Source organism: Triticum dicoccoides, chromosome 6A (genome assembly GCF_002162155.2).
Source record: "Triticum dicoccoides isolate Atlit2015 ecotype Zavitan chromosome 6A, WEW_v2.0, whole genome shotgun sequence".
NCBI classification, from domain to species: Eukaryota; Viridiplantae; Streptophyta; class Magnoliopsida; order Poales; family Poaceae; genus Triticum; species Triticum dicoccoides.
In genome coordinates, this window is record NC_041390.1 from 15,353,654 (window position 1) to 15,414,834 (window position 61,181).

General features: G+C 45.6%; 1 pseudogene; it reads right to left on the minus strand.

The window, feature by feature from the left end:
• Nucleotides 1-29,251: 29,251 nt before the first annotated feature.
• Nucleotides 29,252-45,132, minus strand: LOC119315491 (annotated as a pseudogene).
• Between the last annotated feature and the right edge of the window lie 16,049 nt (nt 45,133-61,181).

Here is a 61,181-nt window from a genome sequence, read left to right on the forward strand (position 1 = left end):
CAAAAACAGAACAATCTGTATCAATCTGGATATTTTGAATACTTCTATAACTCCAAAAACTCTGAAAACTCAGGACAACCTGGGAAATTTTTATATTAATCTACTACAGAAGGAATTGGTATTTTATCGCTCACTTGTTAAAAATGAAAATTATTTTCGCGAGCGCAAAATTTTCTGTTTTTTCAACAAGATCAAACAACTATCACCCAAGAAGATCCTAAAGGCTTTACTTGGCACAAACTCTAATTAAAACATAAAAAACACAATCATAACAGTAGAATAATTGTGCAAACACTCAAGAACAGAAAGCAAAAGGCAAAAATAAATTCTATTCATCGGGTTGCCTCCCAACAAGCGCTATAGTTTTACGCCCTTAGCTAGGCATAAAGCAAGGATCTAAGTTTTGTCATCTTTGTTCTTAATTTCTTTAGAAGTGGGTTCATCATGGGGTTTTGTGAAAACAACATAAAACATATTGTTCATATAAACCTTAGAACTATTAAGTTGCCCACTATCATAACCACGTTGATTTCCGGCAACAATCCAAGAGTAATGTTGATTAACATTATTGAAATCTTCTTGGATTACATCTAGAATGGGGACTTCCTTTTTAAGATTCTTGTCAAAGGTTTTATTATACCCAAGAAAATGTCTTAACACATAATCGCTATTGTAAAGAATTTCATCTATTATGGGCTTTTCACGATTTATACCATAAAAACCAAAGATTTCCCTAGCTTCCCGTATGATATAGTCAAACTCATTCATAATAACAAGAGTGGCCAACTTTTTAGCCTTAGGATTCTTTATAACAGGGAGCTCAAAAGACAGTCTTTGCATAGTAGGATGGGTACGAATAAATTTACTTTCAAGTTTTAGAATTAGTGCTAAAATCGCATCCGCATAAGATCTAGTAGTTCTAAGTATAGGAGCATCATCAAGACTTAGATTCCCAACATAATTGAAAAATTCTTGGATACGTTCCTTTCCCATAACATTCCCTTGCCCCAAGATAAAAGTTTTGGCATCCAGATTGCCCGTACATCCAATCTTAGGAGTTAGGCCATCATCTGTTAGTGCCATACCAAAATCACTCATGGTTGCAAGCAAAGGATATATCCGATGAGAAAACGGCGAACGAAAAAGAGGGGCGAATAAAACATCAATTTTTGTGAAGTGGGGGAGAGGAAAACGAGAGGCAAATGGCAAATAATGTAAATTGTGAGGAGATGAGATTTGAGATTAGGAACCTAGTATATGTTGAAGATCCTCCCCGACAACGGCGCCAGAAATTGGCACGTGGCCGGGAGACTATCTTGACTTGATCCTCCCCGACAACGGTGCCAGAAATTGGCACGTGGCCGGGAGACTATCTTGACTTGATCCTCCCTAGCAACGGCGGCAGAAATTCCTTTTGATGTGGCTTGAAGCTACGTCGGTATTTCCCCAAAGAGGAAGGGATGATGCGGCACAGCGGTGGTAGGTATTTCCCTCAGGGATGAGACCAAGGTTATCGAACCAGTCGGAGAACCAAGCAAGACAACGTAAACAACCCCTGCACACAAATAACAAACACTCGCAACCCGATGTGTAAAAGGGGTTGTCAATCCCTTTTGGGTAGTGGCGCCGCAAGATAGGCAAACATACGTGAAATAAATTGTAGTAGTTTGATAGATTGAACGCCAAATAAAATAAATAAGAATAAAACACAACAAAGTATTTCTGTAGTTTTGGTTTAATAGATCTGAAAATAAAAGCAAAGGAAAAGTAGATCGCAAAGGCAAATAATATGAGAAAGAGACCTGGGGGCCGTAGGTTTCACTAGTGGCTTCTCTCGAGAAAAGTAGCAAACGGTGGGTAAACAAATTACAGTTGGAAAATTGATAGAACTTCAAATAATCATGACGATATCCAGGCAATGATCATTACATAGGCATCACGTCCAAGATTAGTAGACCGACTCCTGCCTGCATCTACTACTATTACCCCACACATCGACCGCTATCCAGCATGCATCTAGTGTATTAAGTTCGTGGGGAAACGGAGTAATGCAATAAGAACGATGACATGATGTAGACAAGATCTATCTATGTAGAGATAGACCCCATCGTTTTATCCTTTGTAGCAACGATACATACGTATCGGTTCCTCTTCTGTCACTGGGATCAAGCACCGGAAGATCGAACCCACTACAAAGCTCTTTTCCCATTGCAAGATAAATAGATCAAGTTGGCAAAACAAAACCCAAATATCAGAGAAGAAATACAAGGCTATAAGCAATCATGCATATAAGAGATCAAAGAAACTCAAATAACTTTCATGGATATAAAAAGATAGATCTGATCATAAACTCAAAGTTCATCCGATCCCAACAAACACACCGCAAAAAGAGTTACATCATATGGATGTCCAAGAGACCATTGTATTGAGAATCAAACGAGAGAGAGGAAGCTATCTAGCTACTAACTACGGACCCGAAGGTCTACAAAGAACTACTCACGCATCATCGAAGAGGCACCAATGGAAGTGGTGAACCCCTCCGTGATTGTGTCTAGATTGGATCTGGTGGTTATGGACTCTGCGGCGGCTGGAATTGATTTTCATCTACTCCCCTAGGATTTCTGGAATATTGGGGTATTTATAGAGCAAAGAGGTGGTCCGGGAGGCACCTGAGGTGGGCACAACCCACCAGGGCGCGCCTGGGCCTATTAGCGCGCCCTGGTAGGTTGTGCTTGTTGGGGAACATAGTAATTTGAAAAAAATTCCTACGCACACGCAAGATCATGGTGATGCATAGCAACGAGAGAGGAGAGTATCGTCCACGTACCCTCGTAGACCGTAAGCGGAAGCGTTATGAGAACGCGGTTGATGTAGTCGTACGTCTTCACGATCCGACCGATCCAAGTACCGAACGTATAACACCTCCGAGTTCAGCACACGTGCAGCTCGATGACGTCCCACGAACTCCGATCCAGCAGAGCTTCACATGAGAGTTCCATCAGCACGACGGCGTGATGACGGTGATGATGTTGCTACCGACGCAGGGCTTCGCCTAAGCACCGCTACAATATGATCGAGGTGGATTATGGTGGAGGGGGGCACCGCACACAGCTTGGAACAATCAACTTGTGTGTCCTAGGGTGCCCCCTGCCCCCGTATATAAAGGAGCAAGGGGGGAGGCTGGCTAGGAGGGGGAAAGGAAGGAGGAGATGGGGAAGGAAGGAGAGGGAGGAAAGGAGGAAAGGGGGGCTGCCCCCTAGTCCAATTCGGTTTGGGCTAGGGGGGCCGCGCGCCCTGCCTCCTCTCTTCCACCACTTGGCCCATGAGGCCCAATACTTCTTCCCCGTATTCCCGTAACTCCCCGGTACTCCGAAAAATACCCGAATCACTCAGAACCTTTTCGATGGCCAAATATAGTCGTCCAATATATCGATATTTACGTCTTAACCATTTCGAGACTCCTCGTCATGTCCCCGATCTTATCCGGGACTCCGAACTACCTTCGGTACATCAAATCACATAAACTCATAATACCGATCGTCACCGAACGTTAAGCGTGCGGACCCTACGGATTCGAGAAATATGTAGACATGACCGAGACTCATCTCCGGTCAATAACCAATAGCGGAACCTGGATGCTCATATTGGCTCCTACATATTCTACAAAGATCTTTATTGGTCAAACCGCATAACAACATATGTTGTTCCCTTTGTCATCGGTATGCTACTTGCCCGAGATTCGATCGTTGGTATCTCAATACCTAGTTCAATCTCGTTACCGGAAAGTCTCTTTACTCGTTTCTGTAATGCATCATCCCATAACTAACTCATTAGTTGCATTGCTTGCAAGGCTTATAGTGATGTGCATTATTGAGAGCGCCTAGAGATACCTCTCTGACAATCGGAGTGACAAATCTTAATCTCGATCTATGCCAACTCAACAAGTACCATCGGAGACATCTGTAGAGCACCTTTATAATCACCCAGTTACGTTGTGACATTTGGTAGCACACAAAGTGTTCCTCCGGTAATCGGGAGTTGCATAATCTCATAGTCATAGGAACATGTATAAGTCATGAAGAAAGCAATAGCAGTAAACTAAAACGATCAAGTGCTAAGCTAACAGAATGGGTCAAGTCAATCACATCATTCTCCTAATGATGTGAACCCGTTTATCAAATGAAAACTCATGTCTATGGTTAGGAAACATAACCATCTTTGATTAACGAGCTAGTCAAGTAGAGGCATACTAGTGACACTCTGTTTGTCCATGTATTCACACATGTATTATGTTTCCAGTTAATACAATTCTAGCATGAATAATAAACATTTATCATGAAATAAGGAAATAAATAATAACTTTATTATTGCCTCTAGGACATATTTCCTTCAGTCTCCCACTTGCACTAGAGTCAATAATCTAGATTACACAGTAATGATTCTAACACCCATGGAACCTTGGTGTTGATCATGTTTTTCTCGTGAGAGAGGCTTAGTCAACGGGTCTGCAACATTTAGATCCGTATGTATCTTGCAAATCTCTACGTCTCCCACCTGGACTTGATCGCGGATGGAATTAAAGCGTCTCTTGATGTGTTTGGTTCTCTTGTGAAATCTGGATTCCTTTGCCAAGGCAATTGCACCAGTATTGTCATAAAAGATTTTCATTGGACCCGATGCACTAGGTATGACACCTAGATCAGATATGAACTATTTCATCCAGGCTCCTTCATTTGCTGCTTCCGAAGCAGCTATGTACTCCGCTTCACACATAGATCCCGCCACGATGCTTTGTTTAGAACTGCTCCAATTGATAGCTCCACCGTTCAATATAAACACGTATCCGTTTTGCGATTTAGAATCGTCCAGATCAGTGTCAAAGCTTGCATTGACGTAACCATTTACAACGAGCTCTTTGTCACCTCCATAAATGAGAAACATATCCTTAGTCCTTTTCAGGTATTTTAGGATGTTCTTGACCGCTGTCCAGTGATCCACTCTTGGATTACTTTGGTACCTCCCTACTAAACTAATAGCAAGGCACACATCAGGTCTGATACACAACATTACATACATGATAGAACCTATGGCTGAAGCATAGGGAACACTTTTCATTTTCTCTATATCTTCTGTAGTGGTCGGGCATTGAGTCTTACTCAACTTCACACCTTGTAACACAGGCAAGAAACCTTTCTTAGCTTGATCCATTTTGAACTTCTTCAAAACTTTATCAAGGTATGTGCTTTGTGAAAGTCCAATTAAGCATCTTGATCTATCTCTATAGATCTGGATGCCCAATATATAAGAAGCTTCACCGAGGTCTTTCATTGAAAAACTCTTATTCAAGTATCCTTTTATGTTATCCAGAAATTCTATATCATTTCCAATCAAAAATATGTCATCCACATATAATATTAGAAATGCTACAGAGCTCCCACTCACTTTCTTGTAAATACGGGCTTCTCCAAAAGTCTGTATAAAACCATATGCTTTGATCACACTATTAAAATGTTTATTCCAACTCCGAGAGGCTTGCACCAGTCCATAAATGGATCGTTGGAGCCTGCACACTTTGTTAGCACCCTTTGGATCGATAAAACCTTCAGGTTGCATCATATACAACTCTTCTTCCAGAAATCCATTCAGGAATGCAGTCTTCACATCCATTTGCCAAATTTCATAATCATAAAATGCGGCAATTGCTAACATGATTCGGACGGACTTAAGCATCGCTACGGGGGAGAAGGTCTCATCGTAGTCAACTCCTTGAACTTGTCGAAAACCTTTCGCAACAAGTCAAGCTTTGTAGACAGTAACGTTACCATCAGCGTCAGTCTTCTTCTTGAAGATCCATTTATTCTCGATGGCTTGCCGATCATCGGGAAAGTCAACCAAAGTCCACACTTTGTTTTCATACATGGATACCATCTCAGATTTCATGGCCTCAAGCCATTTTGCGGAATCTGGGATCATCATCACTTCCTCATAGTTCGTAGGTTCGTCATGGTCAAGTAACATGACCTCCAGAACAGGATTACCGTACCACTCTGGTGCGGATCTTACTCTGGTTGACCTACGAGGTTCGGTAGTAATTTGATATGAAGTTTCATGATCATCATCATTAGATTCCTCACTAATTGGTGTAGGTGTCACAGGAACCGGTTTCTGTGATGGACTACTTTCCAATAAGGGAGCAGGTACAGTTACCTCATCAAGTTCTACTTTCCTCCCACTCACTTCTTTCGAGAGAAACTCCCTCTCTAGAAAGGATCCATTTTTAGAAACAAATGTCTTGCATTCGGATCTGTGATAGAAGGTGTACCCAACAGTCTCCTTTGGGTATCCTATGAGGACACCTTTCTCTGATTTGCGTTCGAGCTTATCAGGTTGAAGCTTTTTCACATAAGCATCGCAGCCCCAAACTTTAAGAAACGACAACTTTGGTTTCTTGCCAAACCATAGTTCATAACGCATCGTCTCAACGGATTTAGATGGTGCCCTATTTAACGTGAATGCAGCTGTCTCTAAAGCGTAACCCCAAAACGATAGCGGTAAATCAGTAAGAGACATCATAGATCGCACCATATCTAGTAAAGTACGATTACGACGTTTGGACACACCATTACGCTGTGGTGTTCCAGGTGGCGTGAGTTGCAAAACTATTCCGCATTGTTTCAAATGAAGACCAAACTCGTAACTCAAATATTCTCCTCCATGATCAGATCGTAGAAACTTTATTTCTTGTTACGACGATTTTCCACTTTACTCTGAAATTCTTTGAACTTTTCAAATGTTTCAGATTTATGTTTCATCAAGTAGATATACCCATATCTGCTCAAATCATTTGTGAAGGTGAGAAAATAACGATACCCGCCGCGAGCCTCAACATTCATCGGACCACATACATCAGTATGTATGATTTCCAACAAATCTGTTGCTCGCACCATAGTTCCGGAGAATGGCGTTTTAGTCATCTTGCCCATGAGGCATGGTTCACAAGTACCAAGTGATTCATAATCAAGTGATTCCAAAAGTCCATCAGAATGGAGTTTCTTCATGCGCTTTACACCAATATGACCTAAACGGCAGTGCCACAAATAATTTGCACTATCATTATCAACTCTGCATCTTTTGGCTTCAACATTATGAATATGTGTATCACTACTATCGAGATTCATTAAAAATAGACCACTCTTCAAGGGTGCATGACCATAAAATATATTACTCATATAAATAGAACAACCATTATTCTCCGATTTAAATGAATAACCATGTCACATCAAACAAGATCCAGATATAATGTTCATGCTCAACGCTGGCACGAAATAACAATTATTCAGGTCTAAAACTAATCCCGAAGGTAGATGTAGAGGTAGCGTGCCGACGGTGATCACATCGACTTTGGAACCATTTCCCACGCGCATCGTCACCTTGTCCTTAGCCAATCTTCACTTAATTCGTAGTCCCTGTTTCGAGTTGCAAATATTAGCAACAGAACCAGTATCAAATACCTAGGTGCTACTGTGAGCTTTAGTAAGGTACACATCAATAACATGTATATCACATATACCTTTGTTCACTTTGCCATCCTTCTTATCCGCCAAATACTTGGGGTAGTTCCGCTTCAAGTGACCAGTCCTTTTGCAGTAGAAGCACTCAGTCTCAGGCTTAGGTCCAGATTTAGGTCTCTTCTCTTGAGTAGCAACTTGTTTGCCGTTCTTCTTGAAGTTCCCTTTCTTCTTCCCTTTACCCTTTTTCTTGAAACTGGTGGTCTTGTTGACCATCAACACTTGATGCTCTTTCTTGATTTCTACCTCCACAGCCTTTAGCATTGCGAAGAGCTCGTGAATCGTCTTATCCATCTCTTGCATATTATAGTTCATCACGAAGCTTTTGTAGCTTGGTGGCAGTGATTGAAGAACTCTGTCAATGACACTATCAACAGGAAGATTAACTCCCAGTTGAGTCAAGTGGTTATGGTACCCAAACATTCTGAGTATATGTTCACTGACAGAACTATTCTCCTCCATCTTGCAGTTGTAGAACTTATTGAAGACTTCATATCTCTCAATCCGGGCATTTGCTTGAAATATTAACTTCAACTCCTGGAACATCTCATATGCTCCATGACGTTCAAAACGTCGTTGAAGTCTCGGTTCTAAGCCGTAAAGCATGGCACACTGAACTATCGAGTAGTCATCAGCTTTGCTCTGCCAGACGTTCATAACATCTGGCGTTGCTCCTGCAGCGGGTTTGGCACCTAGCGGTGCTTCCAGGACGTAATTCTTCTGTGCAGCAATGAGGATAATCCTCAAGTTACGGACCCAGTCCATGTAATTTCTACCATCATCTTTCAATTTTGCTTTCTCAAGGAACGCATTAAAATTCAACGAAACAAAAAGCACGGGCCATCTATCTACAATAACATAGATAAGCAAAATACTATTAGGTACTAAGTTCATGATAAATTAAAGTTCAATTAATCGTATTTAAGAACTCCCACTTAGATAGACATCCCTCTAATCATCTAAGTGATCACGTGATCCAAATCAACTAAACCATTACTGATCATGACGTGAAACGGAGTAGTTTTCAATGGTGTACATCACTATTTTGATCATATCTACTATATGATTCATGCTCGACCTTTCGGTCTCAGTGTTCCGAGGCCATATCTGCATATGCTAGGCTCATCAAGTTTAACCCGAGTATTCTGCGTGTGCAAAACTGGCTTGCACCCGTTGTATATGAACGTAGAGCTTATCACACCCGATCATCACGTGGTGTCTCGGCACGACGAACTGTAGCAACGGTGCATACTCAAGGAGAACACTTATACCTTGAAATTTAGTGAGAGATCATCTTATAATGCTACCATCAATCAAGCAGAATAATATGCATAAAGGATAAACATCACATGTAATCAATATAAGTGATATGATATGGCCATCATCATCTTTTGCCTTTGATCTCCATCTTCAAAGCACTGTCATGATCACCATCGTCACCGGCACGACACCTTGATCTCCATCGTAGCATCGTTGTCGTCTCGCCAAATATTGCTTCTACGACTATCACTACCGTTTAGTGATAAAATAAAGCAATTACAAGGTGATTGCATTGCATACAATAAAGCGACAACCATATGGCTCCTGCTAGTTGCCGATAACTCCGTTACAAAACATGATCATGTCATACAATAAAATATAGCATCATGCCTTGACCATATCACATCACAACATGCCCTGCAGAAACAAGTTAGACGTCCTCTACTTTGTTGTTGCAAGTTTTACGTGGCTGCTATGGGCTGAGCAAGAACAGTTCTTACGTACGCATCAAAACCACAATGATATTTCGTCAAGTTAGTGTTGTTTTAACCTTCAACAAGGACCAGGCGTAGTCACACTCAGTTCAACTAAAGTTGGAGAAACTGGCACCCGCCAGCCACCTGTGTGCAAAGCATGTCGGTAGAACCAGTCTCGCATAAGCGTACGCGTACTGTCGGTCCGGGCCGCTTCATCCAACAATACCGCCGAACCAAAGTATGACATGCTGGTAAGCAGTATGACTTATATCGCTCACAACTCACTTGTGTTCTACTCGTGCATATAATATCTACACATAAACCTGGCTCGGATGCCACTGTTGGGGAACGTAGTAATTTCAAAAAAAATTCCTACGCACACACAAGATCATGGTGATGCATAGCAATGAGAGAGGAGAGTATCGTCCACGTACCCTCGTAGACCATAAGCGGAAACGCTATGAGAACGCGGTTGATGTAGTTGTACGTCTTCACGATCCGGCCGATCCAAGTACCGAACGTACGACACCTCCGAGTTCAGCACACGTTCAGCTCGATGACGTCCCACGAACTCTGATCCAACAAAGCTTCACAGGAGAGTTTCGTCAGCACGACGGCGTGATGACGGTGATGATGTTGCTACCGACGCAGGGCTTCGCCTAAGCACCGCTACGATATGATCGAGGTGGATTATGGTGGAGGGGGCACCGCACACCGCTTGGAACAATCAACTTGTGTGTCCTAGGGTGCCCCCTGCCCCGTATATAAAGGAGCAAGGGGGGAGGCCGGCCGACCCTGATGTCTACTACACAAACTTCTTCTTGTAGACGTTGTTGGGCCTCCAAGTGCAGAGGTTTGTAGGACAGTAGCAAATTTCCCTCAAGTGGATGACCTAATGTTTATCAATCCGTAGGAGGCGTAGGATGAAGATGGTCTCTCTCAAGCAACCCTGCAACCAAATAACAAAGAGTCTCTTGTGTCCCCAACACACCCAATACAATGGTAAATTGTATAGGTGCACTAGTTCGGCGAAGAGATGGTGAAACAAGTGGTATATGGATAGTAGATAAAGGTTTTTGTAATCTGAAAAATACAAAAACAGCAAGGTAACTAATGATAAAAGTGAGCGTAAACGGTATTGCAATGCTAGGAAACAGGGCCTAGGGTTCATACTTTCACTAGTGCAAGTCCTCTCAACAATAATAACATAATTGGATCACATAACTATCCCTCAACATGCAACAAAGAGTCACTCCAAAGTCACTAATAGCGGAGAACAAACGAAGAGATTATGGTAGGGTACGAAACCACCTCAAAGTTATTCTTTCTAATCAATCCCTTGGGCTATTCCTATAAGTGTCACAAACAGCCCTAGAGTTCGTACTAGAATAACACCTTAAGACACAAATCAACCAAAACCCTAATGTCACCTAGATACTCCAATGTCACCTCAAATATCCGTGGGCATGATTATACGATATGCATCACACAATCTCAGATTCATCTATTCAACCAACACATAGAACCTCAAAGAGTGCCCCAAAGTTTCTACCGGAGAATCTCGACGAAAACGTGTGCCAACCCCTATGCATAGGTTCATGGGCGGAACCCGCAAGTTGATCACCAAAACATACATCAAGTGAATCACGTGGTATCCCATTGTCACCACGGATACGCACGGCAAGACATACATCAAGTGTTCTCAAATCTTTAAAGACTCAATCCGATAAGATAACTTCAAAGGGGAAACTCAGTCCATTACAAGAGAGTAGAGGGGGGAGAAAACATCATAGGATCCAAATATAATAGCAAAGCTGGCGATACATCAAGATCGTGCCACCTAAAGAACACGAGAGAGAGAGAGAGAGATCAAACACATAGCTACTGGTACATACCCTCAGCCCCGAGGGAGAACTACTCCCTCCTCGTCATGGAGAGCACCGGGATGATGAAGATGGCCACCGGAGAGGGATTGCCCCCTCCGGCAGGGTGCCGGAACGGGTCTAGATTGGTTTTCGGTGGCTACGGAGGCTTCTGGCGGCAGAACTCCCGATCTATTGTGCTCCCCGATCGTTTTAGGGTATATGGAGATATATAGGCGGAAGAAATATGTCAGGGGGTCCACGAGGGGCCCACGAGGGTGGAGGGCGTGCCCAGGGGGGTGGGCACGCCCCCTGCCTCGTGGCTTCCTCGTTGATCCCCTGACGTGCACTCCAAGTCTTCTGGGCTTCTTCTGATCCAAAAATAAGTTCCATGAAGTTTCAGGTCAATTGGACTCCGTTTGATTTTCCTTTTCTGCGATATTCTAAAACAAGGAAAAAAACAGAAACTGGCACTGGGCTCTAGGTTAATAGGTTAGTCCCAAAAATCATATAAAATAGCATATAAATGCATATAAAACATCCAAGGTTGATAATATAATAGCATGGAACAATCAAAAATTATAGATACGATGGAGACGTATCAGCATCCCCAAGCTTAATTCCTGCTCATCCTCGAGTAGGTAAATGATAAAAACAGAATTTTTGATGTGGAATGCTACCTGTCGGTGTCAAAACCGGCGGATCTCGGGTAGGTGGTCCCGAACTGTGCGTCTAAGGCGGATGGTAACAGGAGGCAGGGAACACGATGTTTTACCCAGGTTCGGGCCCTCTTGATGGAGGTAAAACCCTACGTCCTGCTTGATTAATATTGATTATATGGGTAGTACAAGAGTAGATCTACCACGAGATCAGAGAGGCTAAACCCTAGAAGCTAGCCTATGGTATGATTGTATGTTATTGTCGTGTCCTACGGACTAAAACCCTCCGGTTTATATAGACACCGGAGAGGGTTAGGGTTACACAAGGTCGGTTACAAAAGAAGATATATCCATATCCATACTGCCTAGCTTGCCTTCCATGCCAAGTAGAGTCCCATCCAGACACGAGACGAAGTCTTCAATCTTGTATCTTCATAGTCCAACAGTCCGGCCAAAGGATATAATCCGGCTGTCCGGAGACCCCCTAATCCAGGACTCCCTCAGTAGCCCCTGAGCCAGGCTTTCAATGACGATGAGTCCGGCGCGCAGTATTGTCTTCAGCATTGCAAGGCAGGTTCCTCCTCTAAATACATCACAGAAGAATTTGAACACAAGGATAGTGTCCGACCCTGCAAAATAAGTTCCACATACCACCGTAGAGAGAATAATATTTCCACAAATCTAATTTGCTGACTTGTTTTGGCAACACGACATTATGTCATGGCCCGGTGATTATTCGGACCGTTTCCTTTAACTAGCCTCGCACATAACGCGAGGCAGTTTTTTGACACGTCTTGTCAAAGCAGAGATCGTGTCCCCTTATCACGGGATTCTCATCAATACGGGCGTGGGTAACCCAACCACACCATCGATTACGGCTCTTGGGGGATAAGCGAGTTTTACCAGGCTAGTGGGGATGCATAGTTTCGTCCACCCATATAAAGGGATAAGGATTCACCTCTTCATCCACGCCTTCTTCCTCCTTTGCTCATCCATTTTCGCGCACTCGAGCTCCAACACCCAAGTCCACATCCTTTCCCTCAACCTTCTCCAAACATGTCCGGAGCAGGAGGCAAATGGATGGCTTCCTCCGTTACGGAGGGACATATCAAGAAGCTGCGCGGAGCCGGATACTTAGCCGCGAATATCACGCATCGGCTGCCCGCTGCGGGGCAGATCGTCCCTACCCCAGAACCTCATGAGAGGGTAGTTTTCCTCCACCACTTCCTCCGCGGACTGGGGTTTCCCCTCCATCCATTCGTCCGTGGTCTCATGTTCTACTACGGGCTGGACTTTCATGATCTGGCCCCGAACTTCGTCCTCAACATTTCGGCGTTCATCGTCATGTGTGAGGCTTTCCTCCGCATCCGGCCCCACTTCGGCCTGTGGTTAAAGACCTTCAATATCAAGCCGAAGGTGGTGGGTGGCCAACAAGAAGAATGCGGCAGAGCCATGGTGGGCAAGATGCCCAATGTTATATGGCTTGAAGGCTCCTTTGTGGAGACCATAAAGGGGTGGCAATCGGCGTGGTTCTACATCACCGAGCCGCGCGACGCAAAATGGGCAGCGGCCCCCGAGTTTCGATCCAGATTCCCTACACGGCTCACTTCCTAGAAAGAGAAGGGCTTGTCGTGGGGTTCATCGGTGGAGCTGGATGGACTCCAGAAATGTATCCGGAGTATGGCAAGCAAGAAGCTCAAGCTTGTCAACATAGTCCAGGTCATGCTCATCTGCCAGATCCTCCCGTGTCAACAATGGGATTTTAACTTGTGGGAGTTCGACCCGGCCCAGCACCAGAGTCAGAGCGAGCTCTTCGATACAACACACAAGGATGTCTGGAAGGTGCTGTTCAAGGGCGCCGAGGTCCCTCCTTCTCTCGCCGAGGACCGCAGGCTAAGCGCAAAGCACCTAGCGCGTTCGGTGAGTTCAATACATCCCGTAGGATATTTATTTCCCCTAGCTTAATCATGTGCGGGGTCTGATCTCCATGCCTTTGACAGGACTGGGTGGAGACGTCGGGGCAGATTAACTGTCTGGCCCCTTTGCCCGAAGACACTACGGGCGCTCTCCTGACGGAGATGCTGACTTCGGCTCCTTACAAGGTGCCGGAGAAGACCAAGAAGGCCAAGGGAACCCGAAAGAGTTCCCGATGCCAGGCATCATCGGACTCACTGTCCGATGACTCTGCGGCACACTCCTCCCCCGAAGACGAGGAGGAAGAAGAAGGTGCTCCCCCTTCAGTTGGGGGAGATAAGAAAAGGAAGGCCGCCCCAACTGGGGAGGCCGGAGGGTCCAAGAAGGGAAGGACTCTCCTTCCGGACAGTTCCACCACCGCCGCCGAAGGCGAAGACGAGTGGTTACCCAGGGCCAAGCCCCTGGGGAGGTCGTAAGTATTCGGATACCAGAGTAACTCATAGTATCCTTTTGCGCACCGCTTCCCCTAACGCCGAATATGATTATGCAGGCCGCCATGAGCCCGTATCAATGTATCATCGGACGGCTCCCTGGGCTCGTCAAATATGGATAGTGATCCACTTCCGACCGCCACCTCCCCTTGCCCTGCGGATGACGCCGAGGTATTATCTCAAGAGGCACCGGGTCGAGGGGAGACAGTCCTAGAGGCGCCTCAAGGCGACCTTCCGGACTTCACGGGCAGAGGGGACAAGGCCCCTGAGGGCTCCGAGTTCGGCCCTCAGCCGAACACCGCGCCGGAACCTCTAGTGGTTCCGGACTCGGGCAGGCGGCCTCCTTCCAAGAGGGGCAAGACGCCTGTGCCGGTGACCTCTGTCCATCCAGAGGCGCCGGACAATCTGCTAGAAGCGCTTCGCAGCGCTTCCATCGACGAGGAGCACCGTACTATTATGAGTGCGGTAGTCCAGAAGGTTCAGTCCGCCAAGAGCGGATTGACTGAAGCCTGTGCTAGCCTTCTAACAGGCTTTGAGGTAAGTGTTAAAATATAGGAAAAATATTACCGCTTAGACAGTAGCCCCTGATGCTCTGTTCGGTGTTCACAAAGAAAAGCCGAACAGAGGATCAAACAACATCGCAGGAGTCTAATATAAGTATGTCAATATGCGTATGCAGGCTTCGCTGCTGGCATCTGCCGCACTGACTGCGGAGGTCGCCGCACTGAAGCAGGACCTTAAAGGGTCCAAGGACGAGCTCGGCCTTGCCAAGAGGCAGCTCGAGGAGAATAAAGGTAAGTAATACCCTGTCTATAGATATGTATATATAAAAGAAGACACGATTGCAAAATGACAGGATCATCGTATGTTTGCCAGGGGCCGCGACCGAAGTGGCGACCCTAAAGCAAGCGTTGTCCAAGGCCGAAGATAAAGCGGCCAAGGAGTGCACCGAGTGGGAAAAGCAAGAGGCTCGGGTGGGCGAGGTGCAGCAAGAGCTCCAGGCTCTCGTGACGAAGCACGAGGAGTTGGAGCTTGACTCGAAGACACGAGAGTCTGAGCTTGACACGGCCCTCGAGAGCGCAAAAAGTGCCAAGGCCGAAGCCCAAAAGGCCCTCCAGGAGATTGACGCGATGAAGAAAATAGCGGCGGGTAAGGCATTCTATATGCAAAGCAAGCATGTGAAAGTAAATTACCTATTACTTACCCGAATCCGGAGCTCTCCAGGAGCATTCGTAGATTTGCCCCGCAGCGTGTCGGATGCCGCACAGTTTTACCAGGCCGAGAAGGGAAGCTCAACAGAGAAGCTGTTCTGGTCTCAGTATACTGGGACCGAACACCCGGTGCCTATGAGCGACCAGCTGAAGCAGCTGGTCGAGCTACACAAAGCGGCCGAACAGGCCATGAAGGGCTTTATAGTCCGGCTGTGGCCTGGCGACGCCCTTCCGAACAGCTACTTCGGCCTGGTGAGGCGGCTTGTGGACGCCTGCCCACGGCTGGAGGTCGTCAAGCGGTCTGTCTGCATCAAAGGTGCACGCGTGAAGGTGCAATGGGCCAAGCTAGACGTCGTGAAGCTGATCAAGGAGGGACCGCCGCAGGGCAAGGAGCATTGCACCCCCGAAATTTATTATGAGGGTGTCCTGAAGGGTGCCCGTCTTGTAGCGGACGAATGTTCAAAGGATGTAATATTTGAGTAAACTTGCTCGTGTGATCCTGTATGATGAAAACTTGTTTCATATGCGCTATGCAACGCTTGTTTGAATTTAAAATATTACCTTCTGTTTGGCCGTTTATCCAATCTGAGATATGGCTAGTCCTCGGCTTCTGCCCCATGTCGCGAGTGCTGGGGTGTTCGGGATAAACCTGAGCACTCTTGTTCCCATTTTTGGGTCCTTCGAGGGAGGTGCTCAGCACAGCGAACAAGGAAACCGGACTAATAATGCTTTATCACTCTCACTTAGCCATAGAATTCTTTAATTTTAAATTTCGGCGAAGCCCCTGGTATTCGGGAGGCCGAATTCGGGGCGCGATACACGCCTTTAAGCCGGTTAGGACCGGCTCCTTGCTCTAAGCGGCATAAGTCTTTAGGGACTCGAAACCTCGCCGAACAGCAACCAGTCTCTCGCCTTATCATGACAGTCAGTTTTAGCTCTCTCTACTAAGGTGCTTAGCCCAGCAGAACCAGGGCACAATTGCAGTAGTTCTCCTAGCGCTACCTTAGCCGATAGAGCGGAACGTAAGGTACCAAAACATAGGAGCCGGGCAAACCCAACATTTGACCAAAGACATGATTCGGAGCTGATGCATATAATGCTATAAGTTCGGGGTGCCGCACTTGTGAAAGTGTTCGGACTTCTCACACCATATTCTGGGGTACTTAAGCCCCTAGTGTGTTGGCTGTACCAAAGTGTACGGTTGCAAGGTGTCATTAATGAACACATATATATATATAACAAGAATGCAATAATAGTCGTAATGTTATGCGTTGTTTATTCAAAGAGGTGCGTTAAAGCAGAATGATACGGATAGTGCGATAAGCAAAAAGTAGGACTATGTCCCTTCCAAGGGCAAGCTGAGGAATAGTATTAAAGCAAATATTTCACTCGTTATCGTAATCCACCTGGGAGTTCCGTGGTGTGACGTAGCTTTCTGCCTCTCTTGGTTGCTGCATCATGTGTTCGGCAATCATGCTGCCGGACAAGGTTTCCAGAGATTAAAGTCCTGAAAGAGAAAAATAACAAAGCGGGAAGCCCCTAGTGCGGTTTAGGACGCCTCTTGGAGCGTGCCGTAGTTGTGCCCCCTCCCCACCTGTGCCCATGGTATTTTTAATGCGTAATTATGTACGCGTGGCACGGATTTTGCCGCTTGGCTGGGACTGGGGTGGGGGCCGCATTGCTACGCGAGCTCAGATCGTGCCAGGCGGTCTAGTTGCCGATTACTCCGAGCGTGCTTGAAGGTGTCCGGGTCTTGAGACGCCGAACTGGTGGGTTGCCTTGAGAGGCTGCTTTGCACTTCTGCTGCGAGGGCTGCAGTGTGCTCCTCCGTTCGGAGAGAGCGCTCTGTGTTTCCATTAACTGTAATAACCCCACGAGGTCCTGGCATCTTGAGCTTGAGGTATGCATAATGCGGTACCGCATTGAATCTCGCAAATGCGGTTCGCCCGAGCAGTGCATGATAACCACTGCGGAACGGGACTATACCAAAGATTAATTCTTCGCTTCGGAAGTTATCCAGGGATCCGAAGACCACTTCCAGTGTAATTGAACCTGTACAATGGGCCTCTACACCTAGAATGACGCCTTTAAAGGTCGTTTTTGTGGGTTTGATCCTTGAGGGGTCTATACCCATTTTGTGCACTGTGTCCTGATAAAGCAGGTTCAGGCTGCTGCCGCCATCCATAAGGACTCGAGTGAGGTGAAATCCGTCAATGATTGGGTCTAGGACCAGTGCGGCGAATCCGCCATGACGGATACTAGTGGGGTGGTCCCTGCGATCGAAGGTGATCGGACAGGAGGACCATGGGTTGAACTTTGGGGCAACTGGATCCAACGCATATACGTCCCTGAGCGCACGCTTCCGCTCCCTCTTGGGGATGTGGGTTGCATATATCATGTTCACCGTCCGCACTTGTGGGGGGAACCTCTTCTGTCCTCTGGTGTTCGGCTGCTGGGGCTCTTCCTCGTCATCGCTATGTGGCCCCTTATGTTTGTCTTCGACAATTAACTTGCCAGCCTGCTTGAACACCCAACAATCCCTGTTGGTGTGGTTGGCTGGCTTGTCGGGGGTGCCATGTATTTGACACGAGCGATCGAGTATACGGTCCAAACTGGACGGGCCCGGAGTGCTTCTTTTGAATGGCTTTTTCCGCTGACCGGGTTTAGAGCCTTTGAATCTGGCATTGACTGCCGTATCTTCAGTATTATCGCTGTTAATGCGGTGCTTATGTTTGTTGCGACGTGACCTACTATTGCCATCCTTGGTATCCGAATTACCATGGTTCTTTGACATATTATTACTGCAAGCTAGCCAACTGTCTTCTCCCGCACAAAAGCGGGTCATGAGTTGTTGGAAATATGCCCTAGAGGCAATAATAAATTGGTTATTATTATATTTCCTTGTTCATGATAATCGTTTATTATCCATGCTAGAATTGTATTGATAGGAAACTCAGATACATGTGTGGATACATAGACAACACCATGTCCCTAGTAAGCCTCTAGTTGACTAGCTCGTTGATCAATAGATGGTTACGGTTTCCTGACCATGGACATTGGATGTCGTTGATAATGGGATCACATCATTAGGATAATGATATGATGGACAAGACCCAATCCTAAGCCTAGCACAAGATCATGTAGTTCGTATGCTAAAGCTTTTCTAATGTCAAGTATCATTTCCTTAGACTATGAGATTGTGCAGCTCCCAGATACCGTAGGAGTGCTTTGGGTGTGCCAAACGTCACAACGTAACTGGGTGGCTATAAAGGTATACTACAGGTATCTCCAAAATTGTCTGTTGGGTTGGCACGAATCGAGACTGGGATTTGTCACTCCGTGTAAACGGAGAGGTATCTCTGGGCCCACTCGGTAGGACATCATCATAATGTGCACAATGTGATCAAGGAGTTGATCACGGGATGATGTGTTACGGAACGAGTAAAAGAGACTTGCCGGTAACGAGATTGAACCAGGTATCGGGATACCGACGATCGAATCTCGGGCAAGTATCGTACCGCTAGACGAAGGGAATTGTATACGGGATTGATTAAGTCCTTGACATCATGGTTCATCCGATGAGATCATCGTGGAGCATGTGGGAGCCAACATGGGTATCCAGATCCCGCTGTTGGTTATTGACCGGAGAGTTGTCTCGGTCATGTCTGCATGACTCCCGAACCCGTAGGGTCTACACACTTAAGGTTCAATGACGCTAGGGTTATAGGGAAACTATGTACGCGGTTACCGAATGTTGTTCGGAGTCCCGGATGAGATCTCGGACGTCACGAGGAGTTCCGGAATGGTCCGGAGGTAAAGATTGATATATAGGAAGTATGGTTTTGGCCACCGGAAGTGTTCCGGGCATCACCGGCAGTGTACCGGGACCACCGGAGGGGTCCGAGGGTCCACCGGGAGGGGCCACCAGCCCCGGAGGCTTGCGTGGGCCATAAGTGGGAAGGGACCAGCCCCTATGTGGGCTGGGGCGCCTCCCACCAAGGCCCAAGGCGTCCTCAAGAGGAGAGGGGGCAAACCCTAGGCACAGATGGGCCCTAAGGCCCACCCTAGGTGCGCCCCCTCTCTCTCCCCCTTGGCCGCCTCCCAGATGGGATCTGGGGGCTGCCGCCACCTCTAGGGAGGGAACCCTAGGTGGGGGCGCAGCCCCTCCCCTTCCCCTATATATACTTGAGGTTTGGGGCTGCCCAATGTTGGGGAACGTAGCATAAATTCAAAATTTTCCTACGTGTCACCAAGATCTATCTATGGAGTCATCTAGCAACGAGGGAGGAGTGGATCTACATACCCTTGTAGATCACGCGCGGAAGCGTTCAAGAGAACGGGGTTGATGGAGTCGTACTCGTCGTGATCCAAATCACCGATGATCCTAGCGCCGAACGAACGGCACCTCCGCGTTCAACACACGTACGGAGCAGCGATGTCTCCTTCTTCTTGATCCAGCAAGGGGGGAGGAGAGGTTGATGGAGATCCAACAGCACGACGGTGTGGTGGTGGAAGTAGCGGGATTCCAACAGGGCTTCGCCAAGCGCTGCGGGAGGAGGGAGATGTGTCATGGGAGGGAGAGGGAGGCACCAGGGCTTAGGTTGGGCTGCCCTCCCTTCCCCCCACTATATATAGGGCCAAGGGAGAGGGGGGAGGCGCAGCCTTGGCCCTTCCTCCAAGGAAGGGTGCGGCCAGGGAGGAGTCCCTCCTCCCCAAGGCACCCCGGAGGTGCCTTCCCCTTTTAGGACTCTTCCTCCCCCTTGATTCTTGGCACATGGGCCTCTTGGGGCTCGTGCCCTTGGCCCATATAGGCCAAGGCGCACCCCCTACAGCCCATGTGGCCCCCCGGGGCAGGTGGCCCCACCCGGTGGAGCCCCGGGACCCTTCCGGTGGTCCCGGTACAATACCGGTGACCCCGAAACTTGTCCCAATGGCCGAAATAGCACTTCCTATATATAATTCTTTACCTCCGGACCATTCCGGAACTCCTCGTGACGTCCGGGATCTCATCCGGGACTCCGAACAACTTTCGGGTTACCGCATACTAATATCTCTATAACCCTAGCATCACCGAACCTTAAGTGTGTAGACCCTACGGGTTCGGGAGACATGCAGACATGACCGAGATGACTCTGCGGTCAATAACCAACAGCGGGATCTAGATACCCATGTTGGCTCCCACATGTTCCACGATGATCTCATTGGATGAACCACGATGTCAAGGACTTAATCAATCCCGTATACAATTCCCTTTGTCTAGCGGTACGATACTTGCCCGAGATTCGATCGTCGGTATCCCGATACCTTGTTCAATCTCGTTACCGGCAAGTCTCTTTTACTCGTTCCGTAACACATCATCCCGTGATCAACTCCTTGATCGCATTGTGCACATTATGATGATGTCCTACCGAGTGGGCCCAGAGATACCTCTCCGTTTACACGGAGTGACAAATCCCAGTCTCGATTCGTGCCAACCCAACAGACACTTTCGGAGATACCCGTAGTGCACCTTTATAGTCACCCAGTTACGTTGTGACGTTTGGTACACCCAAAGCACTCCTACGGTATCCGGGAGTTGCACAATCTCTTGGTCTAAGGAAATGATACTTGACATTAGAAAAGCTTTAGCATACGAACTACATGATCTTGTGCTAGGCTTAGGATTGGGTCTTTGTCCATCACATCATTCTCCTAATGATGTGATCCCGTTATCAATGACATCCAATGTCCATGGTCAGGAAACCGTAACCATCTATTGATCAACGAGCTAGTCAACTAGAGGCTTACTAGGGACATGGTGTTGTCTATGTATCCACACATGTATCTGAGTTTCCTATCAATACAATTCTAGCATGGATAATAAACGATTATCATGAACAAGGAAATATAATAATAACCCATTTATTATTGCCTCTAGGGAATATTTCCAACAGTCTCCCACTTGCACTAGAGTCAATAATACAGTTCACATCGCTATGTGACTAACACTCAAGGTCACATCCCCATGTGACTAACACCCAAAGAGTTTACTAGAGTCAATAATCTAGTTCACATTACCATGTGATTAACACTCGATGAGTTCTGGGTTTGATCATGTTATGCTTGTGAGAGATGTTATAGTCAACAGGTCTGAATCTTTCAGATCCGTATGTACTTCGCAAATTTCTATGTCATCTTGTAGATGCAACTACTACGCTACATTTGGAGCTATTCCAAATAACTATTCTACTATACGAATCCAGTTTACTACTCAGAATAATCTGGATTAGTGTCAAAGTTTGCATCGGCGTAACCCTTTATGATGAACTCTTTTACCACCTCCATAATCGAAAAAATTCCTTAGTCCACTAGTTACTAAGGATAACTTTGACCGCTGTCTTGTGATCCATTCTCGGATCACTCTTGTACCCCTTGACTGACTCATGGCAAGGCACATTTCAGGTGCAGTACACAACATAGCATACTGTAGGGCCTATGTCTTAAGCATAGGGGACGACCTTCGTCCTTTCTCTCTATTCTGCCGTGGTCGAGCTTTAAGTCTTAACTTCATACCTTACAACTCAGGCAAGAACTCCTTCTTTAACTGATCCATCTTGAACACCTTCAAGATCATGTCAAGGTATGTGCTCATTTGAAAGTACCATTAAGCGTTTTGATCTATCCTTATAGATCTTGATGCTCAATGTTCAAGTAGCTTAACCCAGGCTTTCCATTGAAAAACACTTTCCAAATAACCCTATATGATTTCCAGAAATTCTACGTCATTTCTGATCAACAATATGTCAATAACATATATTTATCAGAAATTCTATAGTGCTCCCACTCACTTCTTTGGAAATACAAGTTTCTCATAAACTTTGTATACACCCAAAATCTTTGATCATCTCATCAAAGCATACATTCCAACTCCGAGATGCTTACTCCAGTCCTTAGAAGGATTGCTGGAGCTTTGCATACTTATTAGCATCTTTCAGGATTGACAAAACCTTCCGGTTGTATCACATACAACCTTTCCTCAAAAATCGTCGAGGAAACAATGGTTTTTGGCATCCTATCTGCAAGATTTCACAAATAATGCAGTAATTGCTAATATAATTCCAACAGACTCTTAGCATCACTACGAGTGAGAAAGTCTCATCGTAGTCAACTCCTTGAACTTGTCGGAAAACATCTTAACGACAAGTCGAGCCTTCTAAATGGTGATACTTACCATCATTGTCCGTCTTCCTTTTAAAATCCATATGTACCTAACAGCCTTATGACCATCAAGTAGTTCTTGCAAAGTCTACACTTTGTTTTCATACATGGATTCTATCTCGGATTTTATGGCCTCGAGCCATTTATCGGAATCCAGGCCCACCATCGCTTCTCCATGGCTTGTAGGTTCATTGTTGTCTAGCAACATGACTTCCAAGACAGGATCACGTACCACTCTGAAGTAGTACGCATCCTTGTCATCCCACGAGGTTTGGTAGTGACTTGATCTGAAGTTTCATGATCACTATCATAAGCTTCCACTTCAATTGGTGTAGGTGCCACAGGAACAACTCCCTGTGCCCTGTCACACACTAGTTGAAGAGACGGTTCAATAACCTCATCAAGTCTCCACCATCCTCCCACTCAATTCTTTCGAGAGAAATTTTTCCTCGAGAAAGGACCCGATTCTAGAAACAATCCCTTATTGCTTTCGAATCTGAGACAGGAGGTATACCCAACTGTTTTGGGTGTCCTATGAAGATGCATTTATCCGCTTTGGGTTCGAGCTTATCAGCCTGAAACTTTTTCACATAAGCGTCGCAGCCCCGAACTTTTAAGAAATGGTAGCCTAGGTTTCTCTAAACCATAGTTCATACGGTGTCATCCCATCGGAATTACGTGGTGCCCAATTTAAAGTGAATGCGGTTGTCTCTAATGCCTAACCCATAAACTATCGTGGTAATTCGATAAGAGACATCATGGTATGCATCATATCCAATAGGGTGCAGTTATGATGTTCGGACACACCATCACACTATGGTGTTCCAGGCTGTATTAGTTGTGAAACAATTTTCACAATGTCTTAATTCTGTGCCAAACTCGTAATTCAGATATTCATCTCTATGATCATATCATAGATATTTTATCCTCTTGTCACGACGATCTTTCAACTTCACCCTGTAATTACTTGAACCTTTCAATAATTCAGACTCGTGATTCATCAAGTAAATATACTCAACATCTACTCAAATCATCTGTGAAGTAAGAACATAACGATATCCACTACATGCCTCAGCACTCATTGGACTGCACACATCAAAATGTATTACTTCCAACAAGTTGCTTTCTAGTTCCATTTTACTGAAAACGAGGCTTTCAATCATCTTGCCCATGTGGTATGATTTGCATGTCTCAAGTGATTCAAAATCAAGTGAGTCCAAACGCTCCATTTGCATGGAGTTTCTTCATGCATATACACCAATAGACATGGTTCACATGCCTCAAACTTTTCAAAAACGAGTGAGCCCAAAGATCCATCAACATGGAGCTTCTTCATGCGTTTTATACCGATATGACTTACGTGGCAGTGCCACAAGTAGGTGGTACTATCATTACCATCTTATATCTTTTGGCATGAACATGTGTATCACTATGATCGAGATTCAATGAACCATTCATTTTAGGTGCAAGACCATTGAAGGTATTATTCAAATAAACAGAGTAACCGTTATTCTCCTTAAATGAATAACCGTATTGCGATAGACATAATCCAATCATGTCTATGCTCAACGCAAAACACCAAATAACAATTATTTAGGTTTTAACACCAATCTCGATGGTAGAGGGAGCGTGCGATGCTTGATCATATCAACATTGGAAACACTTCCAACACATATCGTCAGCTCACCTTTAGCTAGTCTCCGTTTATTCCGTAGCTTTTATTTCGAGTTACTAACACTTAACAACCGAACCAGTATCTAATACCCTGGTGCTACTAGGAGTACTAGTAAAGTACACATTAACATAATGTATATCCAATATACTTCTATCGACCTTGCCAGCCTTCTTATCTACCAAGTATCTAGGGTAATTCTGCTCCAGTGGCTGTTCCCTTTATTACAGAAGCACTTAGTCTCGGGTTTGGGTTCAACCTTGGGTTTCTTCACTAGAGCAGCAGCTGATTTGCCATTTCATGAAGCATCCCTTTTTGCCCTTGCCCTTCTTGAAACTAGTGGTTTCACCAACCATCAACAATTGATGCTCCTTCTTGATTTCTACTTTTGTGGTGTCAAACATCGCGAATATCTCAAGGATCATCATATATGTCCCTGATACATTATAGTTCATCACGAAGCTCTAGCAGCTTGGTGGTAATGACTTCGGAGAAACATCAATATCTCATCTGGAAGATCAACTCCCACTCGTTTCAAATGATTGTTGTACTCAGACAATCTGAGCACAAGCTCAACAATTGAGCTTTTCTCCTTAGTTTGTAGGCTAAGAAAATCGTCGGAGGTCTTATACCTTTTGACGTGGGCACGAGCCTGAAATCCCAATTTCAGCCCTCAAAACATCTCATATGTTTTGCGACATTTCAAAACCGTCTTCGGTGCCTCAATTCTAAACCGTTTAACTGAACTATCACGTAGTTATCAAAATGTGTATGTCAGATGTTCGCAACATCCACAGACAACGTTCGAGGTTCAGCACACTGAGCGGTGCATTAAGGACATAAGCCTTCTATGAAGCAATGAGGACAATCCTCAGTTTACGGACCTAGTCCGCATAATTGCTACTATCAACTTTCAACTAAATTTTCTCTAGGAACATATCTAAACAGTAGAACTGAAGTGCGAGCTACGACATAATTTGCGAAGACCTTTTGACTATGTTCAGGATAATTAAGTTCATCTTATGAACTCCCACTCAGATAGACATCCCTCTAGTCATCTAAGTGATTACATGACCCGAGTCAACTAGGCCGTGTCCGATCATCACGTGAGACGGACTAGTCAACATCGGTGAACATCTTCATGTTGATCGTATCTACCATATGACTCATGCTCGACCTTTCGGTCTCTGGTGTTCCGAGGCCATGTCTGTACATGCTAGGCTCGTCAAGTCAACCTAAGTGTTTTGCATGTGTTCCGAGGCCATGTCTGTACATGCTAGGCTCGTCAACACCCGTTGTATTCGAACGTAAGAGTCTATCACACCCGATCATCACGTGGTGCTTCGAAACGACGAACTTTCGCAACGGTGCACAGTTAGGGGGAACACTTTCTTGAAATTTTAATGAGGGATCATCTTATTTACTACCGTCGTTCTAAGCAAATAAGATGTATAAACATGATAAACATCACATGCAATCAAATAGTGACATGATATGGCCAATATCATATTGCTCCTTTTGATCTCCATCTTCGGGGCTCCATGATCATCATCATCACCGGCATGACACCGTGATCTCCATCATCATGATCTCCATCATCGTGTCTTCATGAAGTTGTCTCACCAACTATTACTTCTACTTCTACAACTAACGGTTAGCAATGAAGTAAAGTAATTACATGACGTTTATGTTGACACGCAGGTCATAAATAAATAAAGACAACTCCTATGGCTCCTGCCGGTTGTCATACTCATCGACATGCAAGTCGTGATTCCTATTACAAGAACATGATCATCTCATACATCACATATATCATTCATCACATCCTTTGGCCATATCACATCACGTAGCATACCCTGCAAAAACAAGTTAGACGTCCTCTAATTGTTGTTTGCATGTTTTACGTGGCTGCTATGGGTTTCTAGCAAGAACGTTTCTTACCTATGCAAAGACCACAACATGATATGCCAATTGCTATTTACCCTTCATAAGGACCCTTTTCATCGAATCCGATCCGACTAAAGTGGGAGAGACAGACACCCGCTAGCCACCTTATGCAACTAGTGCATGTCAGTCGGTGGAACCATTCTCACGTAAGAGTACGTGTAAGGTCGGTCCGGGCCGCTTCATCCCACAATGCCACCAAATCAAGATTGGACTAGTAACGGTAAGCATATTGAACAAAATCAACGCCCACAACTACTTTGTGTTCTACTCGTGCATAGAAACTACGCATAGACCTAGCTCTGATACCACTGTTGGGGAACGTAGCATAAATTCAAAATTTTCCTACGTGTCACCAAGATCTATCTATGGAGTCATCTAGCAACGAGGGAGGAGTGGATCTACATACCCTTGTAGATCGCGCGCGGAAGCGTTCAAGAGAACGGGGTTGATGGAGTCGTACTCGTCGTGATCCAAATCACCGATGATCCTAGCGCCGAACGGACGGCACCTCCGCGTTCAACACACGTACGGAGCAGCGACGTCTCCTCCTTCTTGATCCAGCAAGGGGGAGGATAGGTTGATGGAGATCCAACAACACGACGGCGTGGTGGTGGAAGTAGCGGGATTCCAACAGGGCTTCGCCAAGCGCTGCGAGAGGAGGGAGATGTGTCATGGGAGGGAGAGGGAGGCGCCAGGGCTTAGGTTGGGCTGCCCTCCCTTCCCCCCACTATATATAGGGCCAAGGGAGAGGGGGGAGGCGCAGCCTTGGCCCTTCCTCCAAGGAAGGGTGCGGCCAGGGAGGAGTCCCTCCTCCCCAAGGCACCTCGGAGGTGCCTTCCCCTTTTAGGACTCTTCCTCTCCCTTGATTCTTGGCACATGGGCCTCTTGGGGCTGGTGCCCTTGGCCCATATAGGCCAAGGTGCACCCCCTACAGCCCATGTGGCCCCCCGGGGCAGGTGGCCCCACCCGGTGGACCCCCGGGACCCTTCCGGTGGTCCCGGTACAATACCGGTGACCCCGAAACTTGTCCCGATGGCCGAAATAGCACTCCCTATATATAATTCTTTACCTCCGGACCATTCCGGAACTCCTCGTGACGTTCGGGATCTCATCCGGGACTCCGAACAACATTCGGGTTACTGCATATACATATCCCTACAACCCTAGCGTCACCGAACCTTAAGTGTGTAGACCCTACGGGTTCGGGAGACATGCAGACATGACCGAGATGACTCTCTGGTCAATAACCAACAGCGGGATCTGGATACCCATGTTGGCTCCCACATGTTCCACGATGATCTCATCGGATGAACCACGATGTCAAGGACTTAATCAATCCCGTATACAATTCCCTTTGTCTAGCGGTACGATACTTGCCCGAGATTCGATCGTCGGTATCCCGATACCTTGTTCAATCTCGTTACCGGCAAGTCTCTTTTACTCGTTCCGTAACACATCATCCCGTGATCAACTCCTTGATCACATTGTGCACATTATGATGATGTCCTACCGAGTGGGCCCAGAGATACCTCTCCGTTTACACGGAGTGACAAATCCCAGTCTCGATTCGTGCCAACCCAACAGACACTTTCGGAGATACCCGTAGTGCACCTTTATAGTCACCGAGTTACGTTGTGACGTTTGGTACACCCAAAGCACTCCTACGGTATCCAGGAGTTGCACAATCTCATGGTCTAAGGAAATGATACTTGACATTAGAAAAGCTTTAGCATACGAACTACATGATCTTGTGCTAGGCTTAGGATTGGGTCTTTGTCCATCACATCATTCTCCTAATGATGTGATCCCGTTATCAATGACATCCAATGTCCATGGTCAGGAAACCGTAACCATCTATTGATCAACGAGCTAGTCAACTAGAGGCTTACTAGGGACATGGTGTTGTCTATGTATCCACACATGTATCTGAGTTTCCTATCAATACAATTCTAGCATGGATAATAAACGATTATCATGAACAAGGAAATATAATAATAACCAATTTATTATTGCCTCTAGGGCATATTTCCAACACCCAAGACATGTGATTTGCTCTCCCTCTTGGCGCAGCCCTACCTCTCTCCCTCCTTGTCTCTCGTAGTGCTTGGCGAAGCCCTGCTGGAGTCCCGCGCTCCTCCACCATCACCACGCCGTCGTGCTGCTGCTGGATGGAGTCTTCCCCAACCTCTCCTTCTCCCCTTGCTGGATCAAGGCGTAGGAGACGTCATCGGGCTGTACGTGTGTTGAACACGGAGGTGCCGTCCGTTCGGCACTAGGATCATCGGTGATTTGGATCACGACAAGTACGACTCCATCAACCCTGTTCACTTGAACGCTTCCGCTTAGCGATCTACAAGGGTATGTAGATGCACTCTCCTTCCCCTCGTTGCTAGATTACTCCATAGATTGATCTTGGTGATGCGTAGAAAATTTTGAATTTCTGCTACGTTCCCCAACATGTGTGTCATGAGGGCTGCCATAGATTTCGGCTTTTCCTAACCAAGGTGCCGGGCTAGCCACTCGTCGCGAATGTTGTGTTTGAAAGCTGCTAAGGCCTCCGCATTCGGACAGTCGACAATTTGATTTTTCTTTGTTAGGAACCGAGTCCAGAATTGCCTGGCCGATTCTTCTGGCTACTGAATTATGTGGCTCAAGTCATCGGCATCTGGTGGTCGCACATAAATGCCCTGAAAGTTGTCGAGGAATGCGGCTTCCAGATCTTCCCAATAGCTAATGACTTTGCTGGCAGGCTATTAAGCCAATGCCGCGCTGGTCCTTTGAGCTTTAGTGGGAGGTATTTGATGGCGTGTAAGTCATCACCACGGGCCATATTGATGTGGAGGAGGTAATCCTCGATCCATACCACAGGATCTGTTGTGCCGTCGTATGATTCAATACGCTTTCCTTTTGATGTTGGAGCACCAAATCCCAAGAATGAATCAACAAAGGAAGGAAATCCCCAAAATATCATGAAAAAATCACCGTTAATTTGCATTAGTTGACAGGTGGACAGTTGTCAGACCCAACCCAGCTGCATGCTGCGTCTTTGAGCACACCACGCTGTTTCATCATCTCTCTAACTTGGTGCACAGAGTCCCATTTTCCGGCGGCCGCAAGGGTGTTGGAGAAGGCCATGTAGGCGCCCGGTCTCCCGGCGCGGCTCAACTCAAATACCTCCCTTGACGCAACATTGGCAATGTCCACGTCGCCGTGCAGGGTGGCCGCCCCGAGGAGGGCCGCCCACACATCAGAGTTTGGCCTCGCCGGTATCCCCCTGACGAAATCGTATGCCTGGCGCACGCTACCGAACCTGCCCAATAGGTCCACCATGCAAGCGTAGTGTTCCATCCGTGGTTTGAGCGAGCGGTCGTGCTCCATGCTCTGGAACACCTCCTGGCCTCAGGACAGCAGTCCGGCACGCGCGCACGCCAATAGGGCGCTCAGGAATGTGGCATGATTTGGCCTGATGCCCTGCTGCTGCCCCCACATCTCCTCCAACAGCAAGAGAGCCTCGTCTGAAAGGCCGTTCTTCCCATACCCGTCGGTCATCGAAGTCCATGTGATGACGTTCCTCTCTGCCATCCCGTCAAACACCCTCCGCCCCTCCTCAACTCGGCCGCACTTGGAGTACATGTCGAGCAGCGCACTCCCCACCTTGATGTCAGAGATGACCTTGCTCTTGATGACCTAGCAGTGCACCTGCTCCCCGAGCTCCGGCGACGACAAGAGCGAGCACGCGCCAAGCACTCTCACGCATGTCGACACCGTCGGTCGGAACCTCGCTCGCTGCATCGCCTTGAACACCTCCAGCATTGCGTTGTACACCACGACGTCCTTGTCCTCCATCCCGTCGAATATGGCCTCGGCGTCCCTGTACAACCCTTGGTTCATGCAGCCGACGATCAGCGCCATCGAGCACACCACGCTCGGCTTAGGCACCATGTCATACACCCGCCGAGCATAGCCCAGCGACGCGTTCTTCACGTAGGCGTCCACCAACGCTGCGACGAGGATGTCTAAGCCATCTCTAAAGCATAACCCCAAAACGATAACGGTAAATCAGTAAGAGGCATCATAGATCGTACCATATCCAGTAAAGTATGATTACGACGTTTGGACACACCATTACACTGTGGTGTTCCCGGTGGCGTGAGTTGCGAAACTATTCCGCATTGTTTCAAATGAAGACCAAACTCGTAACTCAAATATTCTCCTCCACGATCAGATTGTAGAAACTTTATTTTCTTGTTACGATGATTTTCCACTTCACTCTGAAATTCTTTGAACTTTTGAAATGTTTTAGACTTATGTTTCATTAAGTAGATATACCCATATCTACTCAAATCATCTGTGAAGGTGAGAAAATAACGATATCCGCAGTGAGCTTCAATGTTCATTGGACCACATACATCAGTATGTATGATTTCCAATAACTCTGTTGCTCGCTCCATTGTTCTGGAGAACGGAGTTTTAGTCATCTTGCCCATGAGGTATGGTTCGCAAGTACCAAGCGATTCATAATCAACAGAAGTCCATCAGAATGGAGTTTCTTCATGCGCTTTACACCAATATGACCCAAACGGCAGTGCCACAAATAAGTTGCACTATCATTATCAACTCTGCATCTTTTGGCTTCAATACTATGAACATGTGTATCTCTACTATCAAGATTTAGTAAAAATAGACCACTCATCAAGGGTGCATGTGTTGGAAATATGCCCTAGAGGCAATAATAAAAGCATTATTATTATATTTCCTTGTTCATGATAATTGTCTTTATTCATGCTATAATTGTGTTATCCGGAAATCGTAATACATGTGTGAATAATAGACACCAACATGTCCCTAGTAAGCCTCTAGTTGACTAGCTCGTTGATCAACAGATAGTCATGGTTTCCTGACTATGGACATTGGATGTCATTGATAACGAGATCACATCATTAGGAGAATGATGTGATGGACAAGACCCAATCCTAAACATAGCACAAGATCGTATAGTTCGTTTGCTAGAGTTTTCCAATGTCAAGTATCTTTTCCTTAGACCATGAGATCGTGTAACTCCCGGATACCGTAGGAGTGCTTTGGGTGTACCAAACGTCACAACGTAACTGGGTGACTATAAAGGTATACTACGGGTATCTCCGAAAGTGTCTGTTGGGTTGACACGGATCAAGACTGGGATTTGTCACTCCGTATGACGGAGAGGTATCACTGGGCCCACTCGGTAATGCATCATCATAATGAGCTCAAAGTGACCAAGTGTCTGGTCACGGGATCATGCATTACGGTACGAGTAAAGTGACTTGCCGGTAACGAGATTGAACGAGGTATTGGATACTGACTATTGAATCTCGGGCAAGTAACATACCGATTGACAAAGGGAATTGTATACGGGGTTGCTTGAATCCTCGACATCATGGTTCATCCGATGAGATCATCGAGGAGCATGTGGGAGCCAACATGGGTATCCAGATCCCGCTGTTGGTTATTGACCGGAGAGCGATCTCGGTCATGTCTACATGTCTCCCGAACCCGTAGGGTCTACACACTTAAGGTTCGGTGACGCTAGGGTTGTAGGGATATGTATATGCAGTAACCCGAATGTTGTTCGGAGTCCCGTATGAGATCCCGGACGTCACGAGGAGTTCCGGAATGGTCCGGAAGTAAAGAATTATATATAGGAAGTACTATTTCGGGCATCGGGACAAGTTTCGGGGTCACCGGTATTGTACCGGGACCACCGGAAGGGTCCCGTGGGTCCACCGGGTGGGGCCACCTGTCCCAGGGGGGCACATGGGCTGTAGGGGGTGCGCCTTGGCCTACATGGGCCAAGGGCACCAGCCCCAAGAGGCCCATGCGCCTAGGGTTTCAAGGAGGGAAGAGTCCTAGGAGGGGAAGGCACCTCCTAGGTGCGTTGGGGAGGAGGGATTCCTCCCCTTGGCCGCACCCCCTAGGAGATTAGATCTCCTAGGGACGGCGCCCCCCTTGGCCCTCCTATATATAGTGGGGGAGATGGAGGACTTCTCACCTTTTTGCCTTTGGTGCCTCCCTCTCCCTCTCCAACACCTCCTCCTCCTCCATAGTGCTTGGCGAAGCCCTGCCGGAGTACTGCAGCTCCATCACCACCACGCCGTCGTGCTGCTGCTAGTGCCATCTCCCTCAACCTCTCCTTCCCCCTTGCTGGATCAAGAAGGAGGAGACATGGCTGTTCCGTACGTGTGTTGAACGCGGAGGTGCCGTCCGTTCGGTGCTAGGATCTTCGGTGATTCGAATCACGTCGAGTACGACTCCCTCATCCCCGTTCTTTGAACGCTTCCGCTCGCGATCTACAAGGTACGTAGATGCATCTAATCACTCGTTGCTAGATGAACTCCTAGATGGATCTTGGTGAAACCGTAGGAAATTTTTTGTTTTCTGCAACGTTTCCCAACAGTGGCATCATGAGCTAGGTCTATGCGTAGTTCTTCTTGCGCGAGTAGAACACAATTTGTTGTGGGCGTAGATGTCGTCAACTTTCTTGCCGCTACTAGTCTTATCTTGCTTCAACGGTATTGTGGGATGAAGCGGCCCGGACCAACCTTACACGTACGCTTACGTGAGACCGGTTCCACCGACTAACATGCACAAGTTGCATAAGGTGGCTGGCGGGTGTCTGTCTCTCCTACTTTAGTTGGAGTGGATTCGATGAAAAGGGTCCTTATGATGGGTAAATAGAAGTTGACAAATCACGTTGTGGCTTTCACGTAGGTAAGAAAACGTTCTTGCTAGAACCCTACTTCAGCCACGTAAAACTTGCAACAACAATTAGAGGACGTCTAACTTGTTTTTGCAGCAAGTGCTTTGTGATATGATATGGCCAAAGTTGTGATGAATGATGAATGATCTATATGTAATGTATGAGATGTTCATGCTATTGTAATAGGAATCACGACTTGCATGTCGATGAGTATGACAACCGGCAGGAGCCATAGGAGTTGTCTTTATTTTTGTATGACCTGTGTGTCATTGAGAAACGCCATGTAAATTACTTTACTTTATTGCTAAACGCGTTAGCCATAGTAGTAGAAGTAATAGTTGGCGAGCAACTTCATGGAGACACAATGATGGAGATCATGATGATGGAGATCATGGTGTCATGCCGGTGACAAGATGATCATGGAGCCCCAAGATGGAGATCAAAGGAGCTATGTGATATTGGCCATATCATGTCACTATTATTATTTGATTGCATGTGATGTTTATCATGTTTTTCATCTTGTTTGCTTAGAACGACGGTAGTAAATAAGATGATCCCTCATAATAATTTCAAGAAAGTGTTCCCCCTAACTGTGCACCGTTGCGACAGTTCGTTGTTTCGAAGTACCACATGATGATCGGGTGTGATAGATTCTAACGTTCACATACAACGGGTGTAAGACAGATTTACACATGCAAACACTTAGGTTGACTTGACGATCCTAGCATGTGTACAGACATGGCCTCAGAACACAGAAGACCGAAAGTTCGAGCATGAGTCGTATAGAAGATACGATCAACATGAAGATGTTCACCGACGTTGACTAGTCCGTCTCACGTGATGATCGGACACGGCCTAGTTAACTCAGATCATGTTATACTTAGATGACAGGAGGGATGTCTATCTAAGTGGGAGTTCATTGAATAATTTCATTAGATGAACTTAATTATCATGAACTTAGTCTAAAATCTTTACAATATGTCTTGTAGATCAAATGGCCAACGTAGTCCTCAACTTCAACGCGTTCCTAGAGAAAACCAAGCTGAAAGACGATGGCAACAACTACACGGACTGGGTCCGGAACCTGAGGATCATCCTCATAGCTGCCAAGAAAGATTATGTCCTACAAGCACCGCTAGGTGATGCACCTGTTCTCCCTGCAGAACAAGACGTTATGAACGCTTGGCAGGCACGTACCGATGACTACTCCCTCGTTCAGTGCGGCATGCTTTACAGCTTAGAGCCGGGGCTCCAAAAGCGTTTTGAGAGACATGGAGCATATGAGATGTTCGAAGAGCTGAAAATGGTTTTTCAAGCTCATGCCCGGGTCGAGAGATATGAAGTCTCCGACAAGTTCTTCAGCTGTAAGATGGAGGAAAACAGTTCTGTCAGTGAGCACATACTCACTATGTCTGGGTTACATAACCGCTTGACTCAGCTGGGAGTTAATCTCCCGGATGACGCGGTCATTGACAGAATCCTTCAGTCGCTTCCACTGAGCTACAAGAGCTTTGTGATGAACTTCAATATGCAGGGGATGGAAAAGACCATTCCCGAAGTATTTGCTATGCTGAAATCAGCAGAGGTAGAAGTCAAGAAGGAACATCAAGTGTTGATGGTCAATAAAACCACTAAGTTCAAGAAGGGCAAGGGTAAAAAGAACTTCAAGAAGGACGGGAAGGGAGTTGCCGCGCCCGACAAGCAAGCTGCCGGGAAGAAGCCAAAGAATGGACCCAAGCCCGAGACTGAGTGCTTTTATTGCAAGGAAAGTGGTCACTGGAAGCGGAACTGCCCCAAATACTTAGCGGACAAGAAGGCCGGCAAAACGAAAGGTATATGTGATATACATGTAATTGATGTGTACCTTACCAGTACTCGTAGTAGCTCCTGGGTATTTGATACCGGTGCAGTTGCTCACATTTGTAACTCAAAGCAGGAGCTGCGGAATAAGCGGAGACTGGCGAAGGACGAGGTGACGATGCGCGTCGGGAATGGTTCCAAGGTCGATGTGATCGCCGTCAGCACACTGCCTCTTCATTTACCTACGGGATTGGTTTTAAACCTCAATAATTGTTATTTAGTGCCAAGTTTGAGCATGAACATTGTATCAGGATCTCGTTTAATACGAGATGGCTACTCATTTAAATCCGAGAATAATGGTTGTTCTATTTATATGAGAGATATGTTTTATGGTCATGCTCCGATGGTGAATGGTTTATTCTTAATGAATCTCGAGCGTAATGCTACACATATTCATAGTGTGAGTACCAAAAGAAGTAAGGTTGATAATGATAGTCCCACATACTTGTGGCACTGCCGCCTTGGTCACATAGGTGTCAAACGCATGAAGAAGCTCCATGCTGATGGAATTTTAGAGTCTCTTGATTACGAATCATTTGACACGCGCGAACCATGCCTCATGGGTAAAATGACCAAGACTCCGTTCTCAGGAACAATGGAGCGAGCAACCAACTTATTGGAAATCATACATACTGATGTGTGCGGTCCAATGAGTGTTGAGGCTCGCGGTGGCTATCATTATGTTCTCACCCTCACTGATGACTTGAGTAGATATGGGTATGTCTACTTAATGAAACACAAGTCTGAGACCTTTGAAAAGTTCAAGGAATTTCAGAGTGAGGTTGAAAATCAACGTGACAGGAAAATCAAGTTCCTGCGATCAGATCATGGAGGAGAATACTTGAGTCATGAGTTTGGCACACACTTAAGAAAATGTGGAATAGTTTCACAACTAACGCCGCCTGGAACACCTCAGCGTAATGGTGTGTCCGAACGTCGTAATCGCACTCTATTAGATATGGTGCGATCTATGATGTCTCTTACCGATTACCGCTATCTTTTTGGGGCTATGCTTTAGAGACTGCCGCATTCACTTTAAATAGGGCTCCGTCGAAATCCTTGAGATGACACCGTTTGAATTATGGTTTGGGAAGAAACCTAAGGTGTCGTCTCTAAAAGTTTGGGGATGCGATGCTTATGTCAAGAAACTTCAACCTGAAAAGCTCGAACCCAAATCGGAAAAATGCGTCTTCATAGGATACCCTAAAGAAACTGTTGGGTATACCTTCTACCTCAGATCCGAAGGCAAGATCTTTGTTGCCAAGAATGGATCCTTTCTAGAGAAGGAGTTTCTCTCGAAAGAAGTAAGTGGGAGGAAGGTAGAACTTGATGAAGTATTACCTCTTGAACCGGAAAATGGCGCAACTCAAGAAAATGTTCCTGAGGTGCCTGCACCGACTAGAGAGGAAGTTAATGATGATGATCAAGATACTTCTGATCAAGCTCCTACTGAAATTCAAAGGTCCACAAGGACACGTTCTGCACCAGAGTGGTACGGCAACCCTGTCTTGGAAATCGTGTTGTTAGACAACGGTGAACCTTCGAAGTATGAAGAAGCGATGGCGGGCCCGGATTCCGACAAATGGCTAGAAGCCATGAAATCCGAGATAGGATCCATGTATGAAAACAAAGTATGGACTTTGACTGACTTGCCCGTTGAGCGGCGAGCCATAGAAAATAAATGGATCTTTAAGAAGAAGACAGACGCGGATGGTAATGTGACCATCTATAAAGCTTGCCTTGTCGCTAAGGGTTATCGCCAAGTTCAAGGGATTGACTACGATGAGACTTCCTCACCGGTAGCGAAGCTGAAGTCCGTCCGAATCATGTTTGCAATTGCCGCATTTTATGATTATGTAATATGGCAAATGGACGTCAAAACGGCATTCCTTAATGGTTTCCTTAAGGAAGAATTGTATATGATGCAACCGGAAGGTTTTGTCGATCCTAAGAATGCTGAAAAGGTGTGCAAGCTCCGATGCTCGATTTATGGGCTGGTGCAAGCATCTCGGAGTTGGAACATTCGCTTTGATGAGATGATCAAAGCGTTTGGGTTTACGCAGACTTATGGAGAAGCCTGCGTTTACAAGAAAGTGAGTGGGAACTCTGTAGCATTTCTCATATTATATGTAGATGACATACTTTTGATGGGAAATGATATAGAACTCTTGGACAGCATTAAGGCCTACTTGAATAAAAGTTTTTCAATGAAGGACCTTGGAGAAGCTGCTTATATATTAGGCATCAAGATCTACAGAGATAGATCAAGAAGCCTCATAGGTCTTTCACAAAGCACATACCTTGATAAGATATTGAAGAAGTTCTATATGGATCAGTCTAAGAAGGGGTTCTTGCCTGTGTTACAAGGTATGAAATTGAGCTCAGCTCAATGTCCGACCACGGCAAAAGATATAGAAGAGATGAGTGTCATCCCCTATGCCTCAGCCATAGGTTCTATTATGTATGCCATGCTGTGTACCAGACCTGATGTAAACCTTGCCGTAAGTTTGGTAGGAAGGTACCAAAGTAATCCCGGCAAGGAACACTGGACAACGGTCAAGAATATCCTGAAGTACCTGAAAAGGAATAAGGAAATGTTTCTCGTTTATGGAGGTGACGAAGAGCTCGTCGTAAAAGGTTACGTCGACGCTAGCTTCGACACAGATCTGGATGACTCTAAGTCACAAACCGGATACGTGTATATTTTGAATGGTGGGGCAGTAAGCTGGTGCAGTTGCAAGCAGAGCGTCGTGGCGGGATCTACATGTGAAGCGGAATACATGGCAGCCTCGGAGGCAGCGCATGAAGCAATTTGGGTGAAGGAGTTCATCACCGACCTAGGAGTCATACCCAATGCGTCGGGGCCGATCAAGCTCTTCTGTGACAACACTGGAGCTATTGCACTTGCCAAGGAGCCCAGGTTTCACAAGAAGACAAGGCACATCAAGCGTCGCTTCAACTCCATTCGTGAAAATGTTCAAGATGGAGACATAGATATTTGTAAAGTACACACGGACCTGAATGTAGCAGATCCGTTGACTAAACCTCTCCCTAGAGCAAAACATGATCAACACCAGAATTCCATGGGTGTTCGATTTATCACAATGTAACTAGATTATTGACTCTAGTGCAAGTGGGAGACTGTTGGAAATATGCCCTAGAGGCAATAATAAAAGCATTATTATTATATTTCCTTGTTCATGATAATTGTCTTTATTCATGCTATAATTGTGTTATCCGGAAATCGTAATACATGTGTGAATAATAGACACCAACATGTCCCTAGTAAGCCTCTAGTTGACTAGCTCGTTGATCAACAGATAGTCATGGTTTCCTGACTATGGACATTGGATGTCATTGATAACGAGATCACATCATTAGGAGAATGATGTGATGGACAAGACCCAATCCTAAACATAGCACAAGATCGTATAGTTCGTTTGCTAGAGTTTTCCAATGTCAAGTATCTTTTCCTTAGACCATGAGATCGTGTAACTCCCGGATACCGTAGGAGTGCTTTGGGTGTACCAAACATCACAACATAACCGGGTGACTATAAAGGTATACTACGGGTATCTCCGAAAGTGTCTGTTGGGTTGACACGGATCAAGACTGGGATTTGTCACTCCGTATGATGGAGAGGTATCACTGGGCCCACTCGGTAATGCATCATCATAATGAGCTCAAAGTGACCAAGTGTCTGGTCACGGGATCATGCATTACGGTACGAGTAAAGTGACTTGCCGGTAACGAGATTGAACGAGGTATTGGGATACCGACGATCGAATCTCACGCAAGTAACATACCGATTGACAAAGGGAATTGTATACGGGGTTGCTTGAATCCTCGACATCGTGGTTCATCCGATGAGATCATCGAGGAGCATGTGGGAGCCAACATGGGTATCTAGATCCCGTTGTTGGTTATTGACCGGAGAGCGATCTCGGTCATGTCTACATGTCTCCCGAACCCGTAGGGTCTACACACTTAAGGTTCGGTGACGCTAGGGTTGTAGGGATATGTATATGCAGTAACCCGAATGTTGTTCGGAGTCTCGGATGAGATCCCGGACGTCACGAGGAGTTCTGAAATGGTCCGGAGGTAAAGAATTATATATAGGAAGTACTATTTCGGGCATCGGGACAAGTTTCGGGGTCACCGGTATTGTACCGGGACCACCGGAAGGGTCCCGGGGGTCCACCGGGTGGGGCCACCTGTCCCGGGGGGCCACATGGGCTGTAGGGGGTGCGCCTTGGCCTACATGGGCCAAGGGCACCAGCCCCAAGAGGCCCATGCGCCTAGGGTTTCAAGGAGGGAAGAGTCCTAGGAGGGGAAGGCACCTCCTAGGTGCCTTGGGGAGGAGGGATTCCTCCCCTTGGCCGCACCCCCCTAGGAGATTAGATCTCCTAGGGCCGGCGCCCCCCCTTGGCCCTCCTATATATAGTGGGGGAGATGGAGGACTTCTCACCTTTTTGCCTTTGGTGCCTCCCTCTCCCTCTCCAACACCTCCTCCTCCTCCATAGTGCTTGGCGAAGCCCTGCCGGAGTACTGCAGCTCCATCACCACCACGCCGTCGTGCTGCTGCTGGTGCCATCTCCTCAACCTCTCCTTCCCCCTTGCTGGATCAAGAAGGAGGAGACGTGGTTGTTCCGTACGTGTGTTGAACGCGGAGGTGCCGTCCGTTCGGTGCTAGGATCTTCGGTGATTCGAATCACGTCGAGTACGACTCCCTCATCCCCGTTCTTTGAACGCTTCCGCTCGCGATCTACAAGGTACGTAGATGCATCTAATCACTCATTGCTAGATGAACTCCTAGATGGATCTTGGTGAAACCGTAGGAAATTTTTTGTTTTCTGCAACGTTCCCCAATAGCATGACCATAAAACATATTACTCATATAAATAGAACAACCATATTCTCTAATTTAAATGAATAACCGTCTCGCATCAAACAAGATCCAGATATAATGTTCATGCTCAACGCAGGCACCAAATAACCATTATTTAGGTCTAAAACTAATTCCGAAGGTAGATGTAGAGGTAGTGTGCCAACAGTGATCACATCGACTTTGGAACCATTTCCCACACGCATCGTCACCTCGTCCTTAGCCAATCTTCGCTTAATCCGTAGCCCCTATTTTGAGTTGCAAATGTTAGAAACTGAACCAGTATCAAATACCCAGGCACTACTGCGAGCATTAGTAAGGTACGCATCAATAACATGTATATCAAATATACCTTTCACTTTGCCATCCTTCTTCTCCGCTAAATACTTGGGGCAGTTCCGCTTCCAGTGACCAGTCCCTTTGCAGTAGAAGCACTCAGTCTTAGGTTTAGGTCCAGACTTGGGTTTCTTCACTTGAGCAGCAACTGGCTTGCTGTTCTTCTTGAAGTTCCCCTTCTTCCCTTTACCCTTTTTCTTGAAACTGGTGGTCTTGTTGATCATCAACACTTGATGCTCCTTCTTGATTTCTACCTCCGCAGCCTTTAGCAATGCGAAGAGCTCAGGAATCGTCTTATCCATCCATTGCATATTATAGTTCATCACGAAGCTCTTGTAGCTTGGTGGCAATGATTGAAGAACTCTATCAATGACACTATCATCAGGAAGATTAACTCCCAGCTGAGTCAAGTGGTTGTGGTACCCAGACATTCTGAGTATATGTTCACTGATAGAACTATTCTCCTCCATCTTGCAGCTGTAGAACTTATTGGAGACTTCATATCTCTCAATCCAGGCATTTGCTTGAAATATTAACTTCAACTCCTGGAACATCTCATATGCTCCATGATGTTCAAAACATCGTTGAAGTCCAGGTTCTAAGCCGTAAAGCATGGCACATTGAACTATCGAGTAGTCATCAGCTTTGCTCTGCCAGGTGTTCACAACATCTGGCGTTGCTCCTGTAGCGGGTTTGTCACCTAGCGGTGCTTCCGGGGCGTAATTCTTCTGTGCAGCAATGAGGATAATCCTCAAGTTACAGACCCGTCCATGTAGTTGCTACCATCATCTTTCGACTTAGCTTTCTCTAGGAACGCATTAAAATTCAACGGAACAACAACACGGGCCGTTTATCTACAACAACATAGACATGCAAAATACTATCAGGTACTAAGTTCATGATAAATTAAAGTTCAAATAATCAAATTACTTAAGAACTCCCACTTAGATAGACATCTCTCTAATCATTTAAGTGATCACGTGATCCATATCAACTAAACCATGTCCGATCATCACGTGAGATGGAGTAGTTTTCAATGGTGAACATCACTATGTTGATCATATCTACTATATGATTCACGCTCGACCTTTCGGTCTCAGTGTTCCGAGGCCATATCTGCATATGCTAGGCTCATCAAGTTTAACCCGAGTATTCTGCGTGTGCAAAACTGGCTTGCACCCGTTGTATGTGAACGTAGAGCTTATCACACCCGATCATCACGTGGTGTCTCGGCACGACGAACTGTAGCAACGGTGCATACTCAAGGAGAACACTTATACCTTGAAATTTAGTGAGAGATCATCTTATAATGCTACCGCCGAACTAAGCAAAATAAGATGCATAAAGGATAAACATCACATGCAATCAATATAAGTGATATGATATGGCCATCATCATCTTGTGCCTTTGATCTCCATCTCCAAAGCACCGTCATGATCATGGCTTGACACCTTGATCTCCATCGAAGCATCATTGTCATCTCGCCAACTATTGCTTCTATGACTATTGCTACCGCTTAGTGATAAAGTAAAGCAATTACATGGCGATTGCATTTGATACAATAAAGCGACAACCATATGGCTCCTGCCAGTTGCCGATAACTGTGTTACAAAACATGATCATCTCATACAATAAAGTGTAGCATCATGTCTTGACCAAATCACATCACAATATGCCCTGCAAAAACAAGTTAGACGTCCTCTACTTTGTTGTTGCAAGTTTTACGTGGCTGCTACGGGCTGAGCAAGAACCGTTCTTACCTATGGATCAAAAACCACAATGCAGTATAGTGATTGATTTTTGATCTTCGGAAAGAACCCTATTCATTGAATCTGATTCAACTAAAGTTGGAGAAACTGACACCCACCAGCCACCTGTATGCGAAGCACGTTGGTAGAACCAGTCTTGCGTAAGCGTAGCGTAATGTCGGTCTAGGACACTTCATCCAACAATACCGCTGAATCAATAATCAACTAGTGACAGCGAGCAATATGTATATACCCACACCCACAAGTCCTTTGTGTTCTACTCGTGCATATAACATCTACAGATAAGCCTGGCTCTGATACCACTGTAGGGAACGCAGTAATTTCAAAAAATTCCTACGCACACGCAAGACCATGGTGATGCATAGCAACGAGAGGGGAGAGTTTCGTCTACGTGCCCTCGTAGACCATAAGCGAAAGCGTTACGAAAATGCGGTTGATGTAGTCATACGTCTTCACGATCGACCGATCCTAGTTCCACAAGTACGGCACCTCCGCGATCTGCACACGTTCAGCTCGGTGACATCCTATGAACTCACGATCCAGCAGGGTGTCGAGGGAGAGCTTCGTCAGCACGACGGTGTGATGACGGTGATGATGATGCTACCGGAACAGGGCTTCGCCTAAGCACTGCTACGATATAACCGAGGTGGATTATGGTGGAGGGGGCACCACACATGGCTGGAAAACAATCAACTTGTGTGTTCTAGGGTGCCCCCCTGCCCCCGTATATAAAGGAGCAAGGGAGAGGCCGGCCAGCCCTTGGGGCGCGCCAGGAGAGGAGTAGTCCTCCTCCTAGTAGGAGTAGGACTTCCCTTTCCCTACTCCTACTAGGAGGGGGAAAGGAAGGAGGAGAGGGAGAAGGAAAGGGGGGCACCCCCCCTTCCCTAGTCCAATTCGGACCAGAGGGGGAGGCGGCATGCGGCCTTCCCTCGCTGGCCCTCTCTCTCTCTCCACTAAGGCCCATGTGGCCCATTAGTTCTCCCGGGGGGTTCGGTAATCCTCCGGTACTCCGGTTTTCTCCGAAATCACCCAGAACACTTCCGGTGTCCGAATATAGCCGTCCAATATATCAATCTTTATGTCTTGACCATTTTCAGACTCCTCATCATGTTCGTGATCACATCCGGGACTCCAAACTACCTTAGGTACATAAAAACACATAAACTCATAATACCGATCGTCACCGAACGTTAAGCGGGCGGACCCTACGGGTTCGAGAACTATGTAGACATGACCAAGACACGTCTCCGGTCAATAAACAATAGCGGAACCTGGATGTCCATATTGGCTCCCACATATTCTACTAAGATCTTTATCGGTCAAACCGCATAACGATATACGTTGTTCCCTTTGTCATCGGTATGTTACTTGCCCAAGATTTGATCGTCTATATCTCAATACCTAGTTAAATCTCGTTACCGGAAAGTCTCTTTACTCGTTTCGTAATGCATCATCCTGCAACTAACTCATTAGTCACATTGCTTGCAAGGCTTATATTGATGTGCATTACCGAGAGGGCCCAGGGATACCTCTCCGACAATTGGAGTGACAAATCCTAATCTCGATCTATGCCAACTCAACAAACACCATCGGAGACACCTGTAGAGCACCTTTATAATCACTTAGTTACGTTGTGACGTTTGATAGCACACAAAGTGTTCCTCCGGTATTCAGGTGTTGCATGATCTCATAGTCATAGGAACATGTATAAGTTATGGAGAAAGATATAGCAACAAACTAAACAATCATCGTGCTAAGCTAACGGATGGGTCAAGTCAATCACATCATTTTCTAATGATGTGATCCCGTTAATCAAATGACAACTCATGTCTATGGTTAGGAAACATAACCATCATTGATTCAACGAGCTAGTCAAGTAGAGGCAAACTAGTGACACTCTGTTTGTCTATATATTCACACATGTACTAAGTTTCCGATTAATACAATTCTAGCATGAATAATAAACATTTATCATGATATAAGGAAATATAACTAACAACTTTATTATTGCCTCTAGGGCATATTTCCTTCACCCCCTCCCCCCGGGCTAGTGCTCCTCATGAGTGTTGGTCCAACCTGTGAACCGCCGGTGACCGCCAGGGGCAACTCTGGATTGAACTACCGGAAGTTTGGACAATCCGACCGTGGCCTGAGACGAGATACGCGTGGCTACTATCAGGGTGTCGGCACGTCGGGAGATCTTGTTGGACTAATTTTACCATTGTTGAAATATCTTGTGCACCGGGATTCCGAGTCTGATCGAAGGGTCCCGCGATTGAGGATTGTCTCCGCCGATCATGAGCTTGTCATGGGCTAAGTTGGAACACCCTTGTAGGGTTTAAACTTTCGAGAGTCGTGCCTGCGGTTATGTGGCAGATGGGAATTTGTTAATATCCGTTTGTAGAGAACTTGACACTTGACTTAATTAAAAGACACCAACCGCGTGTGTACCCGTGATGGTCTCTTTTCGACGAGGTTCGGGAAGAGAACACGGTGGGGTTATGTTTGAATGTAAGTAGTTCAGGATCACTTCTTGATCACTTCTAATTTACGAACGTTGCGTGGTTTCTCATCTTACTCTTGTACTCGTATGTTAGCCACCATACTTTGCTTAGTGCTTGCTGCAGCTCCTCCTCATAACCACATCCTACCCTTAAGCTTAAATAGTCTTGATCTCACGGGTTTTGAGATTGTTGAGTCCTCCTGACTCATAGATACTACCAAAACAGTTGCAGGTGCCGATGTTACCGATGCAGGTGACGCAACCGAGCTCAAGTGGGAGTTCGACGAGGACCTTGGCCGTTACTATGTTTCATTTCCAGATGATGAGTAGTGGTGCCCAGTTGGGACGATCGTGATTTAGCATTTGGGGTTGTGTTCTTTTTATTTGGTTCTGTCCGTAGTCGGACTATGTGTGTACTCTGAATGATGTATGAATTATTTGATCATTGTGTGACATGGCGATTGTAAGCCAACTATTTATTTATCCTTATTCTTGTACATGGGATTGTGTGAAGATGACCCTTCTTACAACAAAACCAAAATGCGGTTATGCCTCTAAGTCGTGCCTTGGCACGTGGGAGATATAGCCACATCTTGGGCGTTACACCAGACTAAGATCATAATTCATGAAAAAAAATACTGGCGCGTAGTGCTACCTGCTGCCAATATCTTTAATCCTAGTCATCTAGCTAGCGGCCTCTAATTGTATTCTGAATTTCTGATGATCTAATCCGCCTGCCTCTAGTAATATCCGAACAGCAGACTGTAGAACAGTGGATAGCGCCATCGTCGTGGCGAGCTGCCACCCCGGCAATTTGCAAACGCCCTAACCGGGCAAGCAGGACGGACTCGGACGGAGGATGGCATGAGCGGCAGCCGGCGGCAGCGGCAGCCGAATGGCATGAGCGACGCGGTTCGATGTACTTGGTTCATTGAATATATTTATACTAGATGATGCCCCGAGCGTTGCTGCAGGAATTTTGTATCCCACTATGTTAAGAAAATAAGTGTAAAACTATGGATTCATATAATATGATGGTATTGAAAGTTTTAGATACAAAATAAATGGCTGACGCTGCCCAACTCATACTTGCATAATCATATCACCATAATATATGTGTAATGATGAATAATCACCGAGCATAAGTCCTGAGGGAAATTGACTATAGCTAATCAATTTTTTTTTAAATCACCCTATACTGCCAGCCATAATCTCCTTTTAACTTCTGATTAGTAATCTCCGTTTCACTTCTCATTAGTAAACGGCAAGCATGCTCTTATGAATTGCTCTGATGACTTGACATGTAAACCTGACAATATCAAGTATAAATATTAAATGAGTAATGTACTGGATTCTTGGTCCATTTAGTCCTGGGAAAAAAAACTAAAATCATTGCCATTTCATGTCTAAATCCTCCAATATAACAATGAAGGGATGGTGCAAATCCAAAATCTCATGGTGAAATGTCTGAACAGAACCTGTTCAGAAACCACAACAGGATCTCTAACCTTATGAAATGTCAAATGCTCATGATTCCACATCAGCAACAAATTTTAGATCAAATCTTGCAATGACAGAGTAGAATAGCAAAACATGAATGGGGATCATAGGAATAGAAGAAGAAATTCATTAGGAAATAATGATATTGTCTATATTCTGATGGAAGGAATTGAGGAAAGAATGGACTCACTGAGGCATCAAGGCTATGGATCTAGACACGACAAAAGCTAGCGACTGCTAATTCCCTCGTCAGGGCTAGATGCCTAGATAGAACTCACCTAACATCCCGGACTCAGATTAATGCTGTCGTTGGCATCCTCACAGCCTCGTCATCCTTGAAGACGTCTACATGGATTCATAGAAGGTGAACAATTGGTCCGGCAATAGGAGTGATGCACACCGAACGGGAGCGCCATCCCCATCATGGGCTGCACACAGCTGAACCGCCGCTGCCTGTTGTGCTGTGGTGAAGGTGAGCGGAGGACGGTCGAGATGCGCCGGTCACCACCACCGCGGGTAGTGTTCCTGACCTTCTGTCGAGTTGAGGCATCCAACATAGTATGAAGTGAAAGAGAGGTATAGATAGAAGGAAGGTGAGAAGAATCCTTGGCAATTTTTTAAGCGTATCGGTGGAGATTTATTCATTGAGGGAGATGAAGGAACTTCTGGGATGAAAGGTCAGAAGATAACTCCCCGGGTACATTACTCGGGATGAAAGGTCAAAGAACTTTCCTCATCCTCCCACTGTTAATACTTGTTGGAAATTGTGGGCTATGCATGCGGTCTACCCTCTAATTCCTCAGCCTTTTCCATGGTGCCGCTCACAATGCATCTTGAGGCTAGAGGGTAGGGACCTATTTATAGACTCCACTTCCAGGCGTTTTATTATTCCACCTGTTTCCGGAAAGATCCGTACAACTCCTGGGCAATGTTACCAACCACGATCAAACATGCCAGTTTTTCGAGTCTAAATATACTAGTCCCTAGCACACATGCGTGAGTCATGTGCCATGATTAGATTGTATATGTGAGATCAACTTTCAATCTTAATCATGTGGGTCAACAGGTTGCAGAGCCGGTCCTGCAAAAACAAACCTAGCTCTTCCACCCTGAGATGTCCCGGGAAAATATGTACGTACATATAAAATTCTAGTAGAGTCGACCCTTATTAATTCCTCTACTGTATTCCATCACGGTCATCCTCAGGACCTCGAGTATTACTTCCTCGAGTGAAACACTGCATCAGTTATTCCCCATCACAAATATTAATAATATGAATAATTCCACATTGAGTTAAATAAATAATAATAATAATATTGAATAAATGTTGAAAGCCACATAAAGATCCAACATCTCCCACTTGGCTGAAACATAGTAATCATATATGAAGTTCCATGTGCAAACATGTTTTGAAAAGAATTCCTGACTGTAGTCAGTGAACCTGCACCATATTAGTATTATTATACAAATAAATAATATACAAATAAATAAAACATACGTACCTGAGTTTAATCATCCCACACCTCGTGTATACAATGGTAACTTCCTCAATTGTGTTTACTTTTAACCAGAAAACTCTAAAATAAGTGACAGGTTGCGATGCACATTCCACGATCATATATGATGTGTGAGATTCCCTTAGCAACACATATTTCCTTCCACCGCTTGAATGCGGCAATAAATTCCGGTAGCTAAGGATGATAGTATAACAAAGATACAAAAAATTCCAGTACCATTATTATCCCGTTTTCCATAGGAGTTCAATTCCTCGCTGAGTTTGGTTCCCTCTATCAAGGTAATTTAACAAGTTTGCAATTTTCCATAGAAATCGTTTCAAAATATTCTCTATGTAGTTCCACTCCCAAACAAAGGAAGCTTCAAACATTCCTTTCATACAAAAGTTAGAACATGATCAAGCTTTCACTTCCATCAATGTGAATTTGTAGATGACCGCCTTGATTCATTTAGAAAAACATATGACCTGCTTTCCATTGATGTGAAGCTTCATAAGACCATACATTAATATATTGGATTAGCAAACCATGTCTTTATTTCCTCTTACCCGAAATTCCAGAGAAAGAACTTCCACAAAGTATATTTCCCTTTGTGTAAAGAATTGAATAACAAGAGTGACATTATAATTAATATTCTAGTGAGCCAACTTTTCTTATATAAAAAAACTCGCATACAATGGGCTTGCGGTTGTTGGTAAGGTAATAAGTTCCCAAACTTTATTCTTCCTCATTGAGTTTATTCCTTCCTGCATTTCTTCCACCCATAGCTTGCATTGATGGAAAGGTAAAGCTTTCATAGGAGACTTCAATTATTCCTCGGAATTCAGAGTCACTTCCCCCAAAAACACGCCATCATTATCCAGACATGATATTCCAAGTTATTTCCTCCCACTTATCCTAAACATGTTAGTGTCAGGAGTTTCATTTGTAGTTTCCTTCGGGATCAAGAATAGTATGATTGCCAATAATTCCACCGTCATCCATATAAACATTATGCTCCCACTTTCCACCAGTTTTCCTTTTCCAGATCAAAGAAATACCCTTGATCCACTAGAATAAAAAATAACAAATTCCTGGTGTGTGCTTTGTATTAATTGGGAATTTCCTGCCAAGATAAAATACTTCTTTCCAGTCTACAAACCATACAACGAGGAAGTATATATATAAATAAATTCAATTCCTCCATCCAGGTGGAGTATATGGTATATTGCAACAGTGAATGAAGTTCCATGCTCATTACATATTCAGTTGATATATTTCTGAAGTGTACTTGCCCCACCAATCAGTTGTTAAAACTGTGAAATCCTTTAATCAACTGATTTCCCACTTCAGTAAACAATGTGACTTGCACAATAAAAATTTCGACTTGTATTTTGAAAGGTATACATATAATCATAGAAAGTGCAATTATCGATGAGTGAAATGAAATAAACAATCTAACCTCTAGTGGGAGTGTAAAAAAATATACCGTCAGTATATATAAAAGAATGATGTGAAGCTTCTTATCTCCTTCCACCTTAAGAAAAGGTGTGCAAGTTAAATACCCATTATATATGTGCTTCAGAAAACCAAATTCCTCCCACTAAATTTTTGAATTCCGGAATTAGTAAGCCACTCGATTCGGTTCCATGATATGTGACCAAGTCGTCCATGACAAAAATAATAAATTCCAAGCATGTGTTCCCATTATCATCAGCATTCCTCTCTATGGAGTTATCTTCCCCAGATAACAATTGGGTTTGCTAACTTCCAATGGACCATCAAGAAAGAATAGACGATTGTGTGAAATCCGGCAATGCACTAGTTTTATCATTGAGTAGTATTTCCCCTCTTCCTTTTAAAGATAGTTTTTCATAAACAATGGGTTCCAATATAGAACCATAAATTAAATCCCTTCACATTGAAGTCACATACAAAGGGTCCATTAAGTGAGAGCAATTTTCCTTAATTTTCCACCGAGTGGTTCCCATCTTCCTCCATAAATAAGTAATTGTCATAATAGGCACTTTTTGTATTCCTTCTCCCTCGTGAACGGAGTTTGAGGGCATAATTTCCAATTCCAAGTATATGATATATTGATCTGCCTTATTAATTTTAGTATTTCCTTGGAATTGCTTGCATGCAAGTAGAGGATATATAACCAGAATGCACAACACGGCTATTTTAAAAAAGTGGTAAATAAAAAAATTCCATTCATACAAATTAGACATACCTTCCTCTTTGCCAATTGCATTGATATATTATTATATCTTCCACTTTGAGGTGTAACTAGTAATATTTGGTCAGATCCTTCCCTCTGAGAGTTTCTATTTTCCTCCGTAGAGCAAATAATGTTCCATATTGCACAGTATCAAATGAAGTTCAACTGGAAAATCAATTATTTTGACCAATTTTGGCAGAGTTAGAAATAACCAATATAAGTCAGCAATTTGTATTCCCAAGAGATATCACACCGAAAAATCTCTACTCCTAATGGAGCAGTTGGTAGTCTCGCTTCTAGGTTTTTTTTCGTCCCACCACTTTCGCCCGGTTTTTTTTCGTAGGTTAATCGTCGTAGATTTTTTTCGATGTTGGTTTCTTGTTCACCGGTTTATTTACCCCTCAGCTCTTTCCTTGCAAATCAGCACTTTCCAAACGTGCACGCAATCACGGATCTAAATTTACTAACTTATCCAAATCAACTGATACCTTCCATTATTGCAAATTTCTTTAGGAAACAAATAATAGATTTTAAGGAAACAAATAAAAGATTTTAAAGACGCATCATACTTTACTAACAATCACTAAAAATCAAATCTAAATTAATTAACCTTACCTTAAATCACTCAATCACTTTAATTAGAAAACATTTTCTTTCCTAACTGCACCCCGCTTAGTATGCACATAACAATCCGAAGTAATTAGAGTCACATGATTAAATCCATTTATTTAGAGCGACATGATTGCGTTCCGGGATGGAGGCCATGATTTCGTCGAGGTCGTTGCTGCCTCCTACACTCAGGGTGTGTCGCCGAGATCGAGGCGAGCATGAGGAGCTGTGGCCACCGCCATGGTCACCCCATCGCAGGGGATGGAGCACGCCGTCGGCCTACAGCTTGTGGAGATCACTGTTGCTCTTCAGGTCGCGTGGTGACCGGATCTTGCCGATGTGTCCCTCCTCGACGACCTCCTCTTCGCCCGGTTGGCTGGCATGGATCTCGCCACTACTGCCCTCAACTTCTCTACCTCGAGCTCGACGGTCAGCCACCATGGATCCCCCAGCTGGAGGGTCACGTGAACCAGCCGTCCTCCCATGCTGCAGCGGCGAGAATGTGACATGGCTCTCCGTACACGAAGAGTGGAGTTCGGTCAAGTACTTATATACTTGGCCTCTACTGCTGATCCATGTACATGGAGAAGAACAGGCAACCGCTCATTCATGCTTCGTTCCACTCCTTTGCGCTGCATTACTGGAGGTGACATTTTTCTATCTCTCTATGTTGTAACAAGCCTGCTGCCTGCATAGTTAATGGATTTTTTATTTAAATTTATCGCTGCTTAGTGCTTTGTTGCAATTGTTCACCCAAGATTCTTATATATAATTTGAGCGTATGTAGGCATACTTAGCTTTGCTATTCCATTTTTTTCTGGCGCATAGAAATAAGAGTATTGTCCAGGTTAGGTATTCAATTGAGTATGGTATTTGGATTGCTATCAGAATGTATTTTCTATGCATGTGATTTCTCATATCTGATTATAATATTTGTGAAGTCGTGCATTGCACGTGCACTTGGAAGCGGGCCCGTGGCCCGCGCTGGACGGCGCCGACGCCGACCCGAACCACCTCGTCCGCGTATTCTTGGAGTTGTGGCTGGTCGATTTACATGAAATTAATTCCCTCAATTCTGGTGGCAAATATAATACACATAATCCATATTGTTATGCACTAGCGTCTATGTGTGAAATAGATGGATTATGGTCCAGTACCCAATAAGATGGATATGTGTGTGTGTTAGAGCGAGAGGGAGACGGGGATAGAGAGTGAGGAAGAGGGAGGGAGAGTGTTGTTCTGTGTGTGTGTGAAGATTTGATAGTAAAAAAAGTCACCAATGTCGTAATATTGAACTCTTAAAGTTAATGTGGCCCCGTTGCAACGCACGGGCGTTCTTCTAGTAAAGAGAGTATTCCAGATTGCACCAATTTTCCATGCAATTTGTTCACTATGGTATGAACCTGACATAAGTATGCAAGCCATTTGACACCAATAATATATTTCCTTATCCTCAATGGCGGATTTCTGAATTTGGCCTTGTCCAGTTTGTTTCAATCAATAGTGTGATGGTTAATTTCCACAGAAAATACAATCATAATATTCCATCTTCCAAACTGTGATATTAAATTTATGGATTGTAAATACCTCAGCGAACGGAGGGAAAAGAGTTACCAATTGTATATTAGGCGAAGACAGATGCTGAAATTACGCCGATTAATTCCTTGTGATTTCCGCCCCAAATCAGGGTGCACACAAGTTTTAAGACAAGAAATACCAGCCTTCCTCGTTATAATCTGATCCTTATAGACAAATAAAGTAGATATGGACTTCAGCATGTAGACGCGTATGTAAGAATAAATTCTTGCTGCTTGTGCAAGATAGACCAGTAGAACAAGTAGTACTGTATATATAAACAACAGCAACAAAGCTTCCTTGATCCGCAGTGGCGAGAGATTTCCTGCACCATCTTTGGTGCTCGTGTCCTTCCTAATCAATTTTGACTGGCCCACCTGCATCTTGTCTCACCGGCTTCTTTGTTATGAACAGCAGCAGCAGGCGTGGGCAAGCCCTGCAGCACCTAGCTCGCTCGGCAGAAGTCGTCGGTCCCGCGCGAGTTCGACTAACGACGAGGTGCAGCGAGAAAACCCCGATCCGACAAGGTCGACGCCTCGACTGCACGTCGGAGCTTAGATGGACCGATCTGTAGCAAGGTATCTCGAGGAAGCGCAGAACAGATCAATCTAGTTTGCTTCCCGATTCCTGATGCAAACATGGACGTACTACAAGTAACAGCAGCTCACGGTGACTTGATTCGTAGGCTTGCTCGTTCAGCATGGCAGATAAAAGACAGTTATAGAAGAGATTTCCTGCACCTGGCGGAGCCACAAGGTCCTAGATCTTCGCTCGCTCGGCCAGCCTCGCCTTGTGTTCGTTATGGACTTATGCGCCATGCCTGCTGCAAGCCCCAGCTGGGTCTCCGTCTCGCTCAGCCGTGCAGAGGCTGCAGAGCAACAACAAAACAGCAGCTGCTGTCCCGATCAATCGATCCACCACCGCCGGTACGTGCTGCTGCACGTGCGTGTGCTCCTGCGTGTGGCGAGAGGACGCCGGTTTCCGCGAGGATAAACTCATCGTGATGGAGGGGGCACCAGGGCAGGATGGTCCAGGCCTCTCCAGGGCAGTGTGAGGTCGGCGAAGTCCCTGCAAACGACAAAGTCGATGGGTCGACAGCACACCAGAAGGCGACGGATCGTGGCATGGGGGCGGTGTAATTGGCTGTTGGAATTCGTCGAGAAGATCGATCACATCACAGTACGATGAACACACGCACAAAAACTTTTATAGCCAAGGGCCCTCGTCGTGCCCTTCTTTTATCTTTATTTCTTTTCCTCTTCACGGTACAAATCTTGCAGCCCTGGTTATGTATATATATATACACGGCCAATGCTAAGACACCAAGCTGATTAAGACACAATCCTAAACCTATACGTACAAGCTTGCTAGAAACCTGACCGGACTAGACCTATCTAGCTCTACACGACGGGATACAAACATGCACATATATGCCTTCTACTACTGCTTGGACTCTCCTACTAGTACACGTGCATGACTTTGGTTAGTTGCCAAAGAACTAAGCCACGTGGCATGCAAGAATACTACTTTTCAAACCTAACAATCAAGATTATATCTAACAATCTTTTCCTAATCTTGATACTATGTCTCTGTGCTTCTCCGGTCTTGACTCGTTGATGATTCATCCCTTGTCGACTCATCCGCTCGCACCACGACAAGTTAAATTGATAGGCTTCATTGACTGCAACAATCTCTCCCCAATTTCAACTTGGCGAATTTACGGACCACCTCAAATATGCCTTGGACTACCCAGCCTCGCTAGTAATCTGTGGAAAAACACCACCCGGTGGACTTCACCATCCACCCTAGCAAGATACATGTCGACTCCTTGTGGATCACACCACCCTGTGGACTACACCGCCCACTCCAGCCTCATGTAGAGACATGACCTCATTGAAGAGACTCACCTTCACTGGTTTACCGCCCCCACATATTTAAACTTGATCCTCTCGTCGAGACACATAGACGATCTGGATGCGCTTCATCTTCAACGCCTCCTCACTGAGACGAGCACTTGGACATGATGACACTGAGGACTGACCGACCAACCGACCGATCGACCAAGACGTGCTGACTCACACGACTCCTTGACTCATCAAACTCCCGCGGACGACGATCTTGACGACTTTCCGGCACCGCATCACCGCACCACCGCCCCCGTCAACGATCTCCATCCGTCGCGTTGCCGACGACAGACCGCCGTCTCCCTCCTTGTCGCTCCATTGAACGACCATCACATAGTCCTCCTCGTCGCTGCAGCACCCAGCGACAACATCGCCCGCTGCTCCTCGTCGCTGCACCACCCAGCGACCATATCGCCCGCCCCGAGGCGCTAGCAGATCGCCACCCCGGGGCAAGCGCGGCTTCAAATCGACCTAGCTCTTATACCAACTGTTGGAATTCCTCCAGAGGATCGATCACATCACAATACGACGAACACGCGCACAAAAACTTTTATAGCCAAGGGCCCTTGTCGTGCCCTTCTTTTATCTTTATTTCTTTTCCTCTCCACGGTACAAATCTTGCAGCCCTGGCTATGTATATATATATACACGGCCAATGCTAAGACACCAAGCCGACTAAGACACAATCCTAAACCTATACGTACAAGCTTGCTAGAAACCTGACCGGACTAGACCTATCTAGCTCTACACGACCGGATACAAACATGCACATATATGCCTCCTACTACTGCTTGGACTCTCCTACTAGTACACGTGCATGACTTTGGTTAGTTGCCAAAGAACTAAGCCACGTTGCATGCAAGGATACTACTTTTCAAACCTAACAATCAAGATTATATCTAACAGGGTCGTCGGGTCGCCGCAGGCGGACTCTATCCGGAGATGCAGTGTGCTTCTGTCTTGTTCCTCGATCAAACGAGCGTAGGTGGAGTTCGTTATGGCGTCGGAGGCCACCAGCGGTAGAGGCAGAGTATGCAGCGGATTCCATCATTCATGATTAGACCGTAACGGAACCTTTGCTCTGATATCAATGTTGGAAATTATGGGCTATGCATGCGGTCTATCCTTTAATTCCTCTATTTTTTAAGTGGTGCCGCTCACAATGCATCTTGAGGCTAGAGGGGAGGGATCTATTTATAGACTCCACTTCCAGGCGTTTTATTATTTCACTTGTTTCCGGAAAGATCCGTACGACTCCTGCGCAATGTTACCAACCACGATCAAACATGCCAGTTTTCCGAGTCTAAATATACTAGTCCCTAGCACATATGTGTGAGTCATGTGCCATGATTAGATTGTATATGTAAGATCAATTTCCAATCTTAATCATATGGGTCAACAGGCTGCAGAGCCGGTCCTGCAAAAACAAACCCAGCTCTTCCACCCTGTGATGTCCCGGGAAAATACGTACGTACATATAAAATTCTAGTAGAGTCGACCCTAATTAATTCCTCTACTGTATTCCATCACAGTCGTCCTTGACACCTCGAGTATTACTTCCTCGAGTGAAACACCGCATCAGTTATTCCCCATCACAAATATTAATAATATGAATAATTCCACATTGAGTTAAATAAATAATAATAATATTGAATAAATGTTGAAAGCCACATAAAGATCCAACAATATCCCATCATAATTACTTCTGGCATGCTGGTTTCTTCCACAATTGGTTTATTCCACAATGTACAGACGCCTTAGAAGCTGAATGTGTTGCTGCTCGGGAGGGCCTAATGCTGGCACTACAGCTTACACAATTACCGCTAATTATTCAATTTGTTTGTGCATCTTTGGTGAAGAAGCTGAATTGCGAGGTGATGGATAGATCATCACTAGTGCAGAACCGGGCAATAGCACCGGTTCGTAAGGCCCTTTAGTGCCAGTTTCGTAATCGGCGCTAAAGTGTAGGCACTAAAGCCCCCCCCCCCCTTAGTACCGGTTCAGCACGAACCGGTGCTAAAGGGCAACCACGTGGCACGAGTCAGCTTCGGGGGCAGGGAGCCCTTTAGTACCGGTTGGTGTCACCAACCGGTATTAAAAGGTTGGGGGGTTTTGGGTTTATGATTTCTTTTTCATTTAATTTTGTGTTTTCCATTTAATTATTTTTCATTTGCTGGTATTTTACGATACTACATATTGTACACGTTATGCATATATATATAAATAGAATTTCTAGTAGAACCGATCATAATATATATATATATATATATATATATATATATATATATATATATATATAATTTCTCCTAATTTGTGCCTTCGGAGCCAGTGGCATTAGCCTAGCTAATTGGTGCCTTCGGAGCACGATAACAATTGGAAGTGGTTCATGGGGGCGGCAGCGGGTAATAGTATTCTCCTTTGGGATCTATGACCTGGTCGAGCAAAAATCTCGCTATTTCCTCTTGAATTGCTTCTATGCGGTCCTGTGCTAGGAGCTTATCCCGCACCTCTTTGAACTGTTAAGAAGGAGATCAATATGCATGTGTATTAGTTGTGTGACTAGATATCGATAATGGTGTAAAAATTGTAAATAGTGTTCTGACAATCGATATCGTACCCGCTCCTGTCTTTTAGATTTGCTCCTTTCGGACGCCATCATGCGAATGTTCTCGCAAACGTAGTATGCACATAGATCATTCCCCGGCGCCTGCTTCAGGGCCTTTACGAGAATGGAATTTGATCAGATAATAATTAATCAAGCATGATAATTAAAGAGATGGCAGCTAGCTAGTACTACTTAATTACTTACCTTGGGTCGATACCATTTCAGATTTTGTTTCCATGGGCCTGGAGTGGCCCTGATGAACTTTGCCCAAGCCCTGCCCACCGACAAAGAAAATGAATAAATGGGTTATTAAATAGTTGTTATCAGGAAATGACGAACTAATTAAATAGGCCGAGATATAGTTAATAATGATTGAAATTACCTGTTGAATATCCCCTTCACGATGGTGTAATCACTTGCTTTCTTAAGTAGTGAATCTAGTACTTCAACTGTTCCTTCATCAACTTTAATCATTAACAAGATCCAGTGAAATCTGCACGCACACACGTTTGCATGTCTTAATTAAGCGGGCATATGTAAGCAAAAACGTGTAGCTAGCTAGTAGGGAAAAACAGAATTTGTAGTACAAGACAGTGTGACTCACTGGAAGTTGTAAGGAAGTAGTATATCTTCATTGTATTTGAGTTCCTTGAAGAACTGTAGCATGCTTTCCTCTACACTTTTTTTGTGATATGGATCTATTTTCCATGTGTATTCATTAATGGTATTTGGGTCAATGAACTCAATGCCATAGCATCCACCTTTTTTCATTTCATAAATCTTCATCCTGCATAATACCATAGAAAAGAATATAGTGAGGATAATTACAGGTAATGATTGATCAAAATGATCACTACAGCTAGTTTGAGACTTAAATTATAGAAAGAAATCACTTACAGACAATAGCAACTGACGATAGATTTGTCGAGTGCGTCTTCATTGTATAGCTGAAATAGTTCAGAATACTCAACGGTCACAGCTTTCTCATGGTAGTAATGATCCTTGTTGACATTCACCATGAGGGACTCTCGATTGGAAATCTTGGTAATGTCCATGTACCATTGATGCAATTCATACATTCTCGTTGGGAGCTTATTGACCTCCTCTGGCTCGACCAAAGGTTGGCCCCGGGCATATTTCCATTTTATTTCCTCCTCTCTAGTCGGAGACATGGGCTCGATATCGAGGAGTTGTCCAACAGTGATCCCGATCGATTCAGCCTGCGCAATATGCTCCTCGGTTATTACCACATCGCCCACCTCGGGAACGTTAACGGTTTGCCCACAATAATATTGGGCGCGCCTACACTCATGTGTTGTTGGCACAACAAGCGGGGGGATTGATTGCGCCGCCTGTTCTCCCAGCTGGAGAACGGTTTTACCGCTCCTTTTGCCAGCTGATTTGCTCGAGCTCGAGCTCGCCTGTTTCTGTAGACGTGCTCGATTTAACTTCTTAATGTGGCGCTCATAGTCTGTGTCAACGGGCTTGGGAGCTGGTGCTCTAGCCATACGAATGAAGTGGTCAATCTTTTCCACAGGCACTTTCTCCCTTGGTGGCGGTGGCGGTTTCGGTGCAAAATGGGCTTCCACCTCGGCCTTCGATATGGCTACGTTTTCCTCCTCGGACTTGTCGTAAGGCCTCTGCTGAAGAGGCGCGAGGCTTGGACCGTATTGAAATCGCTTGCCTCCGCCTGTACCTCCAGTACTACATCGACTTGTACCGCTACGCACCATAGCTGAGGCGGCTCTCTTCCGTGATTGCTGAGGCGGCGAAGACGGCTGACGTGGCTGAGTTGGAGGAGGAGGAGTGGCCTGAAGTTGTGCCGGACTTGAAGGAGGAGTGGCCTAAAGCTGTGCCGGACTTGGAGGAGGAGTGGCCTGACGCTTTGCCAGACTTGGAGGAGGAGGAGTGGCCTGAAGCTGTGCCGGACTTGGAGGAGGAGTGGCCTGACGCATTGGTGGACTTGGAGGAGCGGGAGTCTGCTGACTCGGTGGCGGACTGCGACGAGGAGTCGGATGACGCGGTGTTGGTGGCCTTCGAAAGATGATGCAATCCTTTCTCCATAGGATGATACGATGGTTGGGCTCTCCTAGTGTGTGCTCATCGTCACCTCCAGGAATGTCAAGCTCTAGCCCCGAATATTGGTCCACCACCTCATCAACCAAGACACGAGCATAGCCCGCTGGAATCGGGTTGCAATGGAAGGTTGCCTCAGAGGGATTTGTAAAAGCAAGGGCGTCCGCCACCTTCATGGATATGTTCTTCATTTTGAAGTGTAGCTCGCAGTTAGTGTTCTCCATGATGTCATCCACTGGGTAGCTATCCAGCAATGCTTCACCCGGGGCGGAACCCATGCTGCTTCTCGGCATGGATGGGACGATGCTATCCAATGGTGGATCATCCGCTAGCTGCTGAGACCCCCTTTGCTGGCTAAGTGAGTCGATCTGCTCCTCCTGCCGCTGGAATTTGACTGCCAAGTCCGCGTGCGCTGATTCTAGGCCTTGAAGGCATTCATAGTCTAGCTTCCTCTGCTCCTCCTCCATCTTCCTCTTCTTCTTCTCTGCAATCTTCTTTCTCGCACGGGTTCTATAGTCGGCGTTCCAGTCCGAAAACCCCTCATACCACGGAATAGCGCCCATGCCTCGTGTTCTTCCCGGGTGTTCAGGATTTCCTAGGGCATGCGTAAGCTCGTCGTTCTCTCTGTTGGGCTCGAACAACCCCGATCGAGCCTCTTCTATTGCAACAAGTAGCTTATCTTCGGCTTCATCCAGACATGCCTTCTTCGAAACTTTGCCTGTCTTCGGGTCCAACTCCCCCCATGCGCATAGAACCAAGTCCTGCACCTGGGGGGGCCAGCTCAATGTTTCTGGAGTGACACCTGCATCCAGCATCTCTTTCTCAGACTTATCCCACTTAGGCATTTCCACCGCATAGCCACCTGGCCCCAGCTTATGGAACTTATCCTTTTTTGCGGCATTGGCCTTGTTTATTCTCGACCGTTCCTTAGATAATTACGAAATCACGAAATCGTCCCAATGAGCACTTTGCTTCTCTAGTGTTCCCTCGAATACTGGAGTCTTCCTTCCTCCGTTGACGTACTTGGCCCATTCACGAATCTTGTGGTTCTTGAATGCAACCGCCATCTTCCTAAGAGCAGCGTCCTTGACTTTCTCCACATCCGCATCTGTGAAATGATCTGTTAGGATGAAATGTTCCATGAGCGTTTCCCAAAGCAGAAGTTTTTGTCTGTCGTCGACAAAAGTAACTACTGGACGTGGCTTTGCTGGCTCTCTCCATTCTTGAAGGGAGATCGGGAGTTTGTCCTTCACAAGAACTCCGCACTGACGAATGAACGTGTCCACAATCTTCTTAGGCGCTAATGGTTTGCCATTAGGTCTGATGGCCTCGATATTGTACTTTACGCCCTCCTTCAACTTTTTGTTCGGGCCACGTTTCCTGTTGCCTAAAGATTTGCTCGATCCGGATGGCTGAAAGAAGAAAGATCGATTTGTTAATATATCTTCAAGTCATTTAAAACATGTGATGATCACCAGGTGCCTGCTTATATAAATATATATACCTCGCCGGTCTTTGTTGTTTCAAGATCAACATTTTCTTCGTCATGTTCATAGTTCATGACTTCATCAATTCGGTCGTTGCAATCGAATATCATATCACCCTCCCCGGTGTTGTTTAGATATTCGGAGCCGTCATAATCTTCTTCATTCTGATCATCATCTGGCCCGCGAGGATTGCGTATGATATTGAACAGGGCCTCTTCTCCCTCTCTGCCGGTATTGTCCGCCATAGGTTTTGTTTAACTAATCCAAAAGAAATATATTCAAATTACAATGCAAGGATGCAATCAATTAAGAAGGAAAAACTGAATCAATCATAGTACATAATAAGCATCATCGAATATAATCTCGAATACGTCGTCTCGAATAATAGATATAATCTCGAATACATTGTCTCGAATAATAGATATAATCTAGAATACATCGTCTTGAATAATAGATATAATATCGAATACATCACTAGCTAGCTAGCTAGCAAGCTAATAAAGATCGAATACTACAGAGTAATCTAGGCCACTCGCGGTTCCTGAGGTGCGGGCGGTGGACACCCAAAGAGAAGGAACCATCACTGGATCATAGCTCGGGTGATCTCCCAAAAGAACCTGTCAGGTATTGGAGAACCTGACGTCCATAGCAGCCATGTAGCGATGGACGTGCTCGTCCTCCTCCCTGACACGGCGACGTACCACCTCCGGCGGGGCGGGCTCCCTCCGCACCGAAAGTGGCCCACGCGAACGCCACCAAAGGAGACGAGGGTCGACGACGGGACCCGGGGCCGGGTTCCTCACCAAGCGTCGCGCCCCTGAAGGTAGCACCTCCCAGTGCCAGCCCGGCGGAGCCTAGTCCCGAACATGGGTCCTCTGAAGCAGGACGTCGTCGTGAACGGGTCGACGGCGAGGATGCGGGCCGGGCATCGTCGACAACAAATACTATATGCCGCAAAAGTAAAGTAACATTTTTTAAATGATGGATTGTGATTTCATATATGCAAATTCTAAATTTTATAACTAACACTAACATTTCTAATATTTCTATAACTAAAACTAACATTTCTAATATTTCTATAACTAAAAAACATTTCTATATAACTAACATTTCTATAACTAAAACTAACATTTCTAATAATTCTATAACTAAAAAACAGAAAGATTGCTAACAATTCTATAACATTGTGTGTGTGTGTGTGTGTGTGTGTGGTTGGTGGCTGGGGCACAGCTCACCAGCGAGGCGCGACGACGGTGGGCGGCAACGGGGACGGGGACGGAGACGGAGACGGGGCGGCGACGACGGGGACGGGGACGGGCCGGGCGGGGATGACGTACGGGAGGACGGGCTGGGCGGGGACGACGG